At 45.2% G+C, this 62936-nt stretch overlaps 1 protein-coding gene across 3 annotated transcripts; it reads right to left on the bottom strand.

The window, feature by feature from the left end:
• Nucleotides 1-12843: 12843 nt before the first annotated feature.
• On the bottom strand, nt 12844-50782 carry GAS2L1 (growth arrest specific 2 like 1). Of its 3 annotated transcripts, XM_040416674.1 has the most exons (7): nt 50466-50782; nt 45621-46275; nt 41941-42048; nt 38445-38541; nt 37001-37247; nt 16592-17641; nt 12844-12993 (listed from the first exon to the last, which is right to left on the bottom strand). In XM_040416674.1, exons 2-6 carry the CDS (start codon nt 46242-46244, stop codon nt 16597-16599), a joined length of 2121 nt encoding a protein of 706 aa, XP_040272608.1. In that variant the 5' UTR covers nt 46245-46275; nt 50466-50782; the 3' UTR covers nt 12844-12993; nt 16592-16596. The 3 variants fall into 3 exon arrangements, with proteins under 3 accessions (XP_040272608.1, XP_040272607.1, XP_040272610.1); XM_040416673.1 differs by lacking the exon at nt 12844-12993 and having other exon boundaries at nt 15901-17641; XM_040416676.1 differs by lacking the exon at nt 12844-12993 and having other exon boundaries at nt 15901-17641; nt 45621-46276; nt 50471-50497.
• Between the last annotated feature and the right edge of the window lie 12154 nt (nt 50783-62936).

Below are 62936 nucleotides of genomic sequence, written 5' to 3'. Positions count from 1 at the left end.
GAAAGACATCCAAAGTAAAAGTTGTAAGTTGCATCTTACCACTGTCTACCTCATTATTACTACCTATGGTTGTACCACCATTAATGGTACTGGCGTCACGACAAGCCCCCCAAGCACCCCTAACATCAAGGGCACCTCAACCACCATCTTGGCTGATGCTTCCTACCACAGAGCGTGCCCCGGAGGATTTTGTGCTGTCCACCTCAACACTGTGATGCCAGCCCAGGGAGGCTATCCGCTAACCGTGAGTAAACTGATGAACTGTGTGTTATACTATTTGGCCCCTCATCGGTCCACCGTGCACCTCACGTGTTGCCCCTGCGACTGGCTGGCTGCATAGGTAGGTCTCTTCTAGTGGTCTGTACAGCCTCTCTAGTTGGCTTGTTGGTGTAGAGATTGCTAACGTCCATCATGATGAGTCCACTGGGATCAATACTATGTTTTATTGAAGAAGCCATATTTCAGCCACCTTAGCGCTGGTTGAAGTAGAAAATCCAACTGGTCTCCCTGAAGGTTTCTTCAAATTCTTGAGTATTTTTGCTAAGGTATAAAAACTGGCATTCTACTATCTGTTTATGACTAATGCTTGACCCTTTATCGGCCGGTTTAATTATTATAGTAGTATTGTTTTTAAAGAGATGTGATTGATTTTCATTCATCAAAATGAAAGATTATGTGCAGTGGTATTGTATCTGACTGTTTTCCAGATACCTGCGATCATTCGTTAGAAATTAAATGTAATGAGGTCTGTAGGTCTTTCATCTTCTTTGGAATGTCGTTACGGGGCTTTCATTGGTTCTGTTGTACACTATGATGACGGATTAATAGCTAGATGGACCTTTAGATTTATATATTTTTTTTAAATGTTCCATCTCTTCCTTTGAAAAAAAAAAAAAAAAAAAGTTTGCCACAACTAAGATTAGTGTCAGAGAAGCGAATTATTATTTACTCCTTCAGGACAAAAAAACTAAATTTGTCAACATAGACTAGCTATTTTGGAAAGGATTTAGCAACTATATATATATATACACTCACCTAAAGAATTATTAGGAACACCATACTAATACGATGTTGGACCCCCTTTTGCCTTCAGAACTGCCTTAATTCTATGTGGCATTGATTCAACAAGGTGCTGATAGCATTCTTTAGAAATGTTGGCCCATATTGATAGGATAGCATCTTGCAGTTGATGGAGATTTGAGGGATGCACATCCAGGGCACGAAGCTCCCGTTCCACCACATCCCAAAGATGCTCTATTGGGTTGAGATCTGGTGACTGTGGGGGCCATTTTAGTACAGTGAACTCATTGTCATGTTCAAGAAACCAATTTGAAATGATTCGAGCTTTGTGACATGGTGCATTATCCTGCTGGAAGTAGCCAGAGGATGGATACATGTTCTCATTCTGTTTACGCCAAATTCGGACTCTACCATTTGAATGTCTCAACAGAAAATCGAGACTCATCAGACCAGGCAACATTTTTCCAGTCTTCAACAGTCCAATTTTGGTGAGCTCGTGCAAATTGTAGCCTCTTTTTCCTATTTGTAGTGGAGATGAGTGGTACCCGGTGGGGTCTTCTGCTGTTGTAGCCCATCCGCCTCAAGCAGTGGCGTCGCCAGGGAGGGGCCAGAGGGGGCCACGGCCCCCCCTACATCATGCTGTGCCCCCCCAACTAAAATGCCCGTGCCCCCCCAAGTTAGCCGCCGCAGTCGGGCACAGCCAGGGAGATGAGCGCTTCCATTGCGCTCATCTCCATATTCATCTGCCGGCCTGTGTGCTGCGGCAGGGGAGGGAGAGGCGTGTCCCTTCCCCTTTCTCTGATAGGCTGCAGGCACTAGGCCGGCAGCCTATCAGAGGCCGCAGGCGGAGCCATACAGCGCGGGACACAGGCCGGAAGAAGAGGCCTGCATCGCATCGCTGACATAGAGGTAAGTATGATTTTTTTTATTTTTTACAACAGTGTTATTGGCACATTGGGGGGGGGCAGCTTATTCTTGGCACATGGGGGGGGGGGAGGCAGCTTATTCTTGGCACATTGGGGGGGGGGGAGGCAGCTTATTCTTGGCACATTGGGGGGGGGAGGCAGCTTATTCTTGGCACATGGGGGGGGGGAGGCAGCTTATTCTTGGCACATTGGGGGGGGGGCAGCTTATTCTTGGCACATGGGGGGGGGGAGGCAGCTTATTCTTGGCACATTGGGGGGGGGGAGGCAGCTTATTCTTGGCACATGGGGGGGGGGGGGAGGCAGCTTATTCTTGGCACATTGGGGGGGGCAGCTTATTCTTGGCACATGGGGGGGGGGGGAGGCAGCTTATTCTTGGCACATTGGGGGGGGAGGCAGCTTATTCTTGGCACATGGGGGGGGGGGGGAGGCAGCTTATTCTTGGCACATTGGGGGGGGAGGCAGCTTATTCTTGGCACATGGGGGGGGGAGGCAGCTTATTCTTGGCACATTGGGGGGGGGCAGCTTATTCTTGGCACATGGGGGGGGGGGAGGCAGCTTATTCTTGGCACATTGGGGGGGGGAGGCAGCTTATTCTTGGCACATGGGGGGGGCGCAGCTTATTCTTGGCACATTGGGGGGGGCGCAGCTTATTCTTGGCACATTGGGGGGGGGGCGCAGCTTATTCTTAGCACATTGGGGGGGCAGTTTATTCTTGGCACATTGGGAGGGGCAGCTTATTACTGGCACATTGGCGGGGCAGCTTATTACTGGCACATCACATTGGGGGGGCAGCTTATTACTGGCATATTGGGGGGGCAGCTTATTATTGGCACATTGGGGGGGCAGCTTATTACTGGCACATTGGGGGGGCAGCTTATTACTGGCATATTGGGGGGGCAGCTTATTACTGGCACATTGGGGGGGCAGCTTATTACTGGCACATTGGAGGGGGCAGCTTATTACTGGCACGTGATGGAGGGGTCTTGTTATTGGCACGTGATGGGGGCACTTGTTACTGGCACGTTATTGGTGGGCACTATAGGGGCATCTACTGAGGCCACAAAGAAGGGGTATTTTATATGGGGGGCTCTGTACAGTAGCATTTTATACTGGGACAAATTATGGTGGGTACTATGGGGAAGGGGGGAGAGGAGTACTATGGAGTCATCTACCGGGGCACTAAGAAGGGGTATTTTATACTTGCAAATTATGGGGGACACTGAGGGCATCTACTGGGGCACTATATATGGGGCATTTTATACTGGTACATTATGGGGGGCACTAGGAGGGAAGGGGGAGAGGAGCACTATGGGGGCATTTACTGGGGGCACTATATAGGGGTATTTTACACTGGCCCATTATGGGGACATTAGCTCACCTGGGGGCATTACAAGGGGGTATTTTTGCACTGTCACATTATAAGGAGAATTATTTCTACTGGGGGGGCATTAAGGTGGGCTTTATTACTCCCCCATGGTATGAGCCCCTAGTAGCAGCACCGGCCTCTCCCTGCTCTGCTATCCCTCTGCCCCTTCTCCAAATCCTTATTATGAAATCTTTCTCATTAGGATGAAACAGAACATCAGCTCCGCCGAGCCCCCGGCCAAAGTGGTGAAGTGGCGTCCGAGATCCCCAAGGGCCAAGCCAAGTAACTGTAAGTTTTCATGTGAAATATGTTTGTTATACACATATAGCCTACACTGTGCCCCACAATGTACAGTATACCGCTACACTGTGCCCCACAATGTACAGTATACCTCTACACTGTGCCACACAATGTACAGTATACCTCTACACTGTGCCACACAATATACAGTATACCTCTACACTGTGCCACACAATATACAGTATACCTCTACACTGTGGAGTCTGTTCTATAAGCACCCTTGTTCTGTGGCGGTGGACAGAAAATAATCTGGAAGTGCCCCTCCCGAGACCAGCCTCTGGATCCGCCACTGGACCGCTCACAGGAGTGTACATTTCTTCTAAACTGTAATCCGTATCCTCTGACTTGCAGAAATCAGCACTCGCTCGGTAACAACTAACAGGCAGTACCTGAAGGCTGTAGCCTGGCCCTGTTATCGAAGCTAGCCGAGTGGTGTAAGGTTAAGGTACTAGTAGAGATGAGCGGCCCTTGAATCCGGATTTAAAGTTAGTTACTGCAGGATATGGATTACAGTTTAGAAATGTCAAATGTACACTCCTGTGAGCGGCGGGGAGGGAGATCTGTGGATGACACTGTTATAGAGAGGGGGATCTGTGGATGACACTGTTATAGAGAGGGGGATCTGTGGATGACACTGTTATAGAGAGGGGGATCTGTGGATGACACTGTTATAGAGGGGGAAATGGGGATGACCCTGTCATGGGGTGGATCTGTGGATGACACATATAGCATAAGATGCTATATACGGTATGTGTCATCCACAGATCCCCCCCCCATAGCAGTGTCATCCACAGATCCCCCTCCCTATAAAAGTGTCATCCACAGGCAGCTAGGACATGTTGAAATCTGAGTAATTTTTTTTTTTTTTTTTTTTTTAAACCACAGACAGCAGGACTTTTCTTCCCTGTTGCGGTTTTAGGTATTGGGTAAAGTATTGCAGCATTTCTAAGCGTACTTGTGTAAATGTATCGTTATAGCTGCCCCCCCCCTACTTTTGTCCTGGCCCCCAGTGTGCCCCCCCAAAATTTGAAAGCTAGAGACGCCACTGGCCTCAAGGTTGTGCGTGTTGTGGCTTCACAAATGCTTTGCTGCATACCTCGGTTGTAACGAGTGGTTATTTCAGTCAACGTTGCTCTTCTATCAGCTTGAATCAGTCGGCCCATTCTCCTCTGACCTCTAGCATCCACAAGGCATTTTTGCCCACAGGACTGCCACATACTGGATGTTTTTCCCTTTTCACACAATTCTTTGTAAACCCTAGAAATGGTTGTGCGTGAAAATCCCAGTAACTGAGCAGATTGTGAAATAGTCAGACCGGCCCGTCTGGCACCAACAACCATGCCACGCTCAAAATTGCTTAAAGAGGACCTTTCACTACTCTACAAACTAAAAACTAACTATATCAGTGGGCAGAGTGGCGCCCAGGGGTCCCCCTGCACTTACTAGTATGCCTGGGCGCCGCTCCGTTCGCCCGGTATAGGCTCCGGTGTCTGCGCTCCCTCTGTTGTACTGGAGTGATTTCTTGTATGAGGCGTGTCCCTTTCTGCAGCGCTGGCCAATCGCAGCGCACAGCTCATAGCCTGGCTGTGCGCAGCAAGGGACACGCCTCATACAAGAAATCACTCCAGTACAACAGAGGGAGCGCAGACACCGGAGCCTATACCGGGCGAACGGAGCGGCGCCCAGGCATACTAGTAAGTGCAGGGGGACCCCTGGGCGCCGCTCTGCCCACTGATATAGTTAGTTTTTAGTTTGTAGAGTAGTGAAAGGTCCTCTTTAAATCACCTTTCTTTCCCATTCTGACATTCAGTTTGGCGTTCAGGAGATTGTCTTGACCAGGACCACACCCCTAAATGCATTGAAGCAACTGCCATGTGATTGGTTGACTAGATAATTGCATTAATGAGAAATAGAACAGGTGTTCCTAATAATTCTTTAGGGGAGTATATATATATATATATATATATATATATTATATAAAAATAAAAGAGAAAGTCCAGTGGGAGCACCAACCAGAATGTGGGTGCAGGGTCCAGCGCAGGGCAGCGGCAATCCCCAATGGTATAAAAAACAAAGAAGTAGGACTGCACTCCAAGATAGTGATAAAATCAGCAGTTGTTTATTCACCCATAATATGGCAAGTCTTGCGACGTTTCGGCTCACAAGAGCCTTCCTCAAGCATGGTAACAGTGAAAGTGAGAGCATTATAAAGGCATTTACAAAGTGTCCAACCCATATGGGTGTGGTTACAATCAATTGCAACTACAAACATCTGATACAAATCAATACAATAAAGTGCATGTGCATAAAGTGAGCAGTGATATACAATTTATGACTAAGGGATGCCGTCCCTTCAAAGTGAATTAAAATGTATGCGATACTTCATTTAGGTTAAAATCACAATTACATAAGTAGAGGGATTATCCCTCTATGACTGCTATTTTTCCGGTAACTCTGCTTGTGATTGCCGGCGGGGATCATTATTATGTTCCCCTCTGGCTCTCATGGCTCTTTGGTCAGGTGTCCCACCCATTTGGTCGGGACCCCTGTCCATATGCTGGTATATGTAGGAGACCCCTACAGCGGTCTGATATATGATTACTCTGTTTAGACAACAGTTAGGCATACAACCTGCACGTAACTTTTGGGCATTTTTCCCTTAAGTAAAATGGCGCTCTTATGTCGACCACACAGAGCGCATGCGCTTGACCTTTACACTGTGATGCATCTGATGATGTCAGTGTGGTCATGCGCAATGAAGAGCTGGAGACGCACAATGAACGCTATGGTATATGCGGGCCCCATTGCTACCTATGGTCTGATTTCTGTGATCCACTTTCATCACATAATCACTTATGTAATTGTGATTTTAACCTAAATGAAGTATCGCATACATTTTAATTCACTTTGAAGGGACGGCATCCCTTAGTCATAAATTGTATATCACTGCTCACTTTATGCACATGCACTTTATTGTATTGATTTGTATCAGATGTTTGTAGTTGCAATTGATTGCAACCACACCCATATGGGTTGGACACTTTGTAAATGCCTTTATAATGCTCTCACTTTCACTGTTACCATGCTTGAGGAAGGCTCTTGTGAGCCGAAACGTCGCAAGACTTGCCATATTATGGGTGAATAAACAACTGCTGATTTTATCACTATCTTGGAGTGCAGTCCTACTTCTTTGTTTTATATATATATATATATATAAAAATAACCAAAAAACGGAACAGCACCTCCTGAGACAAATCGCAGGTGCAAGCTACCCGGCAATAATACAGCAAACAAAAAAAGTAGCAGCACACCACTAAATGCACTAAGACTGAGTGAACAGGAGAATGTGTGAACAGGGTCAAATACATGACGCCAATACTTACTGAAGAAGCTCTTAGCGCATATTATTGATCAAAAATATGTCGAGCCCACCTACCAGACGACAAGGTAGCTTCTTATCAGGTGGGACCTACTCTAACACGGAGGGTCCAGCTCCATTGTTACTCTGATTAAAAACACCAAGGGGTGGGGGATGGGCGGGGAGTGCTAGGTTCCAAAGAGGATGCCTTGTCCTCTATAATATACATTTATCTGTTCACTCAGTCTTAGTGCATTTAGTGGTGTGCTGCTACTTTTTTTGTTTGCTGTATTATTGCCGGGTAGCTTGCACCTGCGCTTTGTCTCAGGAGGTGCTGTTCTGTTTTTTGGTTATATGTATATTATAGAGGGACTGATGTATATTATAGAGGGACTGTCACCCCCACTAGTGCTCCCACAGTGTTATTGCAGTTGTGTTGTCATGCAGACAGAGGCATAGTAGTCTCTATTGGCAGGCATAATACAAATCGCCAAGTGGGACTAAAATAATAATAATAATTAAAAAAAAAAAAAAAAAAAAAATATATATATATATATATATACAGTGGGGGAAATAATTATTTGACCCCTCACTGATTTTGTAAGTTTGTCCAATGACAAAGAAATGAAAAGTCTCAGAACAGTATCATTTCAATGGTAGGTTTATTGTAACAGTGGCAGATAGCACATCAAAAGGAAAATCGAAAAAATAACTTTAAATAAAAGATAGCAACTGATTTGCATTTCATTGAGTGAAATAAGTATTTGAACCCTCTAACAAAAAAAGACTTAATACTTGGTGGAAAAACCCTTGTTTGCAAGCACAGAGGTCAAACGTTTCTTGTAATTGATGACCAAGTTTGCGCACATTTTAGGAGGAATGTTGGTCCACTCCTCTTTGCAGATCATCTCTAAATCCCTAAGGTTTCGAGGCTGTCTCTGTGCAACTCTGAGCTTGAGCTCCCTCCATAGGTTTTCGATTGGATTAAGGTCCGGAGACTGACTAGGCCACTCCATGACCTTAATGTGCTTCTTCTTGAGCCACTCCTTTGTTGCCTTTGCTGTATGTTTTGGGTCATTGTCGTGCTGGAACACCCATCCACGACCCATTTTCAGTTTCCTGGCAGAGGGAAGGAGGTTGTCGCTCAGGATTTCACGATACATGGCTCCGTCCATTTTCCCGTTTAGGCGAATAAGTTGTCCTGTGCCCTTAGCAGAAAAACACCCCCAAAGCAAAATGTTTCCACCCCCATGCTTGACGGTGGGGACGGTGTTTTGGGGGTCATAGGCAGCATTTTTCTTCCTCCAAACACAGCGAGTTGAGTTAATGCCAAAGAGCTCTATTTTGGTCTCATCAGACCACAGCACCTTCTCCCAGTCACTCTCTGAATCATTCAGGTGTTCATTGGCAAACTTCAGACGGGCCTGCACATGTGCCTTCCTGAGCAGGGGGACCTTGCGAGCCCTGCAGGATTTTAATCCATTGCGGTGTAATGTGTTTCCAATGGTTTTCTTGGTGACTGTGGTCCCTGCTAATTTGAGGTCATTAACTAACTCCTCCCGTGTAGTTCTAGGATGCTTTTTCACCTTTCTCAGAACCATTGACACCCCACGAGGTGAGATCTTGCGTGGAGCCCCAGAGCGAGGTCGATTGATGGTCATTTTGTGCTCCTTCCATTTTCGAACAATCGCACCAACAGTTGTCACCTTCTCTCCCAGCTTCTTGCTAATGGTTTTGTAGCCCATTCCAGCCTTGTGCAGGTCTACAATTTTGTCTCTGACATCCTTGGACAGCTCTTTGGTCTTTCCCATGTTGGAGAGTTTGGAGTCTGCTTGATTGATTGATTCTGTGGACAGGTGTCTTTTATACAGGTGACTAGTTAAGACAGGTGTCCTTAATGAGGGTGACTAATTGAGTAGAAGTGTCTAACCACTCTGTGGGAGCCAGAACTCTTAATGGTTGGTAGGGGTTCAAATACTTATTTCACTCAATGAAATGCAAATCAGTTGCTATCTTTTATTTAAAGTTATTTTTTCGATTTTCCTTTTGATGTGCTATCTGCCACTGTTACAATAAACCTACCATTGAAATGATACTGTTCTGAGACTTTTCATTTCTTTGTCATTGGACAAACTTACAAAATCAGTGAGGGGTCAAATAATTATTTCCCCCACTGTATATATATATATATATATATATATATATATATATATATATACACACATACACACACACACACATACACACCCCCTTTTGGGTATGGTCACTTTATCATGGCTATACAAAATGTTGTTTTTTTAATGTGTTTTAAAAAGTCTAATTTGTGTACTTACAGTAATGCGAAAAAGTAGTGTAAGTACATCCAAATCAATATGTTGGGCCTAAATAATTGTGTGGTCCTCATCAACTTCTAAAACAGACAAATAACCTTTGGTGACAGCGAAAACTCAGGGAGAAACCAAGCCTGTTAATTCCTAGAATAATAATGCCTTATATATTTTGACATGCACCTGTTTTTTCCTTGGCATCACTTTGTCTTATTTTTGTACTGCTGGTTGGTTAGGGGCACCCTCTTTAGGGGGTCCACTCTTCTGCCAAGACCTAGGAATAACATCATCAATAGCTTCTGTTTATGTACATATATTATCAAGTATTTTTCCTACTGGCACACACTGCTCTACCTAGTCATATGAATAGCTGTCAAAATTATTTAACATAAATACAAAAAAGCCCCCAACTCTGTGACCTCACATCTTGTTTTTAATACAGTAAAACCGATGTGTGGGAGATATGATTCCCATGTGAACAAAGCCTCGTTCTGTTGTCAGGTCACATGAATGGAACATACCAGAGAAGTTACTTGCTTCTAGCTCCATTGCTTTTGTATACACAAGTTAGTAATTGGGATCCTTTTTCATAATTAAAACATTGGTGGTTATCTTCCAGACACATTTCCCATTGCATTCTTTGCTATTATTGAGGATGGTGGCCATTTGGAGCTTAGTTACACAGAGATGGAGAGACCTTCATGGATTGTGTCTTATAAAGGTGGAGCACGAGTACAGCAGGTCAGGCCTTGCATGTGGTTTACCATGAGTCATAAACACAATAAAAACACCGGCAGCAAAGAAATTCCCCAAAATATTTAATCAGCAGCAAGAATCAACATTACAGTAGACACTTCTCTTCTGTCAACAGCCATTCTTGGATACACACACCTCTGCACGTACATTACCGGTGCACTCACACAGAAACCTCTCTTCTGCTCCCGATCCTCAACATTTCACTACTCATTCTAGTCCTTATTGTTCTGACAGTCTCATACCTGGAATTTAATTTCATCAGGGTGGGGACCCAGCGGATATGTCGCACTTAAGCTACACCTGCAGAAGTGCCCAATTTAGGAATAGTCTCTGATACTTTCAGTCAAGTTCATTCCTGTTTGGTCAAAGCTGGCCAAGCGCACAGTGAATACTACATTGGATTATCGAGCAAAGAAGGGATAAAAAGCACCAAAATTGCATATTACACAGAGTAAAATATCAACTCTATAAAAGCTTTCTGCAAACAGTCAATTTCGACAAGTGAATGGCTTGGTTTATCAGAAGGAACACTTTTCGGTTAGGATTTCCTGTCAGTTTTGAGCTGGCCAAAAGGCGCAACTATTATATATGGAAAAGCAAAAGAAGGTTCATGCGCTGCACAGCACATGGACATGTATTTCCACTGCGGGAATAAAGTCCAGATGGCGGGAACTGTAGGATTTTGTATACGTTGGTAAGACGCACATGACGTCAGCAGTTAAACTGTGGAAGAAAAATATCTTATGTCCTCTTCTTGGCCACCTGAATCATTGACTGGTTGACAATAAGACATCATACACATTAAACTTCTACATATGAATATAAAGCAGTGATTTCTTTAAAGCTGAATGGAATGTTAAAATATTGCAATATTATAATATATATTCTGTGCAAAACTGAATTTTTAACACCACCCTGAACTTTACGTAGCATTGGTCTCCAGATGGCTATTATATTGGCCTGTGGCAATAAAAAATAAAAATTTTAAATTTTTTATTTTTTTTTAAAGTCAATGGATGTCTGTAGGCAGTGTCGGAGTAAGGTGCCTAGGGCCCACCAGTAAAATCAATTCTGGGAGGCCAACAACATGCAAATACTACCCGCTCACACAGCAGCAAGATTCACTTCTGCAGGAAGAAGAGGAGAAACTGTAGACCAGGGATCAGCAACCTTCGGCACTCCAGCTGCTGTGAAGCTACAACTCCCATCATGCACACATTCTCTGTTGATCTAACTCGCATCGACGTGAATAAAGCATTCTGGGAGTTGTAGTTTCTGAACAGCAGGAGGTTGCTGATCCCTGCTGTAGACATTGGCTTCTCAGCTCCTCTTCTTCCAGCAGGCCTACAATGTGCTGCCTGACGGTGCGTGCGCATTACAAGCTGGGAAGCCGATGCCCACAATGGTGTTTGAAATGGCAGCATTTCATGGAGGGGGATGCATAACATCGCAGGGAGAGGGGAGGAGCTCTGTACCCTTTGGGACAGGCGGACTTGGGCACATGAGAATGGAGAACGCCCTCCTGGGCACTTGCGGCATAATGTGCATATCAATTCAAATAAAGACTTTTTTAGTGCAAGCAACTGACAAGCTGGAGTGCAGCAGTAAAAATGAGGTGACAGACTCCCTTTGTATAATGGCTGGAAATCGGATAATGTAGCAATAGTGGTATTGTACTTTTAAATGACCAGAAAAAACCCTCTTCTTTTAACACTCACTCTTAAGTACACTTATTGAGTACACTCCTAAATCCCATTTCCAGTATTGCTCCAAATACATTTTCTCTTTCAAGTGCTTTACATAAGATCTGTCTCCCATGATGTCAACCATAAGTGAGGCTTGTCTCGCAGCACGTCTGGGCTTTACATTCAGCATACACATCAGGAGATTCTCCTGCCATATACATCGCTCGGGCTCATAGATGTTCATTAGCTGAACATTAGGCTAATATTCATTGGGATATCTTTGCCACAACTGTCCTGAATAGTGCACGCTACCTTGTCTTTCATCGTAACAAAAACTAAGATTATTTCAGTGGGAATCAACATCCCAGAAAAAGAAGTTCCAGTGAAGACAATGCCCAAACCAAGTGCGACTCTCGCCTCTGAGGTAGACAATCCAATTTGTTTTGCTGATACAGAATTGACGGTCCATTCAGCTTGTTTTCAGCAATACATTTACCCAAACTTTCTAAACCTCCTCCCCTACTACATTACACTTGCTTATCCATAAATCCACATATCCATATTCCCACAAAAAGCAATGGCTGAAAACCCCTTGTGGATTGTTTCGATTGGCTATATTGGTACAGAAAGCATCACTGGAAGATTAGACCCACAGCAATATTACAAGTGGTGAGGATCTTATGTTATACCTCTATTAGGTCGAGTTCACATCACCGCTTATTGTTCCATTCTTCTGAATCGTCAGAAGAAAGAAAATGGATCCTGAGCATCAGTTATGCACCTTTGGCATGCATGCAGGACTTTTATTTTCTGTCTAAAACGACAGATCTCAGATGGAAATGGCTCTAACAGATGCCAAATGTGCACATCTGATGCTCAGCATCCGTTTTTTTTTTTTCACAGGATCAATTTTTTCCTTTATTTTCCTGTTCTTCGGATGGATCAGAAGAATGGAAAAAAAAATGGATATGTGAACCCGGCCTTATCTGAAAGAATTACTGCTACAAATTAAAACTCTGTCTCCTTAAAGGCTCATGCACACGACCGTATGCCCTCTTAAAGCGGGCCATATGTCCCGGAGCGGCATACATCATGCGCACAGCATCATAGGTTACACTTGTCAACATTTGTCAAAACAAATGATGTCAGTTTAAGCCAAAATATAGTCAAATACTTACACAGTAACAAAAATATACATCAGGATTTTCCTCTCAAAATACGTTAGACATTCGTTCTGCTATTTGGACCCTGATTCCTGAGAAAACATATTTAATAGTGTTTAGCCCTGCTCTTCAGCAGTCAGTATTGCCTGGCTGGATTATATATTTCTAGTGACATATAGTTGCGAGTTACAATGACGTGAAATGTCGTATTTGGGCAGTAACTCGTGCTAGCTACGAGTGCAATGACATTTTATTAGAATTAGAACAAATGACGTCCATGCAGACTAGTGCACTGCCTACAACTGGACGCGGGGTGAACTGGTAGACTGAAATCTTCACTATCAGGGCTCATTCAGATGGAAGTATGCTGTCCGCAAAAATGTGGATCCGTTTTTTGTGGACAGTTCAGCATGTCCGCAAAAAAATGGATTGCATTCCGCATTTTTGTGGACCCATAGACTTCAATGGGGCCACGTCCTGATTTTCACTGACAAGTATAGGACATGTTTTATTTGTTTTGCAGTGAATAGGTCTACATCTAATCTGCAGCATACGCCACCTGAATGAGCCAAGCCAGTGACGGACAGGGTAATGACTGCAGAGAGGTCACTGCCCACACTAGCTTAGAGGAGATCTCAGTATTTGTAGCATGCTTTAAAACTATCTGAATGTTTTAAATTGGTCAAAAAAATGATCAAGGATGTTGCGAATTCTTTTACAGCCCAGAACCTCAAAGAAATGGAGGAGCTGAACCCCTGCTGTGGCATCTCCAGTTCAGAGAAAGACCATGTGTGACCCTATGTGCCCTGATAGTTGACTTGTAACGTCTGTGTGACCACAAATGATTCTCATCCTCTGTAAGTAGATTTTCCATTCAATGATCATAGTCAGAGATATTGAAAACAAAAGCATTTTAGAAAATGGTGTCACTTTTCATTATAATATGAATAAACTTCACTCGCTGAACCTACAATAGCCTCTTATACTGTTCTTAAGGCCTCTTTTACTGGGTGATGATCAGGGCAATTATCAGGAGTGGGCGTTGGTGAGAACATTCGTTCTCGGTAATTGGCCCATATAAATGTGCTGCCAGACACGTGATGAACCAACAAATTTGTCAGCCAGAACGTTCTCTTACGCGTCACATAAAATTCTCATTCATCAGCGTGACATTGTGTAAACATGGGGGGAGGGGGGCGACAAAGATGGAAACTATATGGGGACAAACTATTGTAGTTTATTCCCGACCACTGCCCATTTTCTTGACTGTGAAAGGACTTTTAGCCAGAGGCCTGACTGACTCCAGCTGCTGGGGAATTGGCCTGTGACAAAGACAGGAGTGGATACCCCAGAAAGCACAAGCGTTAGGCTACATTCACACTCGCGTTTGGTGCGGATCCGTCTTGTATCTGCACAGACAGATCCGCACCGATAATGCAAACGCTTGGATCCGTTTGCAAAACGGATCAGTCTTGATTTACATTGAAAGTCAATGGGGGACGGATCCTTTTTCAATTGCACCATTTTGTGTCAGTGAAAAACGGATCCGTCCCCATTGACTTACATTGTAAGTCAGGACGGATCCGTTTGGCTCCGCATCGTCAGGCGGACACCAAAACGCTGCAAGCTGCACTTTAGTGACCGCCTCAAAAGTGCAACAGAAACCAAACGCAGCCAAATTGATGCATTCTGAACGGATCCTTATCCATTCAGAATGCATTGGGGCTGAACTGATCCGTTTTGGGCCGCTTGTGAGAGCCCTGAAACGGAGCTCACATGCGGAGCCAGAAACCCTGGTGTGAAAGTAGCCTTAGACGTTCCGAAACACCTTTCTTTCTTGTGTGATTGCTGCCAATTGAGCTGTGAACCTAGAATGATCACCACATGACCAAGGCAGATTTTTATTCTCTGGATGTAAACATTTTCAAGATCTCTCATTGAATAGGAACCTATGTTATGTTGTTGGGAAACCTGTCCTGGTCATGTGGTGATCACACGTACGGTCACAGTTCAGTGAGTACTTGCTTAAGTTTCCATCAATAAATAAGCTTTATTTGCAGAAACTAGAATACATCTAAGGCTGACAACGGAGGATCATCCATTTTACATTGCAGCAAAGTATGTAAAATGGATGCAAACAGATGCCCTTTCGTTGGCATCCATGTTTTGGGTTAAACGTATCTGCTAAGTGGATGATAGAAAAGTGTTTTATATACTGTAAATGGTAAAAATGCTGATCATTTCTGTGGGAAACGCAGTTGCTATATCATAAGACTGTTCCAATTAATTGAACAAGCCACTTTATACGTACGACTATGTAAGGCTGGGTCCGCATTGCTTTTTTAGCCCTCTGGGATCTACATTTGAATACCCGAAAGCATCATTCAAATATATACCATGACATGTGCATTCACTTCAGTGAGACGGATGGTCTCTAAAGGATTTATCTTTGCACTCCATTGCACCTGTTTTTCCATTTGTCTTTCCGACAGGATGGCTTGGTAGACTGCTTATTCTGTCTGGCAAAAAAAGCCAGAAACTAATGGAAAGCAGGTCTGACAAAGTCCAAATATGGCGCCTTTAGACCATCACCTTCACTGAACTGAGTGCCTGCTTCGGCATACATTTGAATACTGCTTTTGGGTATTCAAATGTATACCCCCTGCAGAGAGCTAAAATGAAGTGTGAACACAGCGTCAACTATCAGACTAGCAACAGGTCTTCCTTCCTCTGGGAGGAGATTCAAACCCATAAGGGTATTTACCTCTAAGGCTGGAACCACACATGCAGTTTTGTGGCAGATTGTAGTGTTTTGAGCCAAAGCCAGAAGAGGGTCTAAAAAGAAGGAAAAGCATAAAAAAGAAAGCCTGCTTTCTATTTTGTATCCAGACTTTTGTTTGGCTCATACAACTGCATCTAAACCTGCACAAGTGATTTCAGCCTAAGGGCTCATGCACACAAACGTGTGCGGCCCGTGCTGTGGACCGCATATAGCGGTCTGCAATGCACGGGCATCGGCTCTGCGCCAGCTGTTTGCAAGTCCTATTTTTTTGTGGTGCAAAGGCACGGACCCAAATCCCACAGAAGCGTACCGTGGGCCTCTGCTCTGCATCTTGCGGACCCATTCAAGTTAATGGGATCCACAACATGGGCAAGGACGCCTATGGTCGTGTACATGAGGCCTAACATGGATGAAAAAGGTATAAAAAACAGCCAATTAAACCGCCCTAATTAAAAAATAGTAGTGATTGTAGCCCCATGACACAGTACTGCTCTCTGCTACTGTACCACATCTGAATATTGGACATGCTAATTCCAACATAAAAACCAATTCACTTTTTGAAACATTTTTTAGGGTTAAAGTGCTCATCAGGACACTAAAAACAAAAATAAAAATTTAAAATATATAAAAACTAAAGTAAATATAATAGACTTCTCCCAGTAAGGTTGCAGTAAGAGGTTTTACACCCTTTCCCTGCCGTGCAATGCTCAGTATTGCTGTATCATAGCAGCCACCTGAAAATGCACATGCTGCGATATTACATACTGCTAATATAGGATTGTATAACCATTCATGTGCATCCTTGGTATGGATTTATGACACGTCATGCTTGCTTTCAGGAGAATCCAGTACTGCCTCATTACTAAAGCACAGTTTCATAGTTAAATCAGGGTAATAGTGATCCATACACTGCTCAACCACATGAATTATCTGCTTGTACTCCAGAATCAGAGAAGAAAACTGCTTGTAGAGATTTCCAAGAACGACGGGTAGGTGCAGATTTAGGTGGAGAATTAGCAGTTCTGTAGTTAAGTGGAGTGGGTATGCGAGACGGTGATTTGTCTGGTTGTATGTCTGCTCGTGGCCGGATCTTTGGGCGCAGTTTAAGTTTATAGATAGAAGGGACTCTGTCTGGTCGTTTCATTGTTTTCTTAGGTCTCAACACCACTTCACTGGACTCTGCATCATCCTCAGGGACTACAGAGGTCTCCTCAGACTCAGACTCCTCCTGGAGATCTTCAACGGCAGGTGTGCAACTATCATCTGAGGAACTGGACAGGGCTGGAAGTCTCCTCCAGGTAGATGTAGGAACTGTTGCAATATTCCCATCTGTATTCTGCTCCCGTCCTCCTCCAGTAATGTAGAAGTTGAGCGAGGATGAAGATGAACTAGATGAACAGTATGCAGAGTCTACAGCAGCTGGCTCATTGAAAGGCGGACTAAGTAACAAGGAAGCCCCCTGTGTTCCCCCAGTGTGCTCGTGTGCCCCCAGAATTCGTGAATTTTCCAAGAACTCTTTCTCGAGGCTGCAATAAATTTGTTGCTCCTGACGAACATCCAATGGTGCAGGTGCGTATCCTAACTGTCTCCGTGCATGAGATTTTGGAGGCTCTGTTTGAGTCCGATTGTTAGGGGGCTTAGAAGTCACAGGAGTTGACCATGAATGTTGTCCGCCCTTGTCCCGTGTAATAAGCAGAACAGTTTTCTTGTTAGCTGGAGGTCCTTGACTTCGAGCACGTCGACTAGGAGGGCCTGGGACTCTGCCACGTTCAGGCATGACAGGCTGAGATGCCTGTGATCGCTTTGACATAGGGCCTCTGTCCTGAGACTGACTGCGTGTTATAGAAGAGCGAAGCCCTGGTCTCAAAACATCAACGGATTTTCTGCCAGCAGGGGCGCTCTGAACAGAGGAAGCAGAAGAGTCACTGTCACCAGAATACCGTCGGGGGCGAGGAGGCCTAGAACATAAAGGGAAGTATAATGATAACAAGGGACAAGTGATAAAAGGCATAAGAAAAGAAGCAGGTATAGAGCATGTATTAGGGTCCATTCACACGTCCGTAGAATGGGTCCGCATCCGTTCCGCAAATTGCGGAACGGGTGCGGACCCATTCATTCTCTATGGGGCAGGAATAGATGTGTGCTGTCCGCCTCCGCATTTCTGGAGCGCGGCCCCGATCTTCCGATCCACGGCTCCGGAAAAAAAATAGAACATGTCCTATTCTTGTCCGCAATTGCGGACATAAATAGGCAGTTCTATGGGGGTGCCGGCCGGGTGTATTGCGGATCCGCAATACACTACGGACGTGTGAATGGACCCTTACTGAAACGTAATAGAACGTGCACAAATAATCACACACACACAGAGATAAGAAAGCGATTTAATTAATATGTGTATAACACAAACAATTAAAGGACATCTACCAGTATGATCAACCCTATTAAACCAGGCATATTGCCTGGTAGGGTCAATCATGCTGAATAAAATGATACCTGCTGCCAAGATATTACTTTTTACTGAGCCAACTCGGAGATGCGAGAACACAGGTTTAGACGATCCATTTCTGTCAAAAGGGAGGAGGGACTGCACAGGGGTGTTGAGTTAGCACTGCTCCAAGCCTTACGGCCATCCCCTTGGTGCTCTAAATAAGTAATTTGCATACATATAAAACCGAATATATATTGGCAGCTGTTGCCCTATAGTATCATTTTACTCCGCATAATCAACCGGACTAGGCAATATGCCTAGTTTAAAAGGGTTGATCATGCTGACAGATGCTCTTTAAATCTGTAAAATACACATGCAGTGTCACACTCCCAAACAACATGACCCTACAATATATAACTACAGCAAAAGGTCCTTTAATCCAGCTCCTCAAAGACTGACACATTTGGATTTGTTTTCATCACTGAACACCCTGTTATTGCAAAACCTAAGAAGACTGGAACCATCACTATGTGGGAAAAAACAAGCACTCAATTTTTTTTTTTAATTGAACACTTATTTTCACTAGCTATCAAGAGTGCAACCTACTATTAATGGGCATTTGTTAAAAAAATAAAAAATAAATATGTAATTAAATATACTTTCTAAATTCCCTAATGTAGTTATGCAGTCACATGATTTGACAGGGGTAAATTTCTCATCTTCCTTGCACCTGAAAAGTGGCGTTAAAAAGTTGCAAACTATGTGTTTCTGACTTTTTAAGGCTACTTTCACACTAGTGGCAGGACGGATCCGACAGGCTGTTCACCTGTCGGATCCGTCCTGCCACTATTTCGCCGTGCTGCCGGACTGCCGCTCCGTCCCCATTGCATTTAACAGATATACCCTCCCTCCAGGAATGTGAAGCATGCGAGACCCAATCCGGGAGTAATTAACCAAAGTAACATACCCCCAGATGGATGTCTTTCTAGTGTCCTGCCGCTATTTCGCCGTGCTGCCGATTCGTCCCCATTGAATATAATGGGGACAGGGGCGGAGCTCCGGCGCAGCATGGCGAGAGGCCGCAGGACTAAAAAGTCGGACATGCAGTACTTTTAGTCCGGCGGCCTCTCGCCGTGCGCCGGCGTCCTTCCGCTAGTGTGAAAGTACCCTAACTGCGACTTTTCAATTTTTTTTTCGCATTTTAAGCCGCCCTCTCCACTTTTCCTAATGGGGGCGTGGCCAGATGCCACAACAATTTTTTTTTCATTTACACCAGTTTTCTGGAGCAGACAGAAATCTACGGCAGCTCCAAGCTGTCATAGATTTCTGTTTAGGTGCACAGACTGCAGAAGGATGCACCTAATCTATGACAAGACTTGTGGGTGGGTGAAGGCTAGCTCCCATCTACTGCACGCAGAAAGTAGAGGAGTCTGTTTCATAACTCTTTATTACTCAGAAGCAGCCCCAGTATCAGGGAGGACATTATAGAGAAGTACTATGAATAAAGCACTTGTGCTAACATAGAGACTGTCTATACAATCTCTGTCTGTGTATATCTCTCCTGTCTAACTCGGCTCTTAATCACACCTCCCTGCTCCCCTCTCCATAGATTTGTATAAAATGATGTAATATGATCCTTCAGTGAGCTGGTCCTTCCTGAAATGTTTCCAGTGAAATTTCAAAGAGAAAAGCATTTAGAAAACAGGAGGAGGTAAACCGTCGGATATCAGGAGAACAAGACATTTCTGATAAGATATATTACAGAGTTTTTTTTATGGTCGCTTGTACTATTGATTTATGCCAAGTGACTATTTAAAGGTGTATTACTTTCTGAGACATGCATGGCATACCAAAAGCCTCAAAGGGTTATTAAATAACAAATAATCAGGTTTACATTCTGATATTGAAAGTGCTTAACTGCCTAAAAGAATCTTAAAAAGTAACAGAAAGAATATTGGTTGCATCAAACAAGATTTAAAATACATGGGCTGCATGCCGTGTACTTAAGTAAAACAGGCTCCTAGGTAGGCACTTATAATAGGGTCGACCCACATGGTTGTGCAAATAACCCTGTTGCGCCTCCAAAAAAACCAAGATCCACAAGAATCCACCACACACAGGGAAATTGGGGGAACACTCAATGTGGGAGATTGAAAACCACAAACACTGCCTAAATTTCACAGCAGCGAACACAGCCTGTGCCAATATAGGAATGCTCCTGCCTATCGTGCTGTGTTTGCCTGTGCGAGTTAGGGTTGGGCGATATCAAAAATATTCCCTCAATAATGATATTAAGAAATTTATTGCAATACTGATATATATCATGATAAATACCAATCCAACAAAGACATTATACTGTATGGGGGCTAAAAGGAGACATTATACTGTATGGGGGCAACAAGAAGACATCATACTGTATGGGGATTATACTCTCCATGGGACTCATGACTTGTGCATTCCCCTTGGGTCTAGCACATCCCACACCTCTTGCATCCATATCTATGTGCACTATACTGAGAAGTAACTTGTGGGATAGCGGTCGCACATCAGTAGATCATGTATTTATGCCACTGCCATAACACAGCTTATAGCACCACTATTCTATCATATGGGCTCCATAGCAACTACAACTGCTAGTGCTGCACTCCCTCTACAGTAAGCTCCCTCGTCAGCCTGACAAAGAGTATCTTCTTCAGGGAAACTACAGGTCCCAGCTAAACCCTCCAGTAAAGCCTCAAACCAGGGAGCAAACAGACTTGCCCAGTTGGAATTTACTATGCTTCTCATACACCAATGCTGAGGAAACAGGAGCGAGAGGGCGGTATACGCTCCAGTGCGCTTCTCCCATATGACACCACTTTCTTGTCACAAGCTGGGGAGACTTCAGCATCTACTGTTAGCCTAGTGCGTTGCGGGATGTGTAGTTCATAAGGCTCACCAAAGGGCACATGCTCAGATAATGCCACTGCTTTATGGAGTGTATTGGCTCCCGTTTTAGAAGCGGCCAGCGCTTTCCAACCACCCCTATGATGCCATTAAAATGTCATGGTATTTAAGAAACTGTGATATCACAGTTTAAACACTAGTGTTGTCCATGCTGGCCACCAGTAGTACACTGCATTTAACAGATATACCCCTCCCTCCAGGAATGTGAAGCATGCGAGACCCAATCCGGGAGTAATTAACCAAAGTAACATACCCCCAGATGGATGTCTTTCTAGTGTGCTGAATTAATCCCTGGAGGACACTAAATAGTACCGTATATTACCGTAAGTAACTGGTGGACCCTAAGGCAGTAGAAATATCCTCAGTAACCAATCTGGACAAACAGTGTCCATTAAATCAGAGCCGGTAAATACTTACAGATGTAGGTAAAGCCATGGAAGGAATCAAGTGGATATAGCAGTATAGTCAATTAAAACATATACATATAATACAAGTACCAGAGAGAGGGACATATTGTATAAAGGAGGGAAATGGGCAGTGCAAGAGAAAAATACCCCCTCTACACACACACTTTTTTTTTATAGAACAAAAAGCAGAATTTGGAGAGCGGGTATCTAAACTGTGTATATGGCACCCAGTAATACTCTGTCATAGGAAACAAGGGAATGATATCCGACCATTGAGACCCTTTGGCTTGACTGTATGTAGCCAAAAGATCCATTGAGCGTCATTTTGCAGTAACTTCCTATCCAAATTCCCACCTGTGGGATACTGATGCACCTGCTTAATACACCCTGAAATTTCAATGTAGATACTAGTCCGTCATGCTTGTCACAGACATGGCAGGCTATAGTGGTGTCCGCACGTCTCCTTATGTCACCAATATACGTTTGCCGATGCATCTTCTCAACTCCCTTTTTGTTTTCCTGATGTACTAGCTCCCACATACACAAGTGACCAGATATACTACTCTGATGGCTTTGTTTATGAATGATCTGTTTTTATGGGTGACTTCTTTGGTGGTGCTCCTGAAGCCCCACCAAAGACGCCAGATAAATTCACTAGCGAAGCAAGAACCACAGCGAAATATGCCAACCGTCCTATTCACTAGTCATGTGGTACTGAATGACCGCCTGCCATGTGGCCAATGTCAGGATCAGTTTTGAGGATCCCCCAATGTGTCCAAGACCACCCTAATTTCCCTGTGGACAAATCAAACATGCCGACCGATAATGCGTACAGTCTCATCCTACTCAGTTCTCATCTTAGGGTTAAGAAGACTTTCTCTCTTACAACAAAGTGTGCCGATAGGCTGATTTCAAGAACTCATGTGGGTATCCCTGTTGCATAAACTTGTTTTTTTAGGTCTCCCGCAGCCGCTATGAAGTCAGACATCTCTGAGCAGTTGCAGCACACTCTCAGATATTGGCATTTGGGGGCATAGGATGACAACTCTCCCAGCACAATAGGCTGTTTGTTGCATTACTTTTACAAAACATTCTAGCAGTTAGTCTGCCCGTCTCAAACTTATGGCCCATTCACACGACCGTATTTTTATGTACACATCTTTTCCACAATTTTGAGGATTGAATGCGGACCCAATAAATTTCAAAGATGCGGACAGCACACTGTGTGATATTTTGTGTGAGGCTACGGATGCCAGAGACAACTTGATGGATGTAGGTCTTTGTGTATCTTGGCAGGCTATATAATACTGCCATCACTGGATGGGTTGGGAGCAAGTTCTTTCATCTTCCCCGGCCTTCTAGAGAATGGCACTCAGCTGCATTATAGATGTCAAAGTGGGATCCTGCTCAAAAATACGATAACAGGAATCGTCACCGAGACTGCGCTGGCACATTTCCACAATGTTCCCCACCCTTGTCTGAGGGTTTAACAATGCAGGTGTTCCCACTCCAGTGACTGTAGATTCCTTGATCCCTCCTCAGTAAGATTATGTTTGATGAGGAAATTATGATCAATAGATCAAGAGAGACCCTGTTTCACATAAGTACAGGCCATGCAGCGTTTTTTAAATCTTGGTTGATACAATAAATATTCTTTTACTTTTAATGTTCTTTCAGGCAGTTAGGTATATCACAAGTCTGCATGATGACTTGACTTACGCATGGCCAGCTCTCCATTCAATCTACTCCTTTCTGGAGTGCCACATAGGGATCAGAAGACCACCCTTCTGCCAATATATGTGGGTCCTAGAGATATATCTCCCCCATAGTGTGAGATCTATCAAGGCTCGCAGATCCAATCCGTCCTGCGCTGGCGTGAGATGCGCCTTAACAAAATCAGGCGCATCTCTGCCCTGCCATGCCCCAGAAGCTACAAGCTGGCATAGACCTCAGCCATAACTTCTGCCACTTTCTGGAGAAAGTTATACTAAGTGCACAAAGCCGTGCGCCCTTTTCTCTGCGCTTCTGAAAAGTGCCAAGAAGCTCAAAGTCACAAATTATGGTGCACACATGAAGTTCACCATAATATAAGACTTTTTTAATGCCCTAATAAAAGTGTCCCTGTATGTGCCACTTTTTTTCTCTCTGACATTAAAAATATATGAGAGCAGCCACCAGGCACAAACAAGTGTGTCTGACCAGATGGTTGGGGGCCACAGGTTGTGCACCCCTGCTTTACAGGAACAGATGCTCTTTTGTGATGGTCTCCTCTCCCAAGGAGAGGACCCCACGTTATCACATTTATATGCTCTGTGGCATTTAGAAAGGGGTTGTCAAAAGCAGGCAACTCATTTTAAATGATTTTTCTTTTTCTTATCTTCTGGATTAAAGGAATTTTGCAGTATGTAGTAGAAAGCAAAAAACTGGGCATACAATTAAAGCAAGATATACCATGTTATAATTACTATGACTTGAAAGAACTGGTACGACCACTAAACCTAAAATAAAGAAAAGTCCTCACAAAATAAATAACTGTAGTAAAATCAGATCTTTTTCTTTTATTTCTTGTACACGAATATGTTGGCAACCATCTTGTCCGAGCTGCTGTTTACAGCATTTGGAGACAAGCTTTACAGCAGCCACCATGGGCCATACATAGGGATAGTCAGAGTTTCTTTTAGACATGCTCTGTGACCTGTGAAGAGGTCATTCTACAGGGAGGGGAGTGTAAAAGCTGCATCCATCACCTATTGTGAATGCAGTTATCTGTCATTGTAATACTAACTGTGATAATGAGATGAGTGCGGAAAAGTGATCTCTACAGAACAGGAAAGAGTTTATTTAAATATAGATAATAACATGGAAAATTAAAAATAACATCATAAAAAATTCTTTAAAAATATGTTTAACATAACATAAAAAATTTAATTTAAACAATAGGTCATAATTCTATATAACAAGACCCATCTATTGTGTAATAATTGCATGCAAGCAAGTTTTCAGAATACTCACCAGGGGCACACAAGTCTATCACTTCTAGGATATAGTATCTCATTTTATTTTCATGTCAAAGAAATATTACAGAGAATTCCCAACAGTACAGGTATGCATTTGCATACAAGTGCCAATATGAAATCACTTTATAGGACTGTGCACTATGCCTAAAGAGAACCGGTCACATTGCACAATGGGGTTTGAGCTGCAGACAGAATGTTATAGAGCCGGATGAGCTGAGGAGATCGATATATAGTTTTGTGGGAATAGATTTAGTATAACTTTTACGGGAATAGTAATTGCAATAAAGTAGAGTAATGAAACGGAGCGGCACTGCAAAGTGTCTCACTATAGTTGATGGCTCTCCATGCACTCTGTCATACATACAGCAATGTGGTGCTCAGTCCATTCATGTAGACATGTAAAATCCCAAACGAATAGATAGAAAAAAGCAGACGGCTCTCACCGCTGTAAAGTTCATTCCTTTATTCTTGGCATCATGCTGAATACAAGCTGAATACATCCATCAGGTCAGTAGCCTGAGGAAGCGCGGTAGAGCGAAACGCCCGTCGCCAGTGTCCTGTGTAGGAATAGTCCGCCCCAGCCCTGATGCATGTATTCGGCTTGTATTCAGCATGATGCCAAGAATAAAGGAACGAACTTTACAGCGGTGAGAGCCGTCTGCTTTTTTCTATCTATTCGTTTGGGATTTTATTGGAATAGATTCAGTATTTCATTCCTTTGAGCTCTTGCTCATTCTGGGCTTTGAAGTCCAGGAGGCAGTCCTATCAGTGATTGACAGCTGTCTCTGTACACAGTCATATCAGGAAAACAGTCACTGATAGGACCGAGTCCTTGACTTCACAGCCCAGAATGAGAAGAGAGTTAAATGAATACAACACAAGTTTTACTGAACCTGAAACTATCCATCAATCTACTCAGCTCCTCTTGCTCTATAACCTGCTGCCGGCAGCTTACATTGCATTTTCATGGTGCCAGGTTCCCATTAAAGTTTCTGAAAGAGCCGCCACTATAAGTCAATTTCATTTACTGCATTTTAGTACACTTTTTGGCTCGAGCCTTTCGGTGAATAATGAACTATACAGTGGTAAAGTCAGGAGGCAGTATGTGATCTGCTTGACTGCCAGTGACCTTGCTGTTTAATGTCAGCTGATTTTCCTTAAGACTCTTTAGCTAACAAAGGACACTGTGTCTACTCTCTTGAAATCAGATTGTTGTTAACGTAGGTCCTTTTGAGAATCCTGCGTTATTTGGTAAAAGTGCCTTCATACTTGGGTATTTATATTCTATGAGAGGGTTTATTAGTATCTGGAACAATACAGGTAGGTCAGAAGAAACACTGTCTTGCTACAGAACTCCCATTGCGTGCTGCCGTAGGACGTCCTTCGAAGTGATAAAATTTACTCACCGAAATTTTCATTTCCTGGGAGTCCATAGGCAGCACACAATGGGTTAACTCGAGTGACCCCCTACTCAAAGCAGAAGACATGTTAATCAGCAATATTAATTAAATATGCAAACAATCACTTTGGCCCATCTTGGTGCCTATAAAGGGTTGCACACAAGACAAGACCATGTATTATCTGCAGCAATAACATACATTTATTAAGGGAGGGAGGTTGTGCTGCCTACAGACTCCAGAAAAAGAAAATTTCGGTGAGTAAATTTTATCACTTCGAGGACGTCCTACGGCAGCACACAAGGGGAGTTCTGTAGCAATAGGAAAAAGGAGATTTTTGTGTAACTCACCTGTAAAATCTTTTTCTCGTCTTTTCCATTGGGGGACACAGACCATGGGTATAGCTTAGAGATATTACTAGGAGGGACACTATGCAAAAAAAGAAGCTCCTCCTCCTCGGGCTATACCCCCAGGCACCTCCAGGAGAACTTCAGTCGTTGCAAAAGCAGTAGGAGAAGGAGAACGGAAATAAAACACAATGGAAACCATCACACCGCACACCATAAGGCGAAAACCATAAAAAAAAGGGGCGGGAGCTGTGTCCCCCAATAGAAAAGACGAGAAAAAGATTTTACAGGTGAGTTTCACAAAAATCTCCTTTTCTCGTTCATTCCATTGGGGGACACAGACCATGGGACGTCCCAAAGCAGTCCATGGGGTGGGAACAAGGAACAAACCCAACACCGCCTGGAGTAAACGTCCCGCAGTTAAACAGGAACCACAGCCTGCAATACCCTGCGCCCAAAAAGAGCATCAGCCGAGGCCAGAGAGTGTAACTGATAAAACTTTGTGAAAGTATGTAAGGACGACCAAGTGGCCGCCTTACACAACTGGGAAACGGATGCGCGATTGCGTCTAGCCCAGGAAGCTCCCACTGCCCTTGTGGAGTGAGCAGTAATCCGTGACGGCGGAACCTGGCCACGAGCGCGATAGGCCGCAGCAATAGCGGAACGGATCCACCGCGCCACGGTGACCTTGGAAGCCGCCAGGCCCTTACGAGACTCTTCAGGAATCACAAAGAGAGAGTCTGAACGCCGGAAGGAGGCAGTAGCCCCCAGGTACACCTTCAGAGCCCTGACGACGTCCAGAGAGTGGAGAGCGCATTCCTTGGGGTTCGCCGGAGAAGGACAAAAAGAGGGCAGGACAAGATCTTCGTTAAGGTGGAAGGGAGAAACCACCTTGGGCAAAAAAGAAGGCACCGGTCTGAGCACCACCTTATCCTGGTGAAAGACCAGAAAAGGTTCTCGGCAGGAAAGTGCGGCCAGCTCCGAAACTCGCCTGATGGAGGTTATGGCCACCAGAAAAACTACCTTCCAGGTGAGTAAAACCAGAGAGATCTCCCTCAGAGGCTCAAAAGGCGCCGACTGAAGGGCGCGCAGAACCAAAGTTGAGATCCCAGGGGGGCAAGGGAGGCACATACGGGAAAACAGAATGCGCCACCCCCTGCAGGAAGGTTTTCACAGGTCTCAAAAAGGCAATGGACTTCTGAAAAAAGATAGCCAAAGCAGAAACCTGAACCTTCAAAGAACTGAGCGACAGACCCATGTCAAGGCCGGATTGGAGAAAGGACAGCACCACTGGGGCAGAGAAACGTAGGGGCGGGTAGCCCGACTTCTCACAAAAAACCAGGAAGGCCTTCCAGGTGCGATAATAGATCCGTGAAGAAGCCGGCTTCTGAGCCCTGATCATGGTTCTCACCACCGCATCAGAGAAGCCTCTCTTCCTCAGGATGGAGGTCTCAACAGCCACGCCGTTAAACGCAGCTGCCGTGAATTCTGGTGGAAGAGTGGCCCCTGAGACAGGAGATCCTCTCTGTCGGGTAGCGGCCACGGAACGTCGGCCAACATACGAGCGACGCTGGAGAACCAGGCGCGGCGAGGCCAATCCGGGGCGACGAGAATGGTTGGTATCCCCTCCGCCTCTATCTTGCGCAGCACCTTCGGCAACAGAGGAATCGGAGGGAAGACGTAAAGGAGGCTGAACCGCTGCCATGGAGCTACCAGCGCGTCTACCCCGTCCGCCCGCGGGTCTCGAGCGCGGGCTAGATACACCGGCACCTTGTGGTTGAGCCGGGAAGCCATCAAATCTACGTCCGGACGGCCCCATCGGTTGCAGATGTCCTCGAAAACCTCCGGATGGAGAGACCATTCTCCCGGATCCACCCTGGTGCGACTCAGAAAATCCGCCGTCCAATTGTCGACTCCCGGGATATACACTGCCGACAATACTGGAACATGCGACTCCGCCCATAAGAGGATTCTCGCTACTTCCTGCATTACTGCCCGACTGCGGGTCCCGCCCTGATGGTTGACATAAGCCACAGCCGTGGCATTGTCCGACTGAACACGCACCGGGCGAGTTGCAAGGAGAGGAGTCCAGTGGGAGAGGGAGTGGAAAATCGCCCTTAGTTCCAAGACGTTTATCGGGAGACTGGACTCCTCCGTCGACCAGACACCCTGAACTGTGAGTTTCCGGAGAACACCTCCCCAACCGATGAGGCTGGCGTCGGTGGTGACTACCGTCCAGGAGAACGGAAGGAAGGACCTTCCTGACGATAGGTTGAGGGAAGACTGCCACCAAGGGAGAGAAGCTCGAACTTGCCGGGACAGAAGAACAGGAGTGTCTAGACCCCGAGGGCTCTTGTTCCAGAGGGCAAGGATCATTTGTTGTAGCGGACGAGTGTGAAATTGGGCGTACGGAATCGCCTCGAAAGAGGAGACCATAAGGCCCAGCACCCGCATGCACTCCCGAATGGTGGGACGTGGAGAGCGTAGAAGGAGCACCACTGCCAGTCGAATCTGGGAAACCTTGGAATCCGGAAGAAACACCCGAGAAATCGAGGTGTCCAAGATCATCCCCAGGAACGAGAGTCTCTGGGAGGGGTGAAGAGAGGACTTGGGAAGATTGATCAGCCACCCGAACCGTTCCAGGGATTGAACCGTGATTCGGACGCTGTCCTCGGCCTGTGGAAGAGACGGAGCTTTTATCAAGATGTCGTCTAGGTATGGTAACAAAGAGATGCCCCTGGTGCGAAGAAGCGCCATGAGAGGCGCCAGAATCTTCGTAAAAACCCGAGGGGCGGTCGCCAACCCAAAAGGTAGGGCGACGAACTGGTAATGACGCCCCCCTATGGCAAAGCGCAGAAAACGATGGTGGGACTCTGCAATAGGAACGTGCAAGTAGGCGTCTTGAATGTCCACAGACGCGAGAAATTCTCCTGGACTCAGAGAAGCAATAACGGAGCGAAGGGACTCCATGCGAAACTTCCGCACCCGTAGAAACTTGTTGAGAAGTTTTAGATCCAAGATCGGACGCACTGACCCCTCCTTCTTTGGAACAACGAACAGGTTTGAGTAAAAACCTGTCCCTTGCTCTTCTGGGGGAACGGGGGAAATGACACCACGGTCCAGAAGAGAGGAGACCGCAAAAAAGAGGTCCGAGGCCTTGGCCGGATCCCCCGGAACGCGAGAAGGGAAAAAACATTCCGGCGGACTGGACGCTAACTCCAACTTGTAACCGGACGTCACCACTTCCAGAGCCCAGGCGTCCAGAACGTGAGCCCTCCAAACCTGTTGAAAGGAGAGCAGACGGCCCCCCACCACGAGGGGTGGGGGCCCCCCTTCATGCGGAGGGTTGCTTGGGAGCAGGAGGACGGGCTGACTGCGCCCGAGGCCGCCAAGAAGGCTGGGGCTTGAAGAAAGGCTTCTTGCGGGAGTCCTGGGACCCCCCTGCCGATGAGGACGACGGCGTCCTGGCAGTGGAGAAGCGACGAAAGGACTGGCCCCGGAAACCTGAAGGCCGAGACCGAAAGGGACGCTTGGTCCTGGGCTGAGGTAGATGAGTGCTCTTGCCCCCAGTTGCGGCCGAAATAAATTCATCTAGTTGAGCCCCAAAGAGCCTGGACGCTTCAAAGGGAAGGTTAGCGAGGGAACGCTTGGATGAGGCATCAGCATCCCACACCTTTAACCAGACCTCTCTGCGCTGAATGACCGAGAGGGCCGAAATACGGGCAAAGAGGGAGCCGATGTCCATTGAAGCCTCACAGAGATATTTGGAAGCTTGAGACATCTGGATGATAAAATCCAGAGTATCTGCAGAGGCGTCCTGCTCTGACAGATCCTGGTGGTGGCGCTGCAACCACGTTGTAAGAGCTCTGGCGACCCAAGCTGACGCGAAGGCCGGTCGCAGGGAAGCGCCCGCCAGGGAGAAGATAGACTTGGAAAGTGAATCCAAACGTCTGTCCACCGCATCCTGCAGAGAGGAACCGTCTAGGACGGGAAGGGCCGTGTTCTTGGCTAACCTGGCCACCGGAGGATCTACCTTAGGGGAAGAAGTCCACTTTTCCACTGTGTCAGCTGGAAAAGGATACAGTGTATCCATACGCTTGGTGGCCGAAAACTTTTGATTAGGACGATCCCAAGCTTTTGATATGACCGCAGTGAATTCCTCATGAATAGGGAACACAGCGGACTCCTGCTTTTTGGGTGGAAAAAGGGAGAACTCCCGACTAGTGGAGGGAGGAGAATCCCCTTGTATATTAAAAGTGTCACGGACGGCTGCCACCAACTCGGTTACCATGGTGGAAAGCTTAGGCAGGGGTCCCCGCTCCGTGACTTCGTCTGATCCGGACAATTCCCCTTCGGATTTGCGCTCCCTGAGAAGTCAGACGCACTCTGTGAAAGTCACTGAGAGGAGATGGAGTGGTGGCTGCCACTGGGGTAGTAGCCGCCATGCGCTCCATGAAGGACATGGCTGCCTTGGCAACTAAGGCCAGATCAGCTGCCGCATTAGACATGGCGGAGGCCCAGGCGGGTACCGCTGGTTCCGCAGGGGCAGAGGGAGGACCGGGCTGAGCAAGAGAAGGAGGCTCATCCTGTCTAGGAGCAGGGCATAAGTCACAGGAACCAGTGACAGAAAAAGGCCTAAGGCATATCTTACATGACTCCAGTGGAGCCTGAGAGGGAGCCTTGGAAGGCTTAGGGGCCCCAGGTTTAGGCATGATGGATTCCAATGTAAATCAGATTTCCTACCAGGTTGCCGCAATTCCTACCACCCAGGCAAACAGCAGAAGTCTCCGGTCACTGAGGAGCTGCACGGCCACAATCCAGCAGAGTCTCCGGCGTAAGGAGAAAACAGGCGGGACGCCGAAGCTCCGCCCCCTTGAACGAGTCATTGCGGCGCGAAAAAAGCGGTCTGGGCCCCTCAGACCCATTATTTCACACCACTGACCACACCATGTATCCGCTGGTGGGTTAGCCCGGCATCCTGGGTGATTAAACTGGGGCACGCATACCTTTCGTGCTGCAATTCAGCCAGTTACGTATGCTCTTATCTATGAGCCTCCTTAGGAATGACCTATTGTGCAATATTTTACTGCCTACCTCAGTGCGCATGTTGGCGGCCGAGTTCTCTCATCACGCTGCCATAATCGTATGTAAACTGCCATTTGGCAATCGGTCTATTATTGTGGGTCTGCAGTGTCATTAAGGATTGTTTTTTCCTGTTATATATGCACACACGCATCACTGAACCGGGGCGGCCATAACCATTGGCAACGGTCCCGTTATCCTTACATGCCTACTACACGTAACCCCCTGATGAACCTTCCGTATGGGCGAAACGCGTCGGGGTCTGTAGGTCATTTATACCTATCTTAAATATATCTATATCTAATTGTGCGTTTTGTTTGTGTATTTTATCTTCTAGGTGTGCCCTGTACCTCCTGGTTATACCACGAGGGCAGTATACAGTGGACACCTTTTAAACTTATTCTTTCTTCTGTGCCTGTTTTTCCATGCTAGACACCACGTATGCCGTCCCTACTCACCACTCACCTCACCAGGGATATCTAGGAGTTTGAGTCTAGGTACGGGGACAGGGCGCCCCCACCATTTGGAGACGTCCCTGGGCAGAGGACCAGTTCAGGGAATCATTGCTAGGGATAATCTTCCCCGGCCCCCCGCCGTGCATACCGGCATTTTGGGTTTAAATACTCTGGCCTCCACATGGATCATCTGCATGGTACTGTATTGTCTGTGTATATGTAAATTCTGTAATTACCTATTAAATTGAGTTACTTTATGAATAAACAGGGTACCCCTGCTGGACTATCTATTGATACATATTGAAACCCTGTCCTAGTATAAGCTCGCTATCTGTATTGCTGGACTTCCATTCTTCCACTTAGGTGAGCATTAATGGCTGTGAAGTGAACCTTTAAATGTGTAAAACACCGCTGAAAAGTTGTCCGACTGAACTAGTACATCTTTCTGAAGGAGGGTAGACTGGAAATGACGCAATGCCAACTTGATGGCCCCTCCTGTTGGAAGTGAAAGTTCTTTCTTCCCAGGACCACTTGCCTTGAGACCATTCCCCTCCTACATGGGCACCCCAGCCCCAATTTGATGCATCCGACGTGAGAACCACTGTTGATGGAGCTGTCAGAGATCTCCCCTTTTTTAGCCGAGGAATATTCAGCCACCACTTTAGATCTACTTTTGTGAATGGGTAAATTCTGATCTGTCTGATTAGAGAGGATTCCTGTCCCAGAAGTCCAAAATATTTGTTTGTAGATGACGAAAATGAGCACTCGCCCAGGGAACTCCGTCTATCGCTGAGGTTAGAGACCCCAGTACCTTCATCGCTGTCCTGATGGAGACCAGGGAGTTCTTGACCAGATGGTGGACTCCTTGGACAATCTTCAGAATTCCGTCGTCTGATAGAGTGATCGGCATTTGTCTGGTGTCGATGATGAATCCCAGAAACTGAAGATGATTGGATGGATTGAGACTCGATTTCTCCAAGTTGATCAGAAAATCGTGCATGCCAAGCATCTCCAGAGTCACCTGTAGGTGAAGCTTCAATTGTTGCTCTGAGGAGGCTTTGACTAACCAGTCGGTCAAGTATGGGACAACGAATATCCCCTGTAATCTGAGTGCCGCTGTAAGAACCACGATCACCTTCGTAAACACACGTGGGGCTACTGAGATTCCAAAAGGGAAGGCACGTAAACTGAAGGTGAAGAACATGAGAGGGTATCTGTATTGCTATTCTTAGAAACTTCCTGTGGGCTGGAAGGACTGGTATATGGGATAGGCGTCTCTCAAGTCTATTGTTGACATAAAATCGCCTTCTTGAAGGAATGCTGTAACAGAGTTGATGTTCTCCATTCTGAACTTTTTCTTTATTAAATATCTGTTTAAAAAAGTAAGATTTATCACTAAGCGCCATTTGTCTCCTGTTTTCATGACTGCAAAAATATGAGAGTAGACGCCCCTTCCTTGTTCTGCAGGAGAAACGGGTTCTAGGTCGTTTTTGGCTCTAAAAATTCTTCTAATAGTTGCAGAAGAATTGGATTTCCTCCTCTGTTGACAAAAAAACAAAAAACAAACAAACAGTCTTTGGGTACTTGTGTCAGTTCCAAAGAATAACCTCTTTTTTTATTATAGAGAACACCCAAGAGTCTAGTGACGAAGACCAAACAGCAGAAGAAGCTGATAATCTGCCACCAACTGGAGGGATTGATGATCTTGCGTCGTAGTGATCTTCTTTTTATTGTCTGGTTTCCATCTGAACTGGTTCCTTCCAGTAAATCTTCCTCTAAACTTCGGATATCTTTTGTTTTGGCCACGAAAAAGTTTAGTTGTTGGTATCTTAGGCTGTGGAAATGATATACCCTTGTCTTCACTTAGGTTCTTCAGTATGTCTTCCAGCGGTTGACCAAACAGTGAAGCTGGCAGAAAGGGCAAAGCACAGAAGTGATACTTCGATGGTACATCTCTGGACCACTGTTTGATCCACAACACTCTTCTGGCTGCTGTTGAGAGAACCATGGATCCGGAGGAGAACTTCAGCGCATCCACTTGAGAATCACAGAAAATCTGCTGCAGATTTCATGATGGGAAGATTCTCCAAAATTTCTTCTCTAGGAACCCATTCTTGTAGATCATTTGTCAGTTGACTAAGCCAGATCCTTAGGGCTCTTGCTACTGGAGCTGAGGACAAGGCAATGTGCACAGATGAGGTTGCGGCCATATAATCTCTCTTTAAAAAGGAGTCAGCCTTTCTGTCTAAAGGCTCTTTAAAGAGGACCTTTCACTTGTAAAAACTATGTGAACTAAGTATGCTGCCATGGAGATCGGCGCCCGGGGATCTCACTGTACTTACTATTATCCCCGGGCGCCGCTCCGTTCTCCCGTTATGCCCTCCGTTACCTTTGCTCCTTAAGTTATAGTAGGCGGTGTCTTCCCTTGTCCTGTGGGCGTCTCCTTCTCCTAGGCTGCAGCGCTGGCCAATCGCAGCGCACAGCTCACAGCCTGGGAGAAAAAAACCTCCCAGGCTGTGAGCTGTGCACTGCGATTGGCCAGCGCTGCAGCCTAGGAGAAGGAGACGCCCACAGGACAAGGGAAGACACCGCCTACTATAACTTAGTGAGCAAAGGTACCGGAGGGCATAACGGGAGAACGGAGCGGCGCCCGGGGATAATAGTAAGTGCAGTGAGATCCCCGGGCGCCGCTCTCCATGGCAGCATACTCAGTTAGCATAGTTTATACAGGTGAAAGGTCCTCTTTAAGCACAGAGGAATCCTGAGAAGGGAACACAGCTCTTTTAGAGAGCCTGGCGACTGCCAAATCTACCTTAGGCTGTGCTTTCCAACTAGAGATTTCTTTTGGGTCTAGTCCGTAAACGGCTTTAAACCTTGAGCTTTGATCCGCTCTTTTATCTGGTTTTGGCCACTCACTCTAGGCACTCTTTGAGCACAGGATTAGAAGGGAAGTATTTGCCCTTAGTTGCAGGGAAATAAAAGAGTTTCTCTTTTTTAGATTTATTTTCTGTGTTCTTTTCCGATTCCACAGTCTGTTTAACTGCTTTCATGAGAGGGGAGACTATCACTATGGAACAGGTACAGATCCTCAGAGGCCCTTATAGATGAATCGTCTGAAGATATACCTTCCTCAGCGCTGTCAGAATCAGAGGCAGTCTGTACAACTTGTGGTGTCATTTCTCTGTGCATTCTTTTAGCTTTCTTAGCCGCGTGCACTGGAAGCAGATTCTGCAATGTCTCAGTAATCTGAGACTTGAACCAGTCCATAAATGAAGAGGCCTGGGTTTGAAAAGCTGAAGATATATTAGCTGGTTGGCAGTTCAGACATATGCTCCCTTTAATATCATCAGGTAAGGGCTGCTGGCAGGTTGAACACACTCTGTGTCTGGACTTGCATTTCCTCTTATGGGAATTCATTCTCTTGCACTAAAGGAATCTGCTGCCCGGCAGAGCTGACGCCGACTGAGCGCGCGCTGCAATTTAAAATATTTATGCCTGTAGTCTCGCGAGAGCCAAGGCATCAGCGTGGCTGGTCTCGCTCTACTACACAGAACACCGAGTGGGCGGGTGCACTAGAGTAACTTACCAGACCTCTTCATCACCCACTGAAACCTCGCAACCCGAAGCATCAGCTCACAGAAGGCAGGGTAGGAGACCAGAGGTTTCACCTGAGGAACAAACACACTGCTTGTGTCAGGCATATGCAATCAGGACAAGTTTTGGCTGAGGGACAAGAGCACCTCTTGTATACCAGCATGCTTTACATAAAGTTTTGCCCTGCCATGAGGGACTAGCGACACCGCTAGTATACAGGAGACCTAAATCCATGTCACTGCTTGAGGAGAAGAAAAAATAAAAACACATGGTCTTGTCTTGTCTGCAACCCTTTATAGGCACCAAAAGGCGATGGGCCAAAGTGATTGATTGTTTGCATATTTAATTAATATTGCTGATTAACATGTCTTCTGCTTTGAGTAAGGGGTCAATCGAGTTAACCCTTTGTGTGCTGCCGTAGGACGTTCAGGAAGTAAGGGATCTTACACATGGATGAACCCAGCACAGTTCTTTTATAATCTATCCAATCTAGCCATCCATCCAATCTATGCCATCCATCTAAACAATGCCAACCATCTTATTACCACCAGCCAGTTGTGGTTTAGGTTTCCGCTGTTGTACAGTCTTTACACAATCTGATCATTTAGGGTAATCCCAGGCTGTTGCTTTCTTTGAGGAAGTTACTCTGCCATAACCTTTTCTGATACAATATACTGAATACTCAGTAAAAGTACCCATAACTTTCTACTGAAACTTTTAACATCATCTGCCCACCATATAAATCCATGCAGTGCACGTTTACATCAAGACAAATGGTTGGCGGAGTTGACTTTCTGCTGATAACGGCATGAGAGAAAAAATTAAAAATAAAAAAACATGGATTTGTCAGTTTTATTTTCCATCATGGTAGTGGTGCAGCTTTTGTCTACCACATGACTGCTACCTGTACATGTGAATTAGCAGGAATCTGTCACAAGTTTTATGGTGCTCTACGGGCAGTATGAACTGGTTCCAGATCCCCTTGGCAAAACCCTGGGTCAGTCTTGTATTGAACAGTGCTGGAGCTGTTCAATGCACAGCATGCACCAGTGAGTCCTTACAGTCATGAGGTTCCTCCTCCCTTTCCGATCAACATATTTTCTATCTATAGCAATCAGCGGTAGGGGACTTAGGACACCATAAAGTAAGTTAAAGATTCCCTTTAAGCAGCACTCATCAGCAAGATCTTCCCCTAGTAGGGTTGATTCTGCCGATTAAAAAGATAAGCATCTTCTGAAAATTGGTTACAGCTATTCAAAAAATAAAAAAGGTCTCTAGTAACACTGCAATTGATTTTCACAAGACAGGTATTTTAATCTGCAGAATCAAACCTACCAGGCAGTATGCCTTTTGCCATGACAACTGGACATGTTCCATTTATATCTGCTTACCTAGTGTTGATGGACTGCCAAATGCGAAGCTTATCTAGACTGAATAACCTCAATACTCCGGATGTCCCAAGCCACATATCAATATTCATGTCACATAGCTGGGTGAGTTCACATCTTACTGTAAACCTGCCGATCAAAGTTCACCTCTCTTTGTTTCTTGGAATTTAACCATGCTGATTACATTTAATGGGCAACATTCACTATTGCTCAAATTTGCACAATGAATGGCAAGCGAAAGATTAATGACACATACCTGAAGGAGTTAATTCCGGGCATTCCTGGGAGCTCCTTCTGAGGCAATGTTGTCTTGGAGGTGCTGTTCAGAGAGGACACTGGGCCCGGAATGGATCGCCGCGGAGTGTTAGCCTCTGGGTTCTGAATAATTTTGGGCAAGCCCTCTGAATAACGTCCCCGGGAGGGGCTGGAAGTTCGGGTAGGATGAAGGTTAGCTCCACGTTGTGGGGAAAATGTTATGGGGCGAGATGTTGGAGCTCGATGGGCTGTAGATGGGAATGAGAGTTAATTAGATTACCACTTTTTTAACAAATTATGACACTGAATAAAATCACAATTAACAGTTAACAGTTCACCAACAGCCAAACAGTCCAGAAAACGAATAGGGTTATTACACAAATGAAATCTATCACCTTTGCATAGATGATCAATACCTTTGTGGGAAAACCCTTTAAAAGTAAAGCTTTGTTCCCACTGGCATTTCTTCTAGAGTATGAGGCTGACATTCAGATTGCTGTGTGATCTGGTAGTTTTCCCTTCAGCACCCAGTACATGGTATTTTTGTTGTTCAGTTTGGTTAATATAACACAAGCGGCAAACTATATCACAGAACGAGAGACTTATATTATGTCATCTTTTGTGGAGCTGAGGCACGGATTGTAAGCCCATGGAAACCCTTCCATGGGCTTTCGGGTCCATGCCTCTGCACCGCAAAAGATAGGACGTCCTATATTTTACCGTATCTTGCGGATCACGGACTCATTCAAGTCAATGGGTACACATCTGCAGCATGGGGTGCACACGGCCAGTGCCAGTGTTTTGCGGACCACTATTTACAGTCCAAAACACGGGAACGGCGGTCATAGGCTCGTCTGAACAAGTCCTTGAAGTGTATTCTAATCCATAAATGCTGCGCTGCAATATGCATGCGATTTCTGGTGAGGGATAATTGTACTTTTTATCATCCATTTAAACCCTAAATGTAGTGTTCTACAACTAAGTATATTGTCTTATGAAATAATCATAATACCTGGATTTATATAATTATATATACACACACCTTCTGTACTGTATCCCCTAGAAGGTATTGAGTTATATCTCACATCAAAGTGATTGATGATCTTATTCTATCAGATCAGCAGGGGTCTGACTCCCAGCATCCCTGCTGACCACCTGTTTTCAGAAACTGCGGCACTGGAATCACACAGGTCCATACACGGCGTGGTTCCTGCGGCAGCGCTCCCATTGAAGAGAAACAGGATCAGCACTGCAGTAATCAGTGTCCGGAGAGGTTTAGTTCCAGTGCCTGGTTCCAGCATCACAAGCTAGTAAAAACAGCCGACTGGCAGGGGTGCCCGTAGCCAGACCCCTGTATTGATGATGACCTATGCCAAGGGTAGGTCATCAGTAGGAAAGTCCTGGAAAACCTCTTTAATGGCAAGCATCAATATGTACATACTCACAAGCAAACTGGCATCTGCAGGGATCATGCTTGTCTAGATAATGTTCCAGAGTATCCCATCCTCCCCCTACACGCACCATAACATGATTCCTTAGAACCTGAAAGACATGGACACATTTATTGCATACAGATGTGCTGCTTCCAGTGAAGAGGACCTGTCCGCTAGTAAACATTTCTACTCACGAAATAACAATTCAGGAACATCTTTTCTAAGATGTCTGTATTATGCCATTCCTCTGTTATTCCTCCTAGAAACATATAAATAGACAACTGGATGTTACCAGTTGAGGGGCTAGACAGTGTAGGGACACTTTCCAGCTGGTATCGCTTAAAGGGGTTATCCGAGAAAAACATCCCCCCATATGCCGGGCCCCTCGCACTGAATATACTTACCTGCCAATCTGCACTGTCGTTGCTGCTTCTCCCAGTCCGCGGATGAAAACATCCGGTGTTGGGGGGGGGGGGGGGGAGCAGCAAATGGCAGGCGGGGATGGAAGGGGGGGGGAGCCTCCCTAGCATCACCCGCGATGTTAGGGAGGCTCCTCTCCCCCGTCCTTACCTGCCATTGTCTCAGCGAGCAGGACAGCTATACAGTTAGATTCCATTGAATAACCACAGCTATAATACACTTTTAATTACAATTCAGGTCCAGGTGCTGGTTTGAAAACTGTAGAATATTTTTTTTGTGTGACAACCTCTAAGTTTTATCAGCTCTGGTGGTTAGAGGATGAAAGGGTCCATCTGCTTTTTCCCTTTTCCCTGCCTGTTTTTTGCTTACAGCCATTCACAATAGCTCCATATAATTTGTGTATTGGCCCCCGATTATGAGGTCTGTCCTATGACCAGGCCTGCTAGGCATCACTGGCTGGGGTTGTTCTCTGCTCAAACAGTTAAATGTAGAATGCATACAAGTAAGAGACGAAAGGAAAAAAGGAGCACAGAATAGAGTTGCTGGTATGATATTAAAATGATAAGTAGGCAGAAAGCAGAAATGTGTCGGTTCTCACACTCCAAGGGCCCTTTGTACAATGGTGTGGAGCCACTCTGACGGACACTTTTTTTCCATTAGGAGAGAAGAAGACAATCTGCTGCCAGAAGCTTCCACCAGCGGCTAACGCCCCAGCAGACATTAAAATCCAGCATGCCCAATCATTATTTCTCTGACATCTGGTTTTAGGACGACCCAGGCACATAGAATTGCCTGTGATCCCACTGAAATCAGTGGCATACATAGAGAAATAAGGGCCCCATAGCAAGTATTAAACCAGGCCCCCCACACATGACAGAAGGATTTCCGTCTAAGCCCTTTCCAGAGACCCGTGGGCCATTTTTTCCACTGCCTCATTGGCTTAAAGTTGTTCCTTTAGAGCAGGGATGCTCAACCTGCGGCCCTCCAGCTGTTGTAAAACTACAACTCCCACAATGCCCGGCTGTAGGCTAATCATTGGAGTCTGCAGACATGTGTGCGAGCCGAGAAATGACACGTTCCTTCCCTTAGTCTTGTTACAGAGTCCAAGGACTGCGGAGAAGAACGGGGACTCCAGAAAACTGATCGCCAATAACGCTAGACACATTTTTAGTTTCCATAATAAGGATTTCCAGACATACTAAACATACAGACAAGGGATGATCAAACCCTGTACGAATGGCGGCGAAATGTATTACTAATAGATGAAGTAAGAGAAGAGAGGATGAGGTGACTTATCAATCCTACATTATTCAGGGTCCAGCTCATGTTACACGTTTTGTCAGTCACCAGTCTTATTGTCAGTACTCAGTGAAGGGAGGCTGAATTCATTAACCTGTTCACTACAGAGGTAAAGCCAGTCCAGGCTCCTTTACTTAAAAGCCTGCAGTTAATAAAAAGGACAAACTACGTGCAGATAAAGCTGGCGACTAAAGCAGTGCAACCTAAAACCAGAATGGAAGTAAATGGGGTTTCAGCGCAACTTGCAGGCTGCTGCAAACATGACTCCTACATTTCAAAAAATCCAGCAACATTGGATTTTCTGCCATTCTGGGGTTGTCCCATTCACTTCCGTTATATTTTGAGGCTGCACTGCTACACAGAGATCATTGATGACGCGATGCTTGCCACAGCTAAAGTCACCATGTAATTCCAGCCCTGGTCTGGGTTCACATCACGTTTTCCCCATCCATTAAGAGTATACAAAAATGTTATACGTTAAACGAATGCTTCAGACTGATGCCATACAGTGGCATCTGTTCACCATAGAGCTCCATTTAAAAAAGTATAGTTTTTTTACCATTGTAAAAAAAACAAAAAACGTACAGTACATGTTTTTTATGCCAGACTCTGCAGGATACAAGAACGTGTTGTGCTGCATTTTTGTATCCTTTTTCTGACGTGATGTGAACACACCCTTATGGTCATTTATGTTCTATATAAAGCCTGTGTATCAGGTCAAAAAATGTAAAACATAAAATGATGATGATGATGATGATGATGATGAAGAAAATGTAAACTGTAATGTTACATTCAAACGTAGCAGATCTGTAGAGGCTTCTCAGGGCATGCTGTGGATTTTCCATTGCCTGTTATCCTGCAGAATTACCCTTTGCAGTTCAGATACTGAAACCCTCGGCAAACCCTGTACAAAATCTGAAGCAACATCCGAAACATCAAATTTTCTTTGACAGATTGACATTTTTATAATACACCATGATTCTGATGACGTCACCAGTCACGAATGCCTGATCCAAATTTTAAAGGGGTTGTCTTATAAAAACAATGGGGCACATTCACTAAGGAACTTGTGACTATTTTAGGCGTGAAATCATTACAAGTCCCCTTTTTTAACCAGTCGAGTGACGATACTTTGTTGCGCTGCTGGTTTAATGCCATGTCTGCCAGTTGGGCGTGGCATGGCAGGGGCCATGCCATCAGCCCCAGCAAATTTACTAACATTTATGCCCCTGCTAGGCGCAAGGACTGCCACAGATGCACCTAATTGATGACTAGACGCACACCTAGTCATAAACTAGACAAATCTGAGGACAGTGTCCATATGGGATGAGGAGGCATTCTCGGGGCCTACCTTTATAAATTAAATGTGCCCATACAATTAAAACTAAGGGCGGCCAAACCACTAATTTTGGTGGGACTGGCTGACCATCTAACGTGTTTTGAACATCCATTCAGCCAATGTATGGGGGTAAAAGAAAGATTGGGCATGTTGAGATTCAATGTACACAATCCTTTGTCCTTTGGCAGCCGCTTACTCTGCTCTCCCCCATTCAGAACACTTGCATACTTGGCAGAACAGATCATGCATGTGTATGGGAGGGTTGGAGGAGATGGTTGACCAACAACACTAAGGACAAGCGAATAACCGCGAGTTATGTAATTTTCCATGAATTACTTGCACGGAAAGTAAAAGCAAATAATAGGAATATGAACCAATTTAACACTGTTTTAGGCTGTAGTCTAGATGTGCACGTTTTTAAGGAAGAATACATCAAAAAGTAGTCAATACCCGCACAAAGATGAGGGTGTTACTGTCTCCAACTTGATATTTTCCTTCTGACACTTTTATCATTGGAAACTGTGAAGGACAACGGCAGCAACCAAGTATCTCCCGAACCTGTGGAGCAAAACAGAGCCAAATTAAGAGACTATAAAATAATGAGAATTTATCAGATCATTTATGAGGAGGCGCAAGTTCATCCTCTCAAAGTCCTTGTGCCTAGGCTAAAATCTATGGCAGCTCGGAGCTGCCGTAGATTTCAGTCTTCTTTGCCACCAGAAAACTGGCGTAGAAGAGGATAAATGAGCCCTTGGAGGCAGCCATTTATACAGCTGTGTAGAATACATGTAATCCCAGTGTGGTCCTGAGATCTCATGCTGGTTTATACCTGTCCACTGAACGCAGTATTAGGGCTCATGCACACGACCGTATGTATTTTGCGGAACGGAACAGCTGGCCCCTAATAGAACTGCACTATCCTTGTCCGTAATGCGGACATTAATAGAACATGTTTTATTTTTTTGCGGAACGGACATATGGAAACAGAATGCACACGGAGTAACGTCCGTTTTTTGTGGACCCATTGAAATGAATGGTTCCGCATACGGTCCGCAAAAAAAAACAAAAAAAAAAAAAACGGAACGGACACGGAAAGAAAATACGTTAGTGTGCATGAGCCCTAAAGGGAACTTCTCAGGATATGATTTATCCATGTTACTCAGAGAAGCCTCCTAATTAGGATAAGCAGGATTACCTCAGACGGGCAGCACACAATGGGCTTTTCAGTGGTGTATGCACAGAAGAGAAATGACTCACTCAGCCATATAAATATCCACTTCTATTTTACCGGATATGAGGTTAGGACGTCTCAATCACCTTGGAGATATACAAACATTAGGGAAAGTCTCCCCAAGAAAAAAGTAGTGACAGGAAAACAAGTCATTACACCACTTCCTTCACACAGGCGGCGGCTGATCAGAAAAGTATAATTACATTCACTGATCTGTAGCACAATGGCAATTAATGCTAATAGCTGACAAATCCTACGTCGGGAGGACGTACATGCTGGATATTAATAGAAATTACTAAGCCTGAACTGACCCGACTGGATGAAGACAGCAGTATCCTGGCAGACGCTGGAACCTATATAATAAGGTTCCTCAGGGAAAGTGACTTATTGCTCCTAGAACGGTAAAAAGACTCACCACCCGCACTGCGGGTTACAATTCCACACCACATGACTTATGACTAGTGTTGAGCGACCTTGTGTTTTAAGTTCGGCGTCTAAAGTTCGGGTTCAGGTTATCGAAGAGTCGCGTTATAAGTTATGGTCCGTGGTAGCGGAATCTGTAACGCGATTCTTCGATAACCAGAACACGAACTTTAGATGCCGAACTTAAAACACAAGTTCGCTCAACACTACTTATGACCTCTCATTCCCATCTCCAAGACTTCTCCCGAGCTGCACCAGCTCTCTGGAATGCCCTACCCCAAGCAATTAGATTAGTCCACAACATCCACAGTTTTAGGCGCTCCCTAAAAACACATCTTTTTATGTTAGCCTATCCCAAATGTAACCCTTCTTCATTCACCCCCTCCCCCCAGTTATTCTTCTGAATGTGATCCATCAGTATCCATCCCAGATATCGGCTCATGCAGTTTTATATCTATTCCCCTATTGGGTTAAGATGGCCGGACCATTGTACAAATCAAGCACTTGTTACCTTCTGTGTCACCCCCATCTCCTCATAGATTGTAAGCTCTTGCGGGCAGGGCCCTCATTCCTCTTGTTTTAATTGTTCACCTGTCTGTTGCTATGTTATTTATGACTCCCTGATTGTACAGTGCTGCATAATAGGTTGATGCTATATAAATAAAGATTATTTCACTTTACGACTTGCTGGATCAGCCGGTAATTCTGCCGTCATAGGCATCAGTGGACGTTACACATCCTCGAGCCTTTCTACGTGATACCTGATCCTATAATCAGCGAGGTATAAAAGTGAGTAGACGCACATTATGACTATATTTGAGGATAAGCTAAAGCCTCCCATAGCTACTGAATAAAACTGCATTCACACTGTACATGGTTTGAGTTTAAAATGTATACCGCTAATGTGTAACTGCATAGGATAGTATAGCCGACTATGCTATTCTATACAGGAAAAAGGCCTACGGATATGCCTGAGAAATACGGTACCCTGGGAGCTTTCTGAGTGAATACGACAAAAATACACTGCAAGTCCTAACTTGGTATTGCAGCTCAGGACCTTTCACTTCAATGGAGCTGAGCTGCAACTAGGCCATGTGACTGATGACCGCTATGTCACACGGCCGAGGAAGAGGCTGCAGCGCTCACAGAGTGCCAGCCTCTTCTAACAGCTGATCGGCAGGGGTCCCAACTCCACTGATCTGATATTGATGATAGGGTTGCACCAGGTATCGAATTATCAATACTTTTGTACTGGTATTGATTCGATACCAGGATTTGCCCTTTACCAATACTAGGCTGCGCACCTGAGGAGTTAACTGCCGCTGATCGCACCTCCCCGTCATAGAGGTCGGTGCTGACTGTGATTCTGTCGCCGACACCCGCCTCCTGTATTTGTATTAAAAGTTAGTTATCTTCATTGGTGGCGCAGTGTGTCCCCCCAACCCCCCCAGTATTAAATCATTGGTGGTACAGTGGCAGTTTCGATCGGAGCCACAGCAGTGTAATTGCAGGCCTCCGATTGGTTACCGTGGCAGTCAGGAAGTTACTGAAGCCCTGGCTGCCATGGTAAGCTCCCTACTGCAAAAAAAAAAAAAAAAAACACCAAAATATTAAGTATAAATCACCCCCTTTCCCAATTTTACATATTAAATAAACATATTACATATCGCTACGTCCAAAAACTTAAAATATAAAAAAAATATATATATATCCTATGCGGTGAACGTCGTAACAGAAAAAAAATGAAAACTGCGCGATTCGCTATTTTTTTGTCACCTTGTTCCCCCAAAAAAATAGGATAGGACTGTTTGTTTTTGGGCCGGACGTTCCATAAATTGCAGAATGCATGCCGCTTTTTTGATGTTTTCTTTTTTTCGCGTGGTATCGAGTATCGCAATACTTTTTTATGGTATTGAAACCGAATCAAAATTTTGGTATCGTGACAACCCTAGGTAGGTCATTCATTTAAATTCCAGGATAAGCCCTTTAATGGGTCATCAACATGGTGCACAGACGTGTTGGGTCCTCCAGAGAAAGAGACACTCTTCGAAGCCACTCTGCACTCTGGTGAGCCTTGTAAACCAGATTGGCCCAAGGCTCACAATATTCCTCCAGCCCTGACAGAGATAAATGCTGGAGGATAATGGACAACCGCAAGGGTTGCCCCATTTATCAAACTCAACCCAAGCTAGAAACAAGATTCTTCTATTTCCCCATACAAGTATATCTCAACAGTATACAAAGGATACCTAATGTATAACTCCAACTAATGCTAGCGTAAAGGCATACCATACATATGTTGCCCATGGGCTACAGTGTTAAAAACCACATAATGCAGCGTACACATTTTTTACTGGATGCCTCTGCCTACAATTGTTTACACCATTCTATATGGTAAAACAAAAAAAAAAAACGGTACATGGGTACACTGGCCCACCGCCTGGAGCACCTACTTTGCCCTTTAATGTGAGCTTACCAATTCATCCAAGTTCTTGAGATCACATAAAGTACGAGGAGGCCTGGCAGGCATCTGAGGCCGTGGGTATCCTTTCTGATCAGCGTTGGGCCTGCCCCGGCTGAGTTCTTCTTCAATTTCTTCTTCCATCTGAATGAGAATTGGTGCGGGCATGCCAAAGCGTGCACCTCGCCGGGCCACCTCAAGCAAGCACAATACAAAGCTCTTCTCCCCCTTTCTCAACACCAGGTCATTGGTCTCAAACATGAGCACCTCTGGTATACCAAGTTCCTTCCGGCACCAGCCAATGAAGTTCGACACGTTGTCCCTGGCAATGAATGAGCCGGGAACCGCACCTTTAACCTGGAAGGTCACCTCCTTCTGTGGTAGTCGCATGGTAGCGGCAGCATCTGGATACTGTACTTTAAAATCTCGAGCCAATCGGTTCAGGTTGTTAGCATGCTGACATAATGTGTAGCCAGTCTCCAAAGCCTCGAGGAAGGTGGTGGCTTCCATGTCTAAGTCATATAGCATATTGAGCCAGTCAGTGAGGTCCTCCTTCATGGCTTCCAGATACTCCTCACTGGAGCGGAATGGTCGGATGCTTTTGGAAGCAGATGACTGGATTTGGCTCTGGTCTGCCATTTCTTCTCAATCCACCCTTCAGTGAGCTGACCTACACAGAGAACACACAATATATCACCGGGGTCATTGTCAGAGCGGTCAACGCTTTATGTAACCATCAACACATTATAATTTAGGTCCAAAGACAGTGGGGGTCATCTATCAAAGACCGGCATTTTACGCATTGCACTGCCGTAGGACGGGGCACAGGCTTTATTAAAAATTAGGTGCATCCTCTGATAGTCCCTGTGCCTAGACGGATATCACCTCTAGGCCCTGACTGGAGTAGATTTCAATCCTCATTTACACCAAGAAGAACCTGGTGTAAATGTCTGGGAATTAGCCGGCGCCGATGGTCCAGCCTCCTCCATGCCCCCGGCACTCCCCAGTGCCATGCGGCTCTTTTATGCCTAAAACTGGCATCAGGAATCATGATAAATAACCCCCAGTGCGTGCGGTTTTGGATAATGGGAGGCGCAGTGGAAGGGTATGTACACACATTGCAGATTTCGTGCGGTTTTTCATAGATTGTTGTGCAGAAAAAGCATAAGGTAACAGCACTGGCAAAAATGAAGCAGATTTACCAAATCTTGTGTACACACTGCGTATTCCATACATGTGGAGACTGATCCGCAGCACGTCACTTATGTCGTGCTTTTCCCCATAGACTGCACCAAAACAACACACACACACACAAAACCCGCTATAAATAATGCAGATTTATGTGTGGGTTTTTATGTGTTTTTTAATGCGAATTTTCTGCATACAAATACACAACGTGTGCAGGTATCCTAAGCACCCCAACTTTTAAAGGGGTTATCCAAGAGCTCGACAGAAATCCCAGAGTGGTCGCCCAGCAGTGGGGATAACTTACCTGGTCCCCACCGCTGGGTTTGGTGTGGAACGCTCATGCTGTGCAGAGATGAACATCCACCATCGAAGGGGACATGAGACCACTACAGTCAATAACAGGCTGCAGAGGTGACCTGCACAACAACTGGTCATGTGACGGAAGGTGAGCAGTCCAACGCTGTGGCCTGTGATTGGCTGCAGCGGTCATGTGTCCCCACCATTGACGGATGTTGATTTCAGCACGGCAGGGAGAGGAAGAGCCGGTCCGGGAGCGTTACATACTGAACCCAGCACGGGGCCCGCTGGGTGGCCACTCTGGGATTTATGTCTAGCTCTTGGATAACCCCTTTAATCCCAATTGATTGGAAGCTACAGCATCACACAGGTGCACAGAGCTGACGGCACTGAACAGGAAGGGACCGCCTCCGTGGCACTGGGTTATTAAAAGGTGTATTTCTTGGCCATGCAATCTGGTATGCTCACACTAGTCCCTGTCAACTATATAGTACTGTCAGCAGTTCTGAGGGTCGAAGCTGCTGACAGACTGCTATCCCTGATATATATATATATATATATATATATATTACACACACACACACACACACACACACACACACACATATACACAGTCGGGTCCATAAATATTGGGACATCAACACAATGCTAACATTTTTGGCTCTATACATCACCACAATGGATTTGAAATGAAATGAACAAGATGTGCGTTAACTGCAGAACGTCAGCTTTAATTTGAGGGTAATTACATCCAAATCAGGTGAACGGTGTAGGAATTACAACAGTTTGCATATGTGCCTCCCACTTGTTAAGGAACCAAAAGTAATGGGACAGAATAATAATCATAAATCAAACTTTCACTTTTTAATACTTGGTTGCAAATCCTTTGCAGTCAATTACAGCCTGAAGTCTGGAACGCATAGACATCACCAGACGCTGGGTTTCATCCCTGGTGATGCTCTGCCAGGCCTCTACTGCAACTGTCTTCAGTTCCTGCTTGTTCTTGGGGCATTTTCCCTTCAGTTTTGTCTTCAGCAAGTGAAATGCATGCTCAATCGGATTCAGGTCAGGTGATTGACTTGGCCATTGCATAACATTCCACTTCTTTCCCTTAAAAAACTCTTGGTTGCTTTTGCAGTATGCTTTGGGTCATTGTCCATCTGCACTGTGAAGCACAGTCCAATGAGTTCTAAAGCATTTGGCTGAATAGGAGCAGATAATATTGCCTGAAACACTTCAGAATTCATCCTGCTGCTTTTGTCAGCAGTCACATCATCAATAAATACAAGAGAACCAGTTCCATTGGCAGCCATACATGCCCACGCCATGACACTACCACCACCACGCTTCACTGATGAGGTGGTATGCTTAGGATCATGAGCAGTTCCTTTCCTTCTCCATACTCTTCTCTTCCCATCACTCTGGCACAAGTTGATCTTGGTCTCATCTGTCCATAGGATGTTGTTTCAGAACTGTGAAGGCTTTTTTAGATGTCGTTTGGCAAACTCTAATTTGGCCTTTCTGTTTTTGAGGCTCACCAATGGTTTACATCTTGTGGTGAACCCTCTGTATTCACTCTGGTGAAGTCTTCTCTTGATTGTTGACTTTGACACACATACACCTACCTCCTGGAGAGTGTTCTTGATCTGGCCAACTGTTGTGAAGGGTGTTTTCTTCACCAGGGAAAGAATTCTTCGGTCATCCACCACAGTTGTTTTCTGTGGTCTTCTGGGTCTTTTGGTGTTGCTGAGCTCACCGGTGCGTTCCTTCTTTTTAAGAATGTTCCAAACAGTTGTTTTGGCCACGTCTAATGTTTTTGCTATCTCTCTGATGGGTTTGTTTTGTTTGTTCAGCCTAATGATGGCTTGCTTCACTGATAGTGACAGCTCTTTGGATCTCATCTTGAGAGTTGACAGCAACAGATTCCAATTAGCACACTTGAAATGAACTCTGGACCTTTTATCAGCTCATTGTAATTGGGATAATGAGGGAATAACACACACCTGGCCATGGAACAGCTGAGAAGCCAATTGTCCCATTACTTTTGGTCCCTTAACAAGTGGGAGGCACATATGCAAACTGTTGTAATTCCTACACCCTTCACCTGATTTGGATGTAATTACCCTCAAATTAAAGCTGACAGTCTGCGGTAAAGGCACATCTTGTTGGTTTCACTTCAAACCCATTGTGGTGGTGTATAGAGCCAAAAATGTTAGAATTGTGTCCATGTCCCAATATTTATGGACCTGACATATATATATATATATATATATACATACACACACCCCCACCCCCACCACATACTGAGCCGACCCCCTATATGACGCGTGTATATCTGCGGTGTAAAGCCCACCCATTCTGTACAGTACAGTACACACTATGCGGTAACACATGGCAGTGTCAGCCTCTGCAGTATTTTGTGCCCGTGTGCACCAGAATCTGCATAGACCCATCAAACTCGATACCCAGCGCCATATTTATGGAGGCGCCATTTGATAAATGTGTCCCGATGAAGGTGACGCATTACTGTGAGCATGTGGCATTATGTGGAAAACTAAAGCAGAAGACAGTCCAGCATCACAGGATCCATAAAGAAGAAAATCCATACACAACACATGGTTGTAATTGTGACATTATGACCAACATTGTGACTGCGACAAGAGGTGACATGATTGTGCGGCATATCATCACTGGAAAAACAGGTGACATAACTGTGTGACATATCGTGACTGGAAAAACAGGTGACACTGTATGACATACCGTAATGGGAAAAATGGGTGACATAACTGTGTCATATCCTGACTGAAAAAACAGGTGACATAATTGTGTGCCATATCGTGACAAAAAACAGGTGACATAATTGTGTGCCATATCGTGACAAAAAACAGGTGACACTGTGTGACATACTGTAACTGGAAAAATGGGTGACATAATTGTGTGCCATATCGTGACAAAAAACAGGTGACACTGTCTGACATACTGTAACTGGAAAAATGCGTGACAATTGTGTGACATATCGTGACTAGAAAGACAGGTGACACAACATAACTGGGAAATTAGGAGACATAATTGTGTGACAAATCCTGACAGGAAAAATAGGAGACATAACTGTGTGGTATATCATGAGAAAAAAACAGGTGACACTGTCTGACATACTGTAACTGGAAAAATGGGTGACAATTGTGTGACATCGTGAAAGAAAAAATAGGTGACATAACTGACAGGAAAACATAGGACATACTGTGACTAGTGTTCGCCAGGGCAATGGGATGCTGGGGAGAAAGCTCTGCCACCGGAATCATACAAAAGTCTGCGGAGCCTCGTGGCTACCAAAGTAGGACAGGTCCCCTAGAGAGTGGCCCGAGGAGGACTTACCTAGCGCACTCAGTGACTCCCCGCCATTGTCAGCCCCGCTCTACAAGGCATTCTCTGCAGTCCGGGCAGGGCAGGACAAGCCCAGAGAGGGGCGGCGGGGACAGGCTGCCTCGCCCTCTCCACAAGGTTAATCGGGCGGTGTAATCCTCTGCCGGTAGCCGCTCTCTCCCCCGCGGGCAGCAGCATCCCTGTCACAGCGCGTTACGTCCTGTCATGGACCACACGGCCCCGCACTTCCTCCCTTTCCCGGAGCTCTGGGAGGGACAGGAGCATCTAGAAGACAGAGGGCTCCATTACAACTTCCTGCCTGCCCGGGGTGCCCATTCATTACTGGGAGGAGGACAGACCGGCGAGGAGCGGGAGGAGGGGGCTCCGGTCACTTCAGAAGACGCAATTACAGACCCACAACCTGTCATTTGCTGCAGTGAAAGCCCAGAGCTCCGGTCAGGGGAGGGTTAATGAGCGCCGTGGCTGGCGGCGGGACGTTTAACACTATCATCGCCAGAGGTGACGGCGGCCAGCAGCGTCCCACTCCCTGGCTGCAGCCGGCGGCTTTAAGGATGATCTCAAGTCGGGCGGAGGAGGGCGAGGCCGCCTTCCTTAAGACTCCAGACTCTTTGGCTTCTCTCCCAAGTTTAAATATTTTAACGTCTTGGCCAATGCGGAAAAAAAAGCGTGGCTGGGCTGTTAACTCTTACAGGGCCACCCCTGATTTATCCTAGGAACCTGCTGCCAGATGCCATGAAGGCAGAGGTGCGGTTCCTAATGGCAGATCAGTGTGTGAACATAGCCTAAGAGGCTAATTCTATCATACCCACATGAGGATGCCAAATAACGATGCCCCCTCCATATGGAGCACTGATCTTCCCTGTCTGACTCTCCAGCCCATGCCAGGGTGGGTGAGGAAAGGCTATGCTCACATCTGCCTCATGACTTGTATTTCTGAAAGAAGAAATGGATCCTGGTGATGCCAGACAGACGCCGCTGTCCATCATGGTCGCAGCCATCTCACATTGATTTCATGGGTTAGAGCCTAAGATGCACCACTTTGCACCAAACTTTCAGCGCAATTCTGGAGTAAAAATTTGTCACAAAGTAAGCCAACCAATAGGGATCAGCAACCTCCGGCCCTCCAGCTGTTCTGAAACTACAACTCCCAGAATCCTCCTTTCACTTCTGTGGGTGTGCATGCTGGGAGTTGTAGTTTCACAGCAGCTGGAGTACCGAAGGTTGCTGATCCCTGGTATAGAGTTAGAGAAAGTGTCTATATCTGCGCCATATTTATCATCCAGCCTGAGCCCCTGTGATAAATCTGGTGCCAATCTACACAGCCTGTTTAATGCCTCATTCACACGTCAGTGTTCGGTCAGTGATTTTCATCAGTGATTGTGAGCCAAAACCAGGTGCGGCCTCTAACCACAGAAGAGGTGCAGATCTTTGCCTTATACCTTATGTCTGTGGAGGCTCCAATCCTGGTTTTGGCTCAGTCACTGACGTGTGAATGAGGCATTAGACCCAGTTTAGGGTCCATTCACACGTCCGTGTGTGTTTTGCAGATCCGTGGATCCGCAAAACACGGACATCGACAATATGCATTCCGCATTTTGCGGACAGCACATCGCCGGCACTTAATAGAAAATGCCTTATCTTGTCCGCAATTGCGGACAAGAATAGGACATGTTCTAATTTTTTCGGGATCGGAAGTGCGGATCCGGGCAGCACATCGTGCTGCCCCATAGAAATGAATGGGTCCGCAATTTTGCGGAACGAAATTGCGGACGTGTGAATGGACCGTTACACTTCAGTTATTTGGTCAGTTATGCCTCATGCACACGACCATAGTTTCGGTCCGCATCTCATATGCATTTTTTTTTTTTTTTACGAATCGGATGTGGACCCATTAATTTCAATAGGGTCGTAAAAGATGCAGACATCACGCCGTGTGCTTTTTGCATCCGTATGTCCATTCCGCAGCCCTGCAAAAAAAAATTAACGTCCTATTCTTGGGACATGTTTTTGTGGACAAGAATAGGCATTTAAAACATATTGCGGGACCTGCAGAAAGGAAAATGTGGGATGCACACAGCCGGTATCCGTGTTTTGCAGATCTGCGATTTGCAGACCTCAAAAACAGATACAGACGTGTGCTTGAAGGGGTATTCTCAACACGCCGTTTCATACTTACCTGCTCCCGGCGCGCTGTCCACTTCCTGGTTTCGGCACTCGGCAGGGGGCGGGCTCCATCTTGATTGAAGTCTTCTCCCGGCCGGGCCGCGCGCTGGACTGAACGCGCACACCGAGGCCGCGCATGCGCCCTGGTGACTTCTTCCTGGCAATTATACTATACTGGCCAGGAAGAAATTACCATAGCGCATGCGCAGCCTCGGCGTGCGGCCGGGAGAAGAGAAGTCGTCTGCGCAAGTGCGGCCACCGCGATTCCTGAGAAGAGCGGTGGCCGTAACCAGGGGAGACGGAAGACAACAGTCAGGTAAGTATATGTTTATTTTCTTCTAAGGGGTGGGAATTAGTTAATTAAATATATATAGTAAAATGATCACTGTTAAATCATTAACAGATTTACCAGTGATCATTAAGATGGGAATACCCCTTTAAGCCTTTATTGTGAGCCAAAACCAGTAGTGAAGCCTACTCAGAGATAAGGTATAAAGACCTCCTTTTCTGTGTTTTTGACCTGCACCTGGCTTTGGCTCACAATAAGGGCCTCCTGCACACGACCATAGGTGTCCCGTTGCCGTATTGCGGACCGCATTTGAGGATCCGCAATACACGGGCACCGTTCCGTGTGCATTCCGCATCACGAATGCGGACCCATTCACTTCACTGGGTCCGCAAATCCGGAGATGCGGAACGGAAGCACTACGGGGTGCTTCCGTGGGGTTTTGTCCCGTACTTCCGTTCCACAAAAAGATAGAACATGTCCTATCTTTTTGCGGAACCTCCAGATCGCGGACCCATTAAAGTGAATGGGTCTGCGACCGCAGCACGGGCGGTGTTCGTGCATTGCGGGCCGCAGCACGGCCACGGGGCGCACACGTTCGTGTGCAGGAGGCCTAACTGTAATAATTTGTACTCGCATAACGCCGTCGGTACAAATCACTACAATTGAGGTCGGGCAGAGACACACAGCATTATAAATCATTATAACGCCATGGGTCCATGTCATAGGAGCAGCATTCAGGACGGGAAATACCTCTGACACACAGAGCAGATTTCTCGCTCTGTATACGTTCCTGTGAAATTGGCCGAAGGTCTCTTTCACACGAGCATATTGAAATCCGTCAGTATTCTGGATTATGCACGGATTGCTCCAGGATTTCATCAGGATTTACATACGTATTCTTTCCTCCCTGCATTTTTGACGCACTCCCATAGAATGTAATGTACGTAGTGGGATACAAATGCACACAAAACTTGGACATGCTGTGTATTTCAAATACTGACAGAAATTATACGCCTATGTGAATAGCCCTATTTATTAACATTAGCAGCGGATTCCGGGACATAAAATCCGGACTATATACTGATTGCAAATACGCTCGTGTGAAAGAGGCCATAGCGTTAGTAAATCTGGGCCTGTGTCTTAACCTCTAGTGTTTTCTTCAGAGCTACAGCACCCTGGGGGAGATTTACCAAAACTGGTGTAAATGAAAAGTGGCTTAGTTGCCCATAGCAACCAATCAGATTCCAGTTTTCATTTATCAAAGAAGTTCTGAAAAATGAAAGGTGGAATCTGATTGGTTGCTGTGGGAAACTAAGCCAGTTCTACTTTACACCAGTTTTGATAAATCTCCCGCACTGTGTTTTTTAAAAGAAGACAAAAAAATTGCCACCTAATGAATTAAAAAGTGGTTCTGACCATGTGACTGAAATGACAAAAGGTATGAGGAGAACTTCAGATGACCACCTAATAAATCTGATCTAAGGAGGCTATTTCAGCCCAGACGGTGGAAACCACTCTCATGGTGTAAGCCCCAAAAAAGGAAGGAGAGGAAAAGTCTTGACTGTCATAAACCACCCTGATAGCCTGTTTAATCTACCTAATAATAGTGGCCCTGCTAGCAGGAGAGCCCTTTTTCCTGCCCTGGTATTGGACGTATAACATCCCAAATGTCCTCCAATCCCTAGTAGAGTCAATGCAAAGAATAAGGCATCTTCTAAGATCCAAGCAGTGAAAAGATTGTTCCTTCTTGTTCTTTTGGGATTATCACGGAAAGAAGATAAGACGATTTCCAGTTTTTTATGAATATCTGAAACAGCTTTAGATAAAAAGGATGGTAATGGAAAGAAATCTTGAAAGATTTTTTTTTTAAATATAGAAACATAGAATGTGTCGGCAGATAAGAACCATTTGGCCCATCTACTGTAGTCTGCCCAATATAGATAGAATCCAAGGAGTGGACAGGTTAGGTCATTTAGAACCAGATTTAGGTCCCAGGACAGCACCCTAGGAGCTATGAAGAGTCTGAGTCTGTTGGCCACTTTCAGAAATCTCGTAACCATGTAATGTTCTGCCAGTCCAGAGTTTAGGAAATAGTTAATGGGTTATTCCCATCTTGGACACTGGCGTACTAGGCAATTTTTGGCACTTCCATAGAAATGAATAGAGGCTGACAATGCATGTGCGGTGCACCCTCTGGCGCTTTGCGGGCTCTGTTCTAAGTATAGGTGAGGGTCCCAGAGGTTGGACCCGTACCTATCAGACATTGGGGGCATATACTAGCGATACGCCCACCCATGTCCAAGATAGGAATACCCCTTTAACCTGTTACAGACATAGGGCGTACAGGTACGCCCTGATGTCCTGGTACTTAAGGACACAGGGTGTACCTGTACGTCCTGAGTAGTTCCGATCGCGGCGGGCGGTGATCGAAACTGGGTGCCTGCTCAAATCATTGAGCAGGCACCCTGGGACAATGCGCCGGCGGGTCCTGTAACCCCCCCCCCTCTGTGTCGGCGATCGCAGCAAACCGCAGGTCAATTCAGACCTGCGGTTTGCTGCGTTTCTGGGTTATTCGGAGAAACAGGATGGTGGGTGGGCGAACGGGCATTTCAAATTATAGCAGCGATCCTTCAGAGATCATCAGCCAGCACCCCCATCTGTGCACAGCACCCCCATCTGTGCACCACCTGCAAGGTATTTAGCCCCAGTGAGGACGAGGATGACCCCACTTTCCTTTTGTCATCCGCGTTTTCATCATCAAGGCGGCGGAGCAAGGGGACCGCCATGCTAGGGACCCTGTGGCCCACACTAGTACGAGCAGCTCTGGGGCTCGTACTAGTTTTCCGGCCCACCAGTTAAGTGCACCGGAGCCCTCTGCCGGTGAACTTGTCTGGTGTACCCCAGAGCATTTTGAGCCCGCGATTCCTGATTTTGTAGGCCAACCAGGAATCCAGATTTCCACAGTGGGCTTCACTGAATACGACTATTTTAGTCTTTTTTTCAGTGACCACTTTGTAAATCTGATGGTGGAGCAGAAGAACCTGTACGCCCAACAGTTCGTTGCTCAACACCCGGGCTCCTTTGCAGTGCAGCCGAGATGAGGACGTTTTGGGGCCTCGTGCTGCACACGTCCGCTTGTTGGACCGTGCGGAAAAATCAACGCGGCCTCCCTACCCACCCCCTCCAGGTACCTATCCCCAGGAGTGCGACCCATGCTTTTGCCAGTGGAAACCTGTTGCTGGTTAGATATAAGGACAAGAGGGATGCCCTTGTACTGTCCACAATTCACGGTAACGGCATCACCCCTGTCCCTGTGCGTGGTACCGCGGCAACGGTCCTCAAGCCCGATTGTATTGTCGACTATATGGGGAGGAGTTGATCTCTCTGATCAAGTCCTCAAGCCATATGCCATGCGCAAAACCCGGGCATGGTACAAAAAAGTTGCGGTCTACTTGGTACAGGTTGCCTTGTACAACTCTTTTGTGCTGTCCCGGAGTTCTATGAGGCAGTCCTCAAGGCCCTGATCTTTTCTGACGGGGAAAGAGCAGGCCGGAGTACCTCGGGAACTGGAGGCGCCCGGATCGTCCCTGGCCAACACTTTCCAGGTGTGGTCCCCCATACTGGAAAGAAGGGACGGACCCAAAAAAAGTGCAGAGTGTGTCACAGGAGGGGGATACGGAAGGACACCACAACTCAGTGTGACACGTGCCCCGATCATCCGGGCCTCTGCATTGATGGTTGTTTCAGGGAGTACCACACTTCCATGGAGTACTAAATTTATATCCCAATTTAGCCACTGACAATCGGATAAAAAACTATGGTTCTCAGACTTGAGACACTAAAACTAAAAATTTATTTTTTCAAAAATATTATTTAGTAAAACTAAAATAAATAAAAAAGTAGATATATTAGGTATCGCCATGTCCGTAAGAATCTGCTCTATAAAAATACCCCATGACCTAACCCCTCAGATGAACACGGTCAAAAAAATAAAATAAAAACGGTGCAAAAAAAAAAGGTATTTTCTTTGTCACCTTACATCACAAAAATTGTAATAGCAAGCGATCAAAAAGTCATATGCCCCCCAAAATAGTGCCAATAAAACCGTCTTCTCATCCCGCAAAAAATAAGCCCCTTCCTAAGATAATCGGCAAAAAAAAAAAAAAACTGACTCAGACTATGGAGATACTAAAATGGTTTTTTTTTGTTTAAAAAAAGATAATATAGTGTAAAACATAAATAAATAAATAAAAGTAGACATACTAGGTATCGCCGTGTCCGTAAGAATCTGCTCTATAAAAATATCCCATGACTTAACCCCTCAGATGAACACGGTCAAAAAAATTAAATAAAAACGGTGCAAAAGAAGGTATTTTTTTGTCACCTTACACCACAAAAATTGTAATAGCCCCCCAAAATAGTGCCAATAAAACCGTCCTCTTATCCCGCAAAAAATTAGCCCCTACCTAAGATAATCGGAGATACTAAAATGTTTTTTTTTTTTTTTTTTTAAAGGATAAGATAGTGTAAAACATAAATAAATTTAAAAAAGTAGACATATTAGGCATCGCTGCATCATAAGAATCTGCTCTATAAAAATACCCCATGACCTAACCCCTCAGATGAACACGGTCAAAAAAATAAAATAAAAACGGTGCCAAAACTGGGCAAATTTTCCATTTTAATCCGTTTTTTTCCAGTAACAAAGCAAGGGTTAACGGCCAAACAAAACTTAATATTTATTACCCTGATTCTGCAGTTTACAGAAACACCACATATGTGGTCGTAAACTGCTGTATGACCAAACGGCAGGGCGCAGAAGGAAAGGAACGCCGTATGGTTTCTGGAAGGCAGATTTTGATGGCCTTTTTTTTTTGGCCACGTCCCATTTGAAGCCCCCCTGATGCACCCCTAGAGTAGAAACTCCATAAAAGCGACCCCATCTAAGAAACTACACCCCTCAAGGTATTCAAAACTGATTTTACAAACTTTATTAACCCTTTAGGTGTTCCATAACAGTTTATGGCAAATGGAGATGAAATTTCAGAATTTCTATTTTTGGCAACCTTGCCTCACAAAAATGCAATATAGATAAACAAAAAATCATATGTACCCTAAAAATAGTCCCAAGAAAACTGCCCGTAGTTTCCAAAATGGGGTCACTTTTATGGAGTTTCTACTCTAGGGGTGCATCAGGGGGGCTTCAAATGGGACATGGTGTAAATATACCAGTCCAGCAAAATCTGCCTTCCAAAAACCACACGGCGCACCTTTCCCTCTACGCCCTACCGTGTGCCCGTACAGTAGTTTACGGCCACATATGGGGTGTTTCTGCAAACTACAGAATCGAGGCAATAAATATAGCCTTTTGTTTGGCTGTTAACCCTTGCTTTGTTACTGGAAAAAATGGATTAAAATGGAAAAGTTTCCAAAAAATTGAAATTCTCAAATTTAATCTCCATTTGCCAATAACTCTTGTGCAACACCTAAAGGGTTAACAAAGTTTGTAAAATCAGTTTTGGATACCTTGAGGGGTGTAGTTTCTTAGATGGGGTCACTTTTATGGAGTTTCTACTCTAGGGGTGCATCAGGGGGGCTTCAAATGGGACATGGTGTAAATAAACCAGTCCAGCAAAATCTGCCTTCCAAAAACCACACGGCGCACCTTTCCCTCTACGCCCTACAGTGTGCCCGTACAGTAGTTTACGGCCACATATGGGGTGTTTCTGCAAACTACAGAATCAGAGCAATTAATATTGAGTTTTGTTTGGCTGTTAACCCTTGCTTTGTTACTGGGAAAAAAGGATTAAAATGGAAAATTTGCCAAAAAATCTAAATTCTGAAATTTTATCTCCATTTGCCATTAACTCTTGTGGAACACCTAAAGGTTTAACGACGTTTGTAAAATTTGTTTTGAATACCTTGAGGGGTGTAGTTTCTAGAATCGTGTCATTTTTGGGTGGTTTCTATTATGTAAGCCTCACAAAGTGACTTCAGACCTGAGCTGGTCCCAAAAAATTGGGTTTTTGAAAATTTCAGAAAAATTTCAAGATTTGCTTCTAAACTTCTAAGCCTTGTAAAGTCCCCAAAAACTAAAATGTCATTCCCAAAATGATCCAAACATGAAGTAGACATATGGGGAATGTAAAGTAATAACTATGTTTGTAGGTATTACTATGTATTATAGAAGTAGAGAAATTGAAACTTGGAAATTTGCTAATTTTTCCAGAATTTTTTTTTTTTTTTTATAAATAAAAAAGATTTTTTTTTACTTCATTTTACCAGTGTCATGAAGTACAATATGTGGCAAAAAAAACGATCTCAGAATGGCCTGGATAAGTCAAAACGTTTTAAAGTTATCACCACATAAAGTGACACTGGTCAGATTTGCAAAAAATGGCCTGGTCCTTAAGGTGAAAATGAGCCCGGTCCCTATAAAGGAGTGTGTCTATGACTGTCTGCGACCCTTTCTGTAAAGTATCAAGCCTATGAACTTGTGGGTGTAGTACTGGGTCCTGGAGAGGATATCTGATCTGTTTGGGAAAATTCAGGATGGATCTGTTAGGGAAAATCCAGGATGGATCTGTTAACAGACTGTTCAGGTTCATGGACCATGCCCTCTTTGGCCAGAATGGGGCAAAGAGGATAACTACAGCCTCATGTTCTTGTATCTTCTTCACAACCTTGAGTTGAGAAAGACTGGTGGGAAGTCAGTGTCAAAGCATTTATTATTGTAGGAATCTGTAGGATGGTCTGCTGGTTTCAGGGAAAAGAATCTTCAGTTTTTCCAATTTGATTTAGACGCAAATAAGTCTATCAAAGGCACCCCTCCATTTCGGAGAAAAAAGTACTGGGTTTAGAGCACATTTTGCCTGTCTGAGTCTTAACTGACTCAAACAATCTGCTCTTTGAGGGAGAGAATACTTTCTGCCAAATAAATTCTCAGGGCTAGATGCAGAATCTTCTCTGATCTGGTGCCCCATCTGTTGATGAAGATACTGTAATTCTGCTGTCCAAATAAATCCTAATGTTGTGGCCCACTATCTGAGTGAGAAAGAGTCTGAAAGACAACTAGTAGTTCTTTGAAGTTTGAGGACTCCTTTGCTTGAATTTCTGCTTATTGCCCCTGGAGGATGTCTAATGGTCCACCACAACAGTGATAACCTGAAGAAAGGGGAAAAACTCAAATCCAGTGAGTTTATCCAATTTTTTTAGCTGTCAATCTGTGGTGATGAGATCTGTACTGTGCCCATCTCACGTCAGCAAATCAGAAGACCCAAACCTGACATTGCTTTTCTGAAGGAAGTATGGAATAAATAGGGCTAGTGAACCAGCAGGAAACAGCCCGCTGGAGCTCTGCATTCCGGCATTGCGGAAAGCCCGGCTGCAACCCAGCAAATATGCTAGTGTGAAACTAACCTTAATGAGGTAATATGTTCTACAATCTTGGTGCTTGAGTTATTCCAAATGGTAAGTCTCTGTACGTGATGAGTTACTGACCCTTGAACAGATATCGCTACCTTTAAACTCTTAGGCCCCCTGCACACGATCAGGATTGCGTGCGGATTTGCGTGCGGAAAATCCGCACCGTAGGTCATGTCCATTGTATTCTATGAGAATTTGAAATTCTCAATGCACACGATGCGGATTTTTTCCGCGCGGATTTTGACCTGCGGTGCGGATTTTAAAATTCCGCGACATGTCAATTAATTTTTTTTTTCCTGACCGGATTTTCTTCATTCACTTAGTGAAATCCGCATGCGGAAAATCCACACCGAATCCGCACCAAATCCGTATGCAAATCCGCACTAATTAATGCGGATTGACCGCACAGATTTGCCTGCGAACACCTGCGGATTTCAGTGCGGATTCTCCGCACATGAATCCTGAACGTGTGCATGTACCCTTAAGGACCAGTCAATTTTCATTTAGTTTTTTTCTCCCTACCATCTAAAACCCATAACTTTTTACATTTTCTGTTCTCATAGCCATATGAGGGCTTATTTTTTGTGGGACAAGTTGTAATTTTTTTGTGGGACAAGTTGCCATATTCTGACACCCATAAAAAAAATTCTTATATTTCCATCTACAGAGATGTTATATTGCTTTTTTGGTCTGTTTTTACGGGATGAGCCATAGTTTTTGTTGGTAACATTTTGGAGTACTTACAATTTTTTTTTATCACTTTTTATTCTATTTTCTTTTGGGGGAGGGGAGCAGGTGATAAAAACCAGCAAATCGGCCAAATGTGGTGTTCACAACATGTAATGGAAAAGGTCTGCACTGTTGTAAACTGTAGCTTTAAGATCAAACAGTTTCTGTTCTTTATGTGTTCATATGATGTTTCTAAAGAATGCTAAGGCCTCATGCACATGACAGTATTTTTTCACGGTCCGCAAAACAGGGTTCCGTTGTTCCGTGATCCGTTTCTGTTTTTTTTTTCGTGTGTCTTCCTTGATTTTTGGAGGATTGCCTTGTAAATGATAGGAAAAAAACGGACACGGATCACGGACGCGGATGACAATCTTGTGTGCCTCCGTGTTTTTTCACAGACCCATTGACTTCAATGGGTCCGCGAACCGTTGTCCGTGAAAAAAATAGGACAGGTCATATTTTTTTGACGGACTGGAAACACGGATCATGGACGCGGATGACAAACGGTGCATTTTCCGAGTTTTCAACGGACCCATTGAAAGTCAATGGGTCCGCAGAAAATCACGTAAAACGGAACAACGGACACGGAACCCAACAACGGTCGTGTGCATGAGGCCTAACCTTGAGATAAGATACTGCAGGGTTATTCCATTCCTCAGAGAAAACAGATGTAATATTTTTTTTCATTCAGGAAAAAAGTTTATTGTGTCAATTGCATGGGAATACACAAGCACTTACAGCTAACAGCTCTTGACTATACCATAGAAACTGAGGCACATACACACACGGTATAACTCAAAAGAATGGATACAATCCAAGTAAATCTTAAAAAGCAGACAATGGCCCAGATTCAAGAAGCACTTGCGCGGGAACAAGTGTGATTTGCGCCGCGCAAGTACTGATTTGCTCCTATGCAAATTTGCGGCTGATTCTGTAAACCAGTTAAGCCTGAAATGCGGCCATTTTCCCGCGCACGCAGCCTAGCTGTTCCTGCGCAATTTTCGTGCAATTTTGCGCGGGGTGTAAGTTGCGCCTTCATGGAATTCCCTCAGCGAATATGCAAATTAGGTACTGCCGATGATTCAGAAACATGCGCGTGTGATGCGCATCTTGCGCTGGAAGCGTGCAAGCTTTTTTCCCTGGGCAAACTTGCTCCTGTTAAAAGCAGGGGCAAGTTAGCAAAAGATGGCCAAATGTCATCTGAAGGAGCGCGCAACTTCAGCAGCACCTAGACAGACGATCTGAACAAGCAGAGCACCCACATTTTCGGGACCTCACATCTGTGCACCAACATGCCAGGGGCAGCTATGGTTCTTGATATTCTATTGACTGAGCCGACTCGTAGGAGGGCACGGGAGAGGATTTACAGAGGGCGCTACAACCTTTTTCAGATGACTGATACTGAGGTGTATCGCATGTTTCGCTTTAGCCCTGAAGTCATCCTTGAGTTGGTAACAATCCTGCAGGATGACATCAGCAGCCCGACCCATCGGGGACAGGCAGTGCAGCCACTGGTGAAGGTAGTGGCAACCCTTCATTTTTTGGCAACTGGCTCATTTCAGCGCACAGGTGGAGTGGTGGCGGGGATGTCCCAATCCAGCATGAGCAGGTGTGTGCACCAAGTGATCCCTGCAATACTCAGACGAATGGGCACACAATTTATCAAACCAACCACGGCTGACGTGCGGCAGAAGGCAATCAGTGATTTTTATTTATTAGCCAGATTTCCACGCACTGTGGGTGCAATAGATTGTACCCATGTGGCACTACGCCCCCCCCCCCCCCGGCACCTCGAGCATATCTACTGCAACAGGAAACATTGGCATTCGATAAATGTGCAGATGATTGTGGATGCA

This window comes from Bufo bufo, chromosome 2 (genome assembly GCF_905171765.1).
Source record: "Bufo bufo chromosome 2, aBufBuf1.1, whole genome shotgun sequence".
Lineage (NCBI taxonomy): Eukaryota > Metazoa > Chordata > Amphibia > Anura > Bufonidae > Bufo > Bufo bufo.
This window is presented reverse-complemented; position numbering and strand designations above follow the sequence as displayed.

Excerpts from the sequence above, each read along its gene's own strand:
- GAS2L1 (XM_040416674.1), bottom strand. The coding sequence starts at position 46,244 with ATGGCAGACCAGAGCCAAATCCAGTCATCTGCTTCCAAAAGCATCCGA. Across the intron at positions 42,049-45,620 it reads TCAAGAACTTGGATGAATTG|GTTCGGGAGATACTTGGTTG; the intron begins GTAAGCTCACAT and ends TTTGCTCCACAG. Across the intron at positions 37,248-38,444 it reads CTGCAGATGCCAGTTTGCTT|CCCATCGAGCTCCAACATCT; the intron begins GTGAGTATGTAC and ends TCCCATCTACAG.